This window comes from Coregonus lavaretus, assembly GCF_964263955.1.
Source record: "Coregonus lavaretus genome assembly, chromosome: 27".
In the NCBI taxonomy this organism is placed as follows: Eukaryota; Metazoa; Chordata; class Actinopteri; order Salmoniformes; family Salmonidae; genus Coregonus; species Coregonus lavaretus.
Window position 1 is genome coordinate 39,312,493 of NC_140014.1, and position 72,089 is coordinate 39,384,581.

General features: G+C 44.6%; 2 protein-coding genes and 1 pseudogene across 3 annotated transcripts; 1 reads left to right on the forward strand and 2 right to left on the reverse strand.

Moving 5' to 3' along the window:
- The first annotated feature begins 1,699 nt into the window (after positions 1 to 1,699).
- Positions 1,700 to 35,096, forward strand: LOC311103002 (stonin-2-like; annotated as a pseudogene). Its single transcript has 10 exons — positions 1,700 to 1,713; positions 5,165 to 5,210; positions 5,371 to 5,494; positions 7,663 to 7,683; positions 7,863 to 8,054; positions 23,348 to 24,755; positions 25,005 to 25,337; positions 25,440 to 25,663; positions 27,715 to 27,917; positions 35,007 to 35,096. The product of its transcript is annotated as a stonin-2-like (transcript).
- A 1,100-nt stretch (positions 35,097 to 36,196) lies between these two features.
- On the reverse strand, positions 36,197 to 39,707 carry LOC311103003 (thyrotropin receptor-like; the record flags this gene model as incomplete). The annotated part of the gene is made up of 2 exons (XM_084144498.1): positions 36,197 to 38,042; positions 38,418 to 39,707. 2 exons carry the CDS (start codon positions 39,705 to 39,707, stop codon positions 37,737 to 37,739), a joined length of 1,596 nt encoding a protein of 531 aa, XP_084000624.1. The 3' UTR covers positions 36,197 to 37,736.
- A 3,288-nt stretch (positions 39,708 to 42,995) lies between these two features.
- LOC311102365 (thyrotropin receptor-like) lies at positions 42,996 to 59,006 on the reverse strand. Its single transcript, XM_084143681.1, has 9 exons — positions 58,394 to 59,006; positions 56,064 to 56,135; positions 55,695 to 55,769; positions 54,304 to 54,378; positions 49,169 to 49,243; positions 45,739 to 45,816; positions 44,034 to 44,102; positions 43,413 to 43,490; positions 42,996 to 43,139 (listed from the first exon to the last, which is right to left on the reverse strand). The coding sequence occupies exons 1-9, from the start codon at positions 58,564 to 58,566 to the stop codon at positions 43,070 to 43,072; spliced, it is 765 nt and encodes a 254-aa protein (XP_083999807.1). The 5' UTR covers positions 58,567 to 59,006; the 3' UTR covers positions 42,996 to 43,069.
- Positions 59,007 to 72,089: the final 13,083 nt, after the last annotated feature.

Below are 72,089 nucleotides of genomic sequence, written 5' to 3' on the forward strand. Positions count from 1 at the left end.
ATCAATCTACACACAATTCCCCATTACGACAAAGCAAAAACAGGTTTTTAGAAATTTTGGCAAGTTTATTACAAATAAAAAAAAACATATCACATTTACGTAAGTATTCAGACCCTTTACTCAGTTCTTTGTTGAAGCACCTTTGGCAGTGACTACAGCCTCAAGTCTTCTTGGGTATGACGCTACAAGCGTGGCACACCTGTATTTGGGGATTTTTATTTTTATTTTCTTTCATTCTTCTCTGCTGATCCTCTCAAGCTCTGTCAGGTTGGATGGAGCGTCGCTGCACAGCTATTTTCAGGTCTCTCCATAGATGTTCGATTGGGTTCAAGTCCAGGCTTTGGCTGTGCCACTTGGACATTCAGAGACTTGTCCCAAAGCCACTCCTGCGTTGTGTTGGCTGTGTGCTTGGGGTCTTATCCTGTTGGAAGGTGAACCTTCACCCCAGTCGGAGGTCCTGAGCGCTCTGTAGCAGGTTTACATCAAGGATCTCTCTGTATTTTTCTCTGTTCATATTTCCCTCGATCTGCCCACAGCATGATGCTGCCACCACCAGGCTTCACCGTAGGGATGTTGCTAGGTTTCCTCCAGACGTGACGCTTAGCATTCAGGCCAAAGAATTCAATCTTGGTTTCATCACAGACCAGAGAATCTTGTTTCTCATGGTCTGAGAGTCCTTTAGGTGCCTTTTGGCAAACTCCAAGTTGGCTCTCATGTGCCTTTTACTGAAGAGTGGCTTCCATCTGGCCACTCTACCATTAAGGCCTGATTGGTGGAGTGCTGCAGAGATGGTTGTCCTTCTGGAAGGTTCTCCTATCTCCACAGAGGAACTCTGGAGCTCTGTCAGAGTGACCATCGGGTTCTTGGTCACCTTCCTGAACAAGGCCCTTCTCCCCCGATTGCTCAGTTTGGCCGGGTGGCCAGCTCTAGGAAGAGTCTTGGGGGTTCCAAACATCTTCCATTTAAGAATGATGGAGGCCACTGTGTTCTTGGGGACCTTCAATGCGGCATAAATGTTTTGGTACCCTTCCCCAGATGTGCCTCGGCACAATTCTATCTCCGAGCTCTGCGGACAATTCCTTTGACCTCATGGCTTGGTTTTTGCTCTGACATGCACTGTCAACTGTGGGATGTTATATAGACAGGTGTGTGCCTTTCCAAATCATGTCCAATCAATTGAATTTACCACAATTGGACTCCAATCAAGTTGTAGAAACAACTCAAGGATGATCAATGGAAAAAGGATGCACCTGGGCTCAATATCAAGTCTCATAGCAAAGGGTCTGAATACTTACGTAAATAAGGTATTTCTGTTTTAAATTTTTAATACATTTGCAAAAATTTATAAAAAAACAGTTTTCGCTTTGTCATTATGGGGTATTGTGTGTAGATTGATGAGGGGGGGGGAAATTAACGTAACAAAACGTTTGAAAAAGTAAAGGTGTCTGAATACTTTCCGAATGCACTGTATGCTTACTCACGACGCAGTGTTCAATGTGGAATTGTTCATCCATTTGGAAAATTCCAAAGAAACAGGCATAATAAACTAAATTGAATGGAAAAGAAGACTGATTTTGGTTCGTAACCCAGATTGTTTTATTTTTAAATCTCTCCATGTTGAGCCCTGTTTCAAATTGGCACTCTTTGAGAAGAACTGTTCCTGGCACTATTGGGATAAAATTCATAGTGCGGTTTCAAAATGTGTCTGGCAAGGTAAACTATCCCGGATAAAATTAATACGTTTTCAGAGGGAAAGACGTAGGGGGACTATCCGTACCAAACTTTAAAATTGTGTTTCCAGGCTCAAGCATTTTGCCCCATCCTAAATTGGTTTAGACATGACTCATTTTGCCCCTGGCTAAGTATATAGAGAAATATGGGTTCTCCTAATGCCCTGGAAGAGGTGGTCTTCACTGATATATCCCTTAAACAATGTAATATGGTGTATCTTATTGATCTGGAAGAGGTGGTCTCCACTGATTTATCCCTTAAACAATGTAATATGGTGTCTCCTATTGCCCTGGAAGAGGTGGTCTTCACTGATATATCCCTTAAACAATGTAATATGGTGTATCCTATTGATCTGGAAGAGGTGGTCTCCACTGATTTATCCCTTAAACAATGTAATATGGTGTCTCCTATTGCCCTGGAAGAGGTGGTCTTCACTGATATATCCCTTAAACAATGTAATATGGTGTATCCTATTGATCTGGAAGAGGTGGTCTCCACTGATTTATCCCTTAAAGAATGTAATATGGTGTCTCCTATTGCCCTGGAAGAGGTGGTCTTCACTGATATATCCCTTAAACAATGTAATATGGTGTATCCTATTGATCTGGAAGAGGTGGTCTCCACTGATTTATCCCTTAAACAATGTAATATGGTGTCTCCTATTGATCTGGAAGAGGTGGTCTTCACTGATATATCCCTTAAACAATGTAATATGGTGTATCCTATTGATCTGGAATAGGTGGTCTCCACTGATTTATCCCTTAAACAATTACAATTACACTTTGGTCCAATGATTGCTCACACAATTTCTATTTGGCGCAAAATTGTAAAACATCTTTATATGCATGCCTTGTTTTCTAAAAAATAGATTTTCTTTCCCATTCGAGAACTCCAGTACAAATAAAAATAATAATGCGAGTACTCGAACAGTCAAAAAATGTCATACCCCTCCCTGCTATGCCGAATGCTGTCCCAGCTGCGAGACAGTGTTACTGCTGGGAGTGGGACTAGTGTGTGTGTGTGTGTGTGTGTGTGTGTGTGTCTAGGCACTGAGTCAGGGGTTAGAGTGTGCCCAGGCCTAGAACAATCCACCTCTGTTCTCCTTCCTCCCTTCATTTACTCACTCCATCTATCCCTCTCTCCTCACACATCCTGTCATACTCTCACCCCTCTATTCCTACTTTCACTCACATCTCTATCCATCCATATATCCCTCATTCCTCTATCCTTCAAGTCATTTACCCATGCCTTTCATAGTATATTCAATTAAAGAAGACAATAGCTGTGTTTTGAAAACTCATACTAACCATACTATTTGTGACGTAAATTGAGTATATAGTATGCTTATTGGTCATAGTATGGATATAGTTAGTATGTCAAAAGTTCCCGGATGTCGTACTACATTTGCCAAAATACGAAGTATACAAGCAGTTGATATGAGTGCAGATCTGAATGCTTCACTACCTGCCCAATGAGCTGCGAGAGCTGTAAAAGAGCACTGTGGCAGGCTCACCCTCATCTTGATCTCTTCACTCATCTGTGTGTCTCGCGCTCTCTCTCTTTGTGTGTGTGAAATTGTTACTCCTCAGTTTCTCAGATATGACACCTTCCTTGTCACATCAAAAATCATGTCATCTTTTGAACCATAGTGTTGATTTAGAGACAGGAAGTTTGAGGGTGTGGGCTTGATTTGAAAGCAAGCTTCGATGTTCTTTCATGGCCAATACGCTGTCAATTATCATTAGAGACAGTGGGTGTGCACTTGGTCTGTATAGCAGACGGATGGAGAGATTGGGAGAGGGAGAGAAAGAGGGAGTGAATCCACCAGAGGGAGGGAGGAGGGAGCTGGAGAAGTTTCTCTCCCTGTGAGAAAGCGAGACATTGGCAGAAGAGATGGAAGGACACAGAAAGCCGTCCTCCAGAGAAAAAAATAAAGAAGAAGAAAAAACTGGCTAGAATAAGTCCGTAATGTTTATCTGACAGTTAGAGAGACTGTTTCCTGTTACTGTCCTCCCTCTTCCGCCCTGTCGTTCTCCTACTCGCTCCCTTTCTCTCTTTTTATATCTGCTACCTCCCCCTCTCTCTTCTCTTCATCCTCTTCCTCTTCCTCTTCTATTCTGTCCTTCACAATGTGATGTGGAATAAGGGAATGTGATGGTTCGGAGTTGAGGATGTTTTTTTCCTCACCCCTGACCTCTCCTGACATTGTAAAGACTTCTGTGACCTATACAGTGTATAGCCCCTGTGGATCTTCACGCTCTGTGACTGAGTCCTGGTAAAGATCTGTATCCTTGGTCTGTCACTATGACGGGAAATGGATTGGCAATGAAGTGGGCTTCTAGTACTTGAAGAGCAGGAAAACTCCCACTCTCTCGTTAATGAGAATTTTCATTTGGGATTCTCAGGAAAACATGATTTAATATCCTGTGTGACGGTCAGTGTTTCCCCGGTACCGGGACGGGGTTGTGAGTCAGGACACACAGGTGGGTTGGGTTCAGTTCCTACTGGGCCAAGGATATGGATATGTTTTTGAAAAGCTTTTAGGTGCTTCACATCAGTAACAGTTTGGAAGCGATTGCTCTTGTCTAGCCAACACTGTCTATTACAATGGGAAAATAAGAATCTTAACTCAATAGGAACTGAAGTGGTTATAAAAGCAGGAAACACCCACTCTGGTAACAAGGGTTTGTATCAAGGATACTGTGGAAACAAAGTTATTTTATGTCCAGCATCATGGTCACGTTATCTCTGTAGGCTGAGACTCGGGATCTGGGGGCTGGGGGCTGGAAGGCAGGGGTCTCTGAGTGGGACTAGGAGCGAGGGCTGGAGAACTGAGGCTTTTGCAATGATCTGGTTCCTGTTGTAACCGGTGTGAAATGGCTAGCTAGTTAGCGGTGCGCGCTAGTAGCGTTTCAATCGGTGACGTCACTCGCTCTGAGACCTTGAAGTAGTTGTTTCCCTTGCTCTGCAAGGGCCGCGGCTTTTGTGGAGCGACGGGTAACGGTGCTTCGAGGGTGACTGTTGTCGATGTGTGCAGAGGGTCCCTGGTTCAAGCCCAGGTACGGGTGAGGAGAGGGACGGAAGCAAAACCGTTACACTGACACAGAGCACATCAGGCACACCGACTCTCTCCACTCACCATAGACATACAAGACACAGTATTGTCAACAACTCTAAGTGTGTGTGCGTGTGTAATCTTGAGTTTTTAACCAAAGTTTTGATTGAGTAATATATCTGCTATGACTCCTAGGTGTCATACCTGAGGTAGCCCTGGGCTAAGGATTTCATGGTTCACACTCTTTTTCTCTTTCTTTCTTTTTTCCTTTCTTTCTTTTTTCCTTTTTTATATTTATTTATTATATTTGTTATTTTTCACTAGTTATTTTTTATTTCTCTTGTTTTTTTAAATTAATTTTTTCTCTCCCTCTACCAGCAGAGTGGGCTCTGGGAGAGCTGGTTGGGTACCGAGCATCAAGCAGGTACGAATCACATTGTGAAAGGCATTTAAATCATATACTGTAGTATGACGTTGAAGTCTATATATATATATATGATGAACCTCATCTACCTGGCAAGGAGATGTCAGTAACACAGAGTGAATTTGGCAGATACCCTTTTGAATGTGTGTGTGTTGTGAAGCCAAGCCCTGCCCCTTCTCAGAGCACCTCCCATAGGGTGGAGCCGGTAGCCCCTCCCCCCTCAGCAGAATGCCTGGTCCTATTCGAGGAGAAGCCCTGGCCCAATCCGCAGTCTCTGTTAAAAGGTAACGACACACCCACTGTCACTCACTAGTACCGTATATTGAAAAAGGGAACTATTGCACACTCACTGTGTATACATAACATTTATTAAAAGTGCACAGGTTTTGGTCACAGGTTCTCCCTATCATGATGACTTGGTCACCTCCTCCTCCTCCTTCTGTTTCTCTTCTTTCTCTTCCTTGACATCCCTCTCTTCTCTCCATCTACATGTTTCTCTCCTCTATCATTTCCCTCTCCTCCATCGTATTGTTTTGTTCTACCAATCATCCCAGTCCTCTTAACACGAACGTCCTCTTCCATCTCTTCCACCTCCCTCTCTCTGGTCACTCTTTCCTCTCCTTTGTCTCTATTGCTACCTTCCTCCATCTCCCTCACTTCTTTCTCTTCTTCCCCCTCCTCCTCCTCCTCCTCACCCCTCTCTCTTTTCACTCTTCTTTGTCCTCTGTCTTTATCGTTACCTTCCCCCTCTTCTCTCTGTTCCCCCTCTTCTCTCTGTTCCCCCTCTTCTCTCTGTTCCCCCTCTTCTCTCTGTTCCCCCTCTTCTCTCTCTTCATCCTGTTTCCCTCTGGCGTCTCCCTTGACAATGACAGACAGAGACAAGTGGCGGTTGATGTCTATCCAGTGCAGTAGAGGATGCTGGGTAACGGCGCCCTGCTCTATGGCATCCACCCAGGAGTGTGTGTGTCGTACTCTCTGCTGGTCTCTGAAGCGGTGCGCTAACACACATGACACAGTCAGCACCAACACACACACCATCAGGGCGGAGAAGTAGCCAATATACCACACGTACCCACCTGGAGACAGAGTAAAGGGTTAAGGATCAGGGAACTCGATCTTTGATAGATATCTCAAAAGATCTTCTCTTTTTAGAAAAATGAAAAACATTGTTTAATGCTGGAGTGGCTGCGTAGTCTATATGACCAATGTTAAACTCACAGAATCATCTTTTCAACAAAACCAAAGGGTTTTAGTGGTTGTTTATGGGAGACATTCTTGCTTACCAAAACTGCATTTAAACTAACGGAGACTTTCCTTCATTGTTAATGGGTGTATCTGTGCCCCATACTAGTTTGGACAGGTCTTGGGTAACGTTAGTGACTAGAACACAATCAATCTTTCTTTGTTGTCATTGTTTAGAAACATATAGATAGTTTAGTTTTACATTCTACTTACACTCACGAAGAGTCATTGGATGTAGCTTGTGCACAGGTTGTAGCTGGCTCCAGACTGCAGCTCTCTGTTTCTGCAGTGAGATTGCAGCTACCACGGCTCTGAGGATGGCTTGGTTGCTAAGGGACAAAAACATACTCAGCACAGAATGTGCATGTTTTGAAATCCCCTTCTAATTCTATTCTGTTAGAAAAGTTATATTTGTAGAACTCAGGCTGATGTTCTGATTCTCACATTAATAATGATGATGATAACTTAGCTGCTTGGCGATGGTCTTGTAGCCCATTCCAGCCTTGTGTAGGTCTACAATCTTGTCCCTGACATCCTTGGAGAGCTCTTTGGTCTTGGCCATGGTGGAGAGTTTGGAATCTGATTGATTGCTTCTGTGGACAGGTGTCTTTTATACAGGTAACTAGCTGAGATTAGGAGCACTCCCTTTAAGAGTGTGCTCCTAATCTCAGCTCATTACCTGTATAAAAGACACCTGGGAGCCAGAAATCTTTCTGATTGAGCCGGGGTCAAATACTTATTTCCCTCATTAAAATGCAAATCAATTTATAACATTTTTGACATGCGTTTTTCTGGATTTTTGTTGTTGTTATTCTGTCTCTCACTGTTCAAATAAACCTACCATTAACAATATAGACTGATCATTTCTTTGTCAGTGGGCAAACGTACAAAATCAGCAGGGGATCAAATACTTGTTTCCCTCACTGTACATTCATAGGGTCAAACTGTTTTTATGAACACTGAAGGGAAGTTTTTATTTATTTCCCCCATTTCTCACTGACTGAATCTGTATTTCTGAGGCATGCTGGTAGATTGTAGGTTCAGGTGGAGCAGATGAAGCGTTAATTAAAAACTCCACAGCCAACGATCGATAGCAAAGGAGGTTGAATGAGACTCTTATACATTGATTTGGTGTGTAGTTTTGTAAAAAAGTATAGCGTGTGAGTTTGTGTGACCGTGTGTAACCCTGTTTCCCTGTGTGTCCTGTCAGGTAATACCACTGTGGTCCTCTGTAGCTCAGCTGGTAGAGCACGGCGCTTGTAACGCCAGGGTAGTGGGTTCGATCCCCGGGACCACCAATACACAAACATTTATGCACGCATGACTGGAAGTCGCTTTGGATAAAAGCGTCTGCTAAATGGCATATTATTATTATTATTATTATTATTATTATTATTATTATTATACCAGACTGTTCCACAGCCAGTTTCCGGAGTGCTGTCCCGCCCTCGGAGAGCAGCTGGACCCAATCAGAACCAGGCTCAGTCTGGACCACCCAATCAGAGCAGAGCTCTTCGACCATGGAGGAGTCGTATTGTGATCTGCCCTCCCTAATTGCAGAGGAACCACCCAATGACACGTCATCACGTCCCCAGTCACCCAGTTAGTACACACACACACACTGAGACCACTCCATCCCTTCACTCTTACTTAGCCCACTTGAGGGGTTGAGAGGGGCTATGGTAGTCATAGATTGCTTCCTACACATAAATGATTAGGTGAGACACACCCACACGCGCGTACGTTGATCGTACAAGACCACTCCTTCCCCCTCATTCTCTGTCTGTGTGTGACTCCGATCAATTAGTTTCAGACACTCCTTTCTTCAGAAACAAAGGAGAGGAAGGGAGAGGTGAGAACAAAAAAATGGAAGGAGAGGGGGAATAATTGAGAGGAGAGCAGGGACCAGCTGCTTTCTCCCTGAGGATGACGTGGAGTTAGAAAGCAGTAAGGATTAGGAGGACATGACTTGTATTGGGTGGGACAGAGAAAAGCAGCCATGGATAGAAGTGTCTGTCTGTCCATGTTGAATTGATTTCCTACAGCAAGTCCCACAGAAGGGAAGCAAGTCATGCATGGGAACCAATAGGAATGTTTGCTGTGTTAAGGCCAGGATGTGGTTTGTTCTTGCTGTGTCCATGCATTCTGTAGATCAGCTGAAAGGAGAGAGACTGAGGGAGAAATATCAGACTGATAGAACACACACACACACACACACACAGGCATTTCCATGGAGATGGGGGTTAGAAGGGACAGAAGCTTGGCGAGTTGTACATTTATCTTGTGGAGATTAATGGGCTTGTCTTCAGAGCCTGTCTCTAGAGACACAGTTGTTTCTCTTGATGAGTTAGATAGGCTTGTCTTCAGAGCTGAGCCGGAGCAGCACAGGGAACTTCTGTTCTGAGGTACTGATTACAATGTATTTTCTCCTGTCCTCTATTTGGGGTGTTCACCATAAGATAAGTATTGAATCTCTCTCTCCTCTTTCATTCATCCTTCCATGAGTAAGAAGTGTTGTTAACAGGAAGTGGGTGTGTCTGTTGATATGAATGAGTTCATCTGATATTGGTGTATATCCACCTGGAACTCTAAGTGGCTTCCTAAATGTCTGCTTCCAGATCAGTACATATATAGGAGAGGAGACAAGGAGAGGAAGCCACTTAAGACTATTGAGATGCAGCCTCTATGTTGAATTAGAGGTTCTATATGGGACAAACTGCCTTATCTTCTGTCTCTGACTGGGAGTAACCTACTGTAGTCCTAGTGTAGGAGACAAGAGAAGCACACACATTTTAAATACTTTATTTAAATCCACAAATCACATTACATCATAAAGGATTCAAAGGTCTTTGATGCAAAGACACTAGGCTGCCCATAACGGCTGAAACAGAGCAGCACCTTCTCCTCAACACAGCTAGGTTGCCCATAACAGCTGAAACAGAGCAGTACCTTCTCCTCAACACAGCTAGATTGCCCATAATAGCTGAAACAGAGCAGTACCTTCTCCTCAACACAGCTAGATTGCCCATAACAGCTGAAACAGAGCAGTACCTAGCCAGTTGTTTTGCTCTACTCTTAGGCAGGCCTACAATCGGAAGACCTCGTACCATATGCCTATGTACGTGGCCCAGACTGCCACCAACAAGCCTGTCCAAGTGTGATGTGAAGCCTGGTCAGAGGGAGCCCACTCTGTCTCTCCTGCAGTGACAAGCTGGCCAGGTGGACAGTGTTAGGTTTCCAGGGTGCGCTGCTCTCCCATTACCTACAGGGGGCAGTCTACTTCAGCGCAAGAGAGCTCTGATTACCAGGTGAGCTAGCTACTACATATGGAAAGGTATTAAGGGTTTAGGACTCTGAAAGAGAATGAATAATAGCCCCGTGTAGCTCAGTTGGTAGAGCATGGCACTTGCAACGCCAGGGTTGTGGGTTCGATTCCCACGGGGGGCCAGTATGAAATGTATGCACTCACTAACTGTAAGTCACTCTGGATAAGAGCGTCTGCTAAAATGACTAAGATGTAAATATGAGGGGCACACGCACACATCATGCATTTTGCTAAATGCAACCTATGGGGATGATTTCTGTATTTTGAAAGTTACATATCCATCATGCTACCCCCTTAACCATCATGCTACCCCCACCCTAACCATCATGCTGTCCCCGTAACCATCATGCTACCTCCACCCTAACCGTCATGCTACCTCCACCCTAACCGTCATGCTACCTCCACCCTAACCCATCATGCTACCTCCACCCTAACCCATCATGCTACCTCCACCCTAACCATCATGCTACCTCCACCCAACCCATCATGATACCCCCCACCCTAACCCATCATGCTACCTCCACCCTAACCATCATGATACCCCCCACCCTAACATCATGCTACCTCCACCCTAACCATCATGCTACCTCCACCCTAACCATCATGCTACCTCCACCCTAACCCATTATGCTACCTCCACCCAACCCATCATGCTACCTCCACCCAACCCATCATGATACCCCCCACCCTAACCATCATGCTACCTCCACCCTAACCCATCATGATACCCCCCACCCTAACCATCATGCTACCTCCACCCTAACCATCATGCTACCTCCACCCAACCCATCATGCTACCTCCACCCTAACCCATCATGATACCCCCCACCCTAACCATCATGATACCTCCACCCAACCCATCATGCTACCTCCACCCTAACCCATCATGCTACCTCCACCCTAACCCATCATGCTACCTCCACCCTAACCATCATGCTACCTCCACCCTAACCATCATGCTACCTCCACCCTAACCCATCATGATACCCCCCACCCTAACCATCATGCTACCTCCACCCTAACTATCATGCTACCTCCACCCAACCCATCATGCTACCTCCACCCTAACCCATCATGATACCCCCCACCCTAACCATCATGATACCTCCACCCAACCCATCATGCTACCTCCACCCTAACCCATCATGCTACCTCCACCCTAACCCATCATGCTACCTCCACCCTAACCATCATGCTACCTCCACCCTAACCATCATGCTACCTCCACCCTAACCATCATGCTACCTCCACCCAACCCATCATGCTACCTCCACCCTAACCCATCATGCTACCTCCACCCTAACCCATCATGCTACCTCCACCCTAACCCATCATGCTACCTCCACCCTAACCATCATGCTACCTCCACCCTAACCATCATGCTACCTCCACCCAACCATCATGCTACCTCCACCCTAACCCATCATGATACCCCCCACCCTAACCATCATGCTACCTCCACCCTAACCCATCATGATACCCCCCACCCTAACCATCATGCTACCTCCACCCTAACCCATCATGCTACCTCCACCCTAACCATCATGCTACCTCCACCCAACCATCATTCTACCTCCACCCTAACCCATCATGATACCCCCCACCCTAACCATCATGCTACCTCCACCCTAACCCATCATGATACCCCCCACCCTAACCATCATGCTACCTCCACCCTAACCATCATGCTACCTCCACCCAACCCATCATGCTACCTCCACCCAACCCATCATGCTACCTCCACCCAACCCATCATGCTACCTCCACCCTAACCCATCATGCTACCTCCACCCTAACCCATCATGCTACCTCCACCCAACCCATCATGCTACCTCCACCCTAATCATCATGCTACCTCCACCCTAACCATCATGCTACCTCCACCCAACCATCATGCTACCTCCACCCTAACCCATCATGATACCCCCAACCTAACCATCATGCTACCTCCACCCTAACCCATCATGATACCCCCCACCCTAACCATCATGCTACCTCCACCCTAACCCATCATGCTACCTCCACCCTAACCATCATGCTACCTCCACCCAACCATCATGCTACCTCCACCCTAACCCATCATGATACCCCCCACCCTAACCATCATGCTACCTCCACCCTAACCCATCATGATACCCCCCACCCTAACCATCATGCTACCTCCACCCTAACCATCATGCTACCTCCACCCAACCCATCATGCTACCTCCACCCAACCCATCATGCTACCTCCACCCAACCCATCATGATACCCTCCACCCTAACCCATCATGCTACCTCCACCCTAACCCATCATGATACCCCCACCCTAACATCATGCTACCTCCACCCTAACCCATCATGCTACCTCCACCCTAACCATCATGCTACCTCCACCCTAACCATCATGCTACTTCCACCCAACCCATAATGCTACCTCCACCCTAACCCATCATGCTACCTCCACCCTAACCCATCATGCTACCTCCACCCAACCCATCATGCTACCTCCAACCTAACATAATGCTACCTCCACCCAACCCATCATGCTACCTCCACCCTAACCCATCATGCTACCTCCACCCTAACCCATCATGCTACCTCCACCCTAACCATCATGATACCCCCCACCCTAACCATCATGATACCCCCCACCCTAACCATCATGCTACCTCCACCCCAACCCATCATGCTACCTCCACCCAACCCATCATGATACCCCCCACCCTAACCATCATGCTACCTCCACCCTAACCCATCATGCTACCTCCACCCTAACCATCATGCTACCTCCACCCTAACCATCATGCTACCTCCACCCTAACCCATCATGCTACCTCCACCCTAACCCATCATGCTACCTCCACCCTAACCCATCATGATAGCCTCCACCCTAACCCATCATGCTACCTCCACCCTAACCATCATGCTACCTCCACCCTAACCCATCATGCTACCTCCACCCTAACCATCATGCTACCTCCACCCAACCCATCATGCTACCTCCACCCTAACCATCATGCTACCTCCACCCCAACCCATCATGCTACCTCCACCCCAACCCATCATGCTACCTCCACCCTAACCATCATGCTACCTCCACCCTAACCCATCATGCTACCTCCACCCTAACCCATCATGCTACCTCCACCCTAACCCATCATGCTACCCTCCACCCTAACCCATCATGATACCTTCCACCCTAACCCATCATGCTACCTCCACCCTAACCATCATGCTACCTCCACCCAACCCATCATGCTACCTCCACCCCAACCCATCATGCTACCTCCACCCTAACCATCATGCTACCTCCACCCTAACCATCATGCTACCTCCACCCTAACCATCATGCTACCTCCACCCTAACCATCATGCTACCTCCACCCTAACCATCATGCTACCTCCACCCTAACCATCATGCTACCTCCACCCTAACCATCATGCTACCTCCACCCTAACCATCATGCTACCTCCACCCTAACCCATCATGATACCCTCCACCCTAACCCATCATGATACCCTCCACCCTAACCCATCATGATACCCTCCACCCTAACCCATCATGATACCCTCCACCCTAACCATAATGCTACCTCCACCCTAACCATCATGCTACCTCCACCCTAACCCATCATGCTACCTCCAACCCAACCCATCATGCTACCTCCACCCTAACCATCATGCTACCTCCACCCTAACCATCATGCTACCTCCACCCTAACCCATCATGCTACCTCCACCCTAACCCATCATGATACCCTCCACCCTAACCCATCATGCTACCTCCACCCTAACCCATCATGCTACCTCCACCCTAACCCATCATGCTACCTCCACCCCAACCCATCATGCTACCTCCACCCTAACCATCATGCTACCTCCACCCTAACCATCATGCTACCTCCACCCTAACCCATCATGATACCCTCCACCCTAACCCATCATGATACCCTCCACCCTAACCCATCATGCTACCTCCACCCTAACCCATCATGCTACCTCCACCCTAACCAATCATGATACCCTCCACCCTAACCCATCATGCTACCCCACCCTAACCAATCATGCTACCTCCACCCTAACCCAACATGCTACCCCACCCTAACCCATCGTGTGTGTGTGTGTTGACAAATGGTCACTCTGCTGTAATAAACACCTAACATGGCACTTCCTTTGGGGTGACCTGCGCTCAACCCCAAGGTCACCTGTTTTGGTATGGCACATGTCTGTCTGTCACTGACACATTCAATGGGGCACAATGTGGTGAACAGACACAGCTTTCTGAGATGTAGAGTTAATAATCATTTCAGTTGTATTCATGACATTTCTTTCGCCACAATCAGTATGTGCCACTTTCCTGAACATGACTTTCAAATTAAATAGAATAAAATCAATGTTTTATTGGTCACGTGCACACGGTACTGTGAAATGCTTGTTTGCTATTTCTCCTCAACAATGCATTGCAATAAGTGTGTGTGGCGGGTGACATAATTATAGTGGAGAGAAGTACTATAGAGGAACTAACAGATTAGCCATGGGACGTCCTAATGTTCTCAGAGGCCCACCTCCTAAGGGGTCACTACTCTAAAGACTGACCTTTGACCTCTGAGTTTCAGTACCAGCCCAGGGGTCAAAGGCTGTGTTTATGGTCAGTGGAGACGCAAAGAGAAAAGACCCCGTCCCTCTCCCCCCTCCACCTCCCTCTCCCCCTATCCCCCTTCCTCTTCCACCTCCACCTCCCTCTCCCCCTTCCTCTTCCACCTCCCTCTCCCCCTTCCACCTCCCTCTCCCCCTTCCTCTTCCACCTCCACCTCCCTTTCCCCTGTCCCTGGTTTAGAAGAGGCTGTAGGCATGCAAGTACTTTATGGCTTCTCTAGTTGATGATTTAGATACAGTCAGTTAACTGCTGATAAGTGCAGTCTAAGTGCGCTACAGGTTCTCATTCATTTTGCTCCTGATAACTGCATGCTCCAGTTTAGTGCACGGCACGCCGTTACCACACTCCCAAGTCATTGTATTTAACAGCAGTCAACTGTAGGGCAGTGGGGGTCTCAGTTAAATTGAAGAGAAATACATGTCTTCTAGTTATCTTGGACTTGATGGATACACTAAGCCCTACTGTACTAGTCAAAAACGGAGCGTGTGATTATTATTGTGTGTGTGCACTGTAGAGGGGTCATGCTGTGGTCATTAGCAGTCATTCGTGTGATTTAAGTAGCAGCGGTTAAAAGGTAACTAGCGACCATCTAAGCTGCTTACTCTGCCTAAATCCCTAGGATGACCCCATAGCCTTATGGTTCTAACTGACCGCATGGGTTAACGCACGCTACCGTACACACACTTGTGCACACACTTGCACGTGCACACACGCATATATATTCATGCCTAGACACATGCACGTACACACACACACACACACACACACACACACACACACACGTGGGAGGCGCCAGGCAGAAAAGCTAACAGGTAGATTAACTACTACACAGGTCATCAACCAGCGGCTGGAGGCCTAGATGAAAAGACTGACTGATTTAACAGATAACAAGTAAGTAGAGCGGGAGAGAAAGGAATGGAAATGGTGAAGAAAGGTAGTTTGACAGAGAGAAAGTGAATTGAGACGTAACGAGAGAGAGTTCTACAGGCGCCAGGGTGGCTGGTGGTCACATGACCAGCCAGCACTATGAAGCACCAGGGAACGATGCTCCCATAGTTAGACTTCCATCCTGCTCACACTCCTTCACTGTCAACATACACACCACCCACTCCTTCACTGACAACATACACACCACCCACTCCTTCACTGTCAACATACACACCACCCACTCCTTCACTGTCAACATACACACCACCCACTCCTTCACTGTCAACATACACACCACACACTCCTTCACTGTCAACATACACACCACACACTCCTTCACTGTCAACATACACACCACACACTCCTTCACTGTCAACATACACACCACACACTCCTTCACTGTCAACATACACACCACCCACTCCTTCACTGACAACATACACACCACCCACTCCTTCACTATACACACCACCCACTCCTTCACTGTCAACATACACACCACCCACTCCTTCACTGTCAACATACACACCACACACTCCTTCACTGACAACATACACACCACCCACTCCGTCACTGTCAACATACACACCACCCACTCCTTCACTGTCAACATACACACCACCCACTCCTTCACTGTGATACTACTGGTGAGTGACATTTTATCTCTCTTTTTTTAGATGCGTCTTTGCAAGGTGTGTGTGTGTGTGTTTTGGGTGGTTTGCTGTCTTTGTTTGCACTGTGGGAGTGACTGATCCAGCAGGGAAGGCTTTCCTGTGTAAATGTCCTTGACTTGAGTTACATTCTTAAAAGCCTTGTCATTGTTGTGTCTTTTTAATCTGACACTTTAGTTGTGTGGGACAGAGTGATGCTGATATAACAGAAACTTGTCTATTGTATCATATTAGCTGCAACATCTGCTGACTTCTGAGGAAGCTAACAGCGGGAGAGACTGGGAGAGAAAGTGAGAGAGATGGGGTGAGACTGGGCGAGTGAGAGTGAGTGAGAGATGGGGAGCGAGAGAGAATCTGAAGTCAAACGTCTACTGTTTGCTGATGATCTGGTGCTTCTGTCCCCAGCCAAGGAGGACCTACAGCAGTACCTAGATCTTCTGCACAGATTCTGTCAGACCTGGGCCCTGACAGTAAATCTCAGGAACACAAAAATGATGGTGTTCTAAAAAAGGTCCAGTTGCCAGGACTACAAATACAAATTCCATCTAGACACCGTTGCCCTAGAGCACACAAACTCTAACTTGGACTAAACATCAGCACCACAGGTAACTTCCACAAAGCTGTGAACAATCTGAGAGACAAGGCAAGAAGGGCCTTCTACACCATCAAAAGGAACATAAAATGTGACATACCAATTAGGATCTGGCTAAAAATACTTGAATCAGTTATATAACCCATTGCCCTCTATGGTTGTGAGTTCTGGGGTCCCCTCACCAACCAACAATTCACAAAATGGGACAAACACCAAATTGAGACTGCATGCATGCAGAGTTCTGCAAAAACATCCTCTGTGTACAACGTAAAACACAAAATAATGCATGCAGAGCAGAATTATTGCGATACCCGCTAATTATCAAAATCCAGAAAAGAGCCGTTAAATTCTACAACCACCTAAAAGGAAGCGATTCCCAAACCTTCCATAACAAAGCCATCACCTACAGAGAGATGGACTTGGAGAAGAGTCCCCTAAGCAAGCTGGTCCTGGGGCTCTGTTCACAAACACACCCCACAGAGCCCCAGGACAGCAACACAATTAGACCCAACCAAATCATGAGAAAAAAAAAAAATCATTACTTGACACATTGGAAAGAATTTACCAAAGAACAGAGCAAACAGGAATGCTATTTGGCGTTAAACAGAGAGTACACAGTGGCAGAATACCTGACCACTGACTGACCCAAAATTTAAGGAACGCTTTGATTATGTACAGACTCAGTGAGTATGGCCTTGCTATTTAGAGAAGCTGCCGTAGGTAGACCTGGTTCTCAAGAGAAGACGGGCTATGTGCACACTGCCCACAAAATGAGGTGGAAACTGAGCTGCACTTCCTGCCAAATGTATGACCATATTAGAGACACATATTTCCCTCAGATTACACAGAACCACAAAGAATTCAAACAAATCCAATCATGATAAACTCCCATATCTATTGGGTGAAATACCACAGTGTGCAATCACAGCAGCAATATTTGTGACCTGTTGCCACAAGAAAAGGGCAACCAGTGAAGAACAAACACCATTGTAAATACAACCCATATTTATGTATATTTATTTTCCCTTTTGTACTTTTAACTATTTGCACATCATTACAACACTGTATATAGACATAATATGACATTTGAAATGTCTTTATTCTTTTGGAACTTTTGTGAGTGTCATGTTTACTGTTAATTTTTTTATCTATTTCACTTGCTTTGGCAATGTTAACATGTTTCCCATGCCAATAAAGCCCTTTGAATTGAATTGAGAGTTGTTTTTTTTAAGGTCCCGCTCTTCTCAGTCCTGATGAAGTTTTCTCCCCCCCTTCCTCAGCCTCTTCATAGTGGTCTTTATATGGCTAGACATAGCTGGCGCTTAGCAACAGGAGCCTGTCTTTTCACAGGGTCTTAATTGTGTTTGTGTGTGTGTGTGTGTGTGTGTGTGTGTGTGTGTGTGTGTGTGTGTGTGTGTGCGATCATTGAGGTGTGTTAGTAAACTGTACCATTTTGGCAGCCGGTCAGATGCTGTAAGTTTCCACTCTCCCAGTAATACTCTCCTCTCTCCATCTATTATCTGGCTGGTTCCCTCTGTCATTCTGTCTTTCTTTATTTCTCTTACTGTTTTTTTCTCTGTCGCTCTGTTTTTCTTTCTGTTTTTCTCTCTCGCTCTCGCTCTCGCTTTCGCTCTCTTTCCCTCCTCTAGCTCTTTCTCTCTCCGCTCTCTCTCTTCGCTCTCTCTTCGCTCTTTCTCTCTCTCTCTCTCGCTCTCGCTCTCTTTCTCTCTCGCTCTCTCTCTCGCTCTCTTTCTCTCTCGCTCTCTTTCTCTCTCGCTCTCGCTCTCTCTCGCTCTCTCTCTCGCTCTCTCTCGCTCTCTCTCTCTTTCTCTCTCGCTCTCTTTCGCTCTCTTTCTCTCTCGCTCTCTTTCGCTCTGTCTCTCTCGCTTTCTCTGTGTTTCTCTCTCTCTGTTTCTCTGTCTCGACATGAGGAGACTTGTCCTTCAGAGCTCCCGACTGCCACAGAAGTAGCCACATCTACAGTAGTTCACTCTCTTTCTCTCTCGCTTTCGCTCTCTTTCTCTCTCGCTTTCGCTCTCTTTCTCTCTCGCTTTCTCTCTCTTTCTCTCTTGCTTTCGCACTTTCGCTCTCGCTCTCTTTCTCGCTCTCGCTCTCTCTCTGTGTTTCTCTCTGTTTCTCTGTCTCAACAGGAGGAGACTTGTCCTTTAGAGCTCCCAACTGCCACAGTAGTTCACATACTTCTCCGGTGCTGTCGATGTCCGGTGCTGTCGGCACCCAGTGCTGTCGGCACCCATTTCTTCCTCCTCCTTCCCACTCACAGATACCTGATAACAGCCATCACGGTTCAGCAACTCTCTGTTTCACCAGTTTCCTTTGTTTATCCATAGAATTCTAAGAAACCGGAAGTAGAATGCGGACAGTGAGTAGTACTTGCAGGGATTCCTGTAGAGAGACCAACAGCAGTGAATTATGGGTAATGTAGGGTAACACTTCATTTGGAGAGTCCCAAGTAGATAGTTTGTAGATGTTCAGTAGGTGTTCAATAACTGTCAACAACATTTCAACTAGTACATTCAATTCACTCACAAGGAGGCTTGAGACTAATCTATAGAAACTGAAAGTAAAGACAGAAACAGACAGACAACCTAGGCCACACAGATATTTCACACTGTGTGCCGATTGGTATTTATTTTCACCCTTGGCTGCATTATTGTCAAGGAATTCCTGTCGACCTCAAATCAAATTGTATTTGTCACATGCGCCGAATACAACAATACAGTGAAATGCTTACTTACAAGCCCTTAACCAACAATGCAGTTTTAAGAAAATAGAGTTATGAAAATATTTACTAAATAAACTAAAGTAAAAAATAGTAACACAATAAAAGAACAATAAGGAGGCTATATACAGGTGGTAGCGGTAACGAGTCAACGTGTCTATGACTTGGGTGACTGGAGTCACTCTAGGCTGCGTTTACACAGGCAGCCCAATTCTGATGGTTTTTCACTTTTAACGGATCAGCTCTTTTTTGCCAATTGGGGAAAATATCTGAATTGGGCTGCCTGTGTAAACACGGCCCTAGAGTAAAGGTCTACAGGAATTCCTTAACAATTTTTACAGCAGTTGGTTTCCATCAGGTCAAGTGTGATTTTCCTCCACTGTTTGGCATGTTTGTAATCTACATTTACATTTTTACATTTTAGCCATTTAGCAGACGCTCTTATCCAGAGCGACTTACAGTTAGTGAGTGCATACATTATTTATTTTATTTTACATTTTATTTCATACTGGCCCCCCGTGGGAATCGAACCCACAACTGAGCTACATCCCTGCCGGCCATTCCCTCCCATACCCTGGACGACGCTGGGCCAATTGTGCGCCGCCCCATGGGTCTCCCGGTCGCGGCCGGCTACGACAGAGCCTGGATCTACAGTATGGAGACCTCCGACACAGACAGACTTAACCAAACACAACTCCATGAGTCGGCGATCCTATTGTGATTGTACAACACGCACACACACTCCATCTCCCACACACTATATAAACACACAGTCAAAGCCTTGCTCCGTCCATTACATCACTATGTACAGTGCCTTCACAAAGGATTCATTCCATATTTAGTTGTTACAGGCTGAACTCAAAATGGATTAAATTGATTTAATCTACACACAATACTGACAAAGTGAAAACATGTTTTGAGAAATTTTAGCAAAGTTTTTGAAAATGAAATGCAGAAATATCTAATTTACATACAGTGAGGGGAAAAAAGTATTTGATCCCCTGCTGATTTTGTACGTTTGCCCACTCACAAAGAAATGATCAGTCTATAATTTTAATGGTAGGTTTATTTGAACAGTGAGAGACAGAATAACAACAAAAAAATCCAGAAAAACGCATGTCAAAAATGTTATAAATTGATTTGTATTTTAATGAGGGAAATAAGTATTTGACCCCCTCTCAATCAGAAAGATTTCTGGCTCCCAGGTGTCTTTTTTATACAGGTAATGAGCTGAGATTAGGAGCACACTCTTAAAGAGAGTGCTCCTAATCTCAGTTTGTTACCTGTATAAATAATAAATAATTGGTCATTTAGCAGACGCTCTTATCCAGAGCGACTTACAGGAGCAATTAGGGTTAAGTGCCTTGCTCAAGGGCACATCGACAGATTTTTCACCTAGTCGGCTCGGGGATTAGAACTAGCGACCTTTCGGTTACTGGCACAACGCTCTTAACCACTAAGCTACCTGCCGCTGTATAAAAGACACCTGTCCACAGAAGCAATCAATCAATCAGATTCCAAACTCTCCACCATGGCCAAGACCAAAGAGCTCTCCAAGGATGTCAGGGACAAGATTGTAGACCTACACAAGGCTGGAATGGGCTACAAGACCATCGCCAAGCAGCTTGGTGAGAAGGTGACAACAGTTGGTGCGATTATTCGCAAATGGAAGAAACACAAAAGAACTGTCAATCTCCCTCGACCTGGGGCTACATGCAAGATCTCACCTCGTGGAGTTGCAATGATCATGACAACGGTGAGGAATCAGCCCAAAACTACACAGGAGATTCTTGTCAATGATCTCAAGACAGCTGGGACCATAGTCAACAAGAAAACAATTGGTAAAACACTACGCCGTGAAGGACTAAAATCCTGCAGCGCCCGCAAGGTCTCCCTACTCAAGAAAGCACATATACAGGCCCGGCTGAAGTTTGCCAATGAACATCTGAATGATTCAGAGGAGAACTGGGTGAAAGTGTTGTGGTCAGATGAGACCAAAATGGAGCTCTTTGGCATCAACTCAACTCACCGTGTTTGGAGGAGGAGGAATGCTGCCTATGACCCCAAGAACACCATCCCCACCATCAAACATGGAGGTGGAAACATTATGCTTTGGGGGTGTTTTTCTGCTAAGGGGACAGGACAACTTCACCCCATCAAAGGGACGATGGACGGGGCCATGTACCGTCAAATCTTGGGTGAGAACCTCCTTCCCTCAGCCAGGGCATTGAAAATGGGTCGTGGATGGGTATTCCATCATGACAATAACCCAAAACACACGGCCAAGGCAACAAAGGAGTGGCTCAAGAAGAAGCACATTAAGGTCCTGCAGTGGCCTAGCCAGTCTCCAGACCTTAATCCTATAGAAAATCTGTGGAGGGATCTGAAGGTTCGAGGTGCCAAACGTCAGCCTCGAAACCTTAATGACTTGGAGAAGATCTGCAAAGAGGAGTGGGACAAAATCCCTCCTGAGATGTGTGCAAACCTGGTGGCCAACTACAAGAAATGTCTGACCTCTGTGATTGCCAACAAGGGTTTTGCCACCAAATACTAAGTCATGTTTTGCAGAGGGGTCAAATACTTATTTCCCTCATTAAAATGCAAATCAATTTATAACATTTTTGACATTTGTTTTTCTGGATTGTTTTGTTGTTATTCTGTCTCTCACTGTTCAAATAATCCTACCATTAAAATTATAGACTGATCATGTCTTTGTCAGTGGGCAAACGTACAAAATCAGCAGGGGATCAAATATTTTTTTCCCTCACTGTAAGTATTCATACCCCTGAGTCAATACATATTAGAATCACCTTTGGCAGCAATTACAGCTGTGAGTCTTTCTGGGTAAGTCTCTAAGCGCTTTACACACCTGGATTGTACAATATTTGCCAATTGATACTTTTTAAAATTATTTAAGCTCTGTCAGATTGGTTGTTGATCATTGCTCAACAACCATTTTCAGGTCTTGCCGTAGATTTCCAAGCAGATTTAAGTCAAACTGTAACTAGGCCACTCAGGAACATTCACCATCGTCTTGGTAAGACACTCCAGTGTAGATTTGGCCTTGTGTTTTAGGTTATTGTCCTGCTGAAAGGTGAATTCATTTCCCAGTGTCTGGTGGAAAGCAGACTGAACTAGATTTTCCTCCAGGATTTTGCCTGTGCTTGGCTCCATTCCGTTTATTTTCGATCCTGAAAACCTCCCCAGTCCTTAACGATTACAAGCCTACCCATAACATGATGCAGCCACCACTATGCTAAAAAATATGGAGAGTGGTACTCAGTAATGTGTTGCATTGGATTTGACCCAAACATAACACTTTGAATTCAGGAAAAAAGTGAATTGCTTTGAAACATTTTTTGCGGTATTACTTTAGTGCCTTGTTGCAAACAGGATTCATATTTTGGATAATTTTTTATTCTGTACAGGCTTCCTTCGTCTCACTCTTAGGTTAGTATTGTGGAGTAACTACAATGTTGTTGATCCATCCTCAGTTTTCTCCTGTCACAGCCATTCAACTTTGTAACTGTTTTGAAGTCACCATTGGCCTTATGGTGAAATCACGGAGTGGTTTACTTCCTCTCCGGTAACTGAGTTAGGAAGGACGCCTTTATCTTTGTAGTGACTGGGTGTATTGATACACCATCTAAAGTGTACTTAATGACTTCACCATGCTCAAAGGGATATTTAATGTCTGCTTTTTTTCATTATTATCCATCTACCAATAGGTGGCCTTTGAGAGGCATTGGAAAACCTCCCTGGTCTTTGTGGTTGAATCTGTGTTTGAAATTCACTGCTCGATTGAGGGATATTACAGATAATTGTATGTGTGGGGTACGGAGATGAGGTAGTCAATAAAGAGGTCTAACTTTTTAACTAGATATTCTCTGATATTTTTGGTCTCACTCAGTTTCAAGAAATGGTTCCATACTAGGTATATTGTTCATATTATATGGTTTTATAATGTAATTAGTTTTTATATCATTAAAATGTCTGTGTAGATTCGTCAGTGTTCCCAGAGGATGAAGGTATAGAGATGGATTCAGTCAGCTGGACCTCCAACACCAAACTCCCCAGCAGCAAATCAGAAACCCCCTCTACCGGATGCTTCACTTCCTGGGTAATCTTCGACGATGACCAGGAGAACAAGCAGCCCCGTCTCCACTGCCTGGAGCGGCCCTCGCACGTCCGATTGGACAACCTCAGCCACTACCAGGACACCAACAGTAACCTGATTGGTTCTCCTCCCCTACTTTGGAACCAAACCCAGAACAGCCGGCACCTGACGCCAGACAGAAACCCACCTAGAACCCTGCTGACCGACCCAAGAACCGCTCCTCTACTCTCCGGCAGCACTACACACTACACCAAGAATAATCCTTTCCTGTGTGAAGAGTTCAACAACATCCAGCCGTCTCCCATCAACCCCTTTACTTCCTACTTCGATAGTAAACAGAAAGTGGCATCACAGACGACCCAGAGTAACGGCTCCACCCACCACCGGGAGAGCCCTCCCTGTGCCTTCTCCTTTAGCTCTCCTTTCGTCCAGTCCCACAGCTCCCACAGCCAAGAGGCCAAACAAGACACCGTTCTCCTCTTCTACCCTGAGTTTGAGCGAGGAGGAGGAGAGACGATCAGCCATGTCACACCTACCTTAGACAGACGAGACCTGGATAAGCTGAGAAACCTCCAGATCTCAGACCCAGATGATCCAGGCAGCCCCACTCTGCCTGATGACTCAGTGGAGGAGGCAGAGGAAGATGGGATGAAAGAAGAGGTTGAGAGTGTCCCCTACCTCCCAGATCACATGACCCCCCCCAGGAGGGCTGGGCCATGTTGCTCCGTATACCAGAGAAGAAGAACATCATGTCGTCACGCCACTGGGGACGTGCGTCTGTCTGACGACGGCGTGCTCCAGATGTTCTACGAGAAAAGTCTGGACAAAAAACCTTCAGGACGCTAAAACTTGACCCTTGTCACGAGGCGTCCGAACACCGCCTGCAGAACTACAATGAAGCCGGCCGCGTCCACACCCTCAGTGTGGAACTGGTCCAATACCCCGAGAAGAGGCGAATCCAGCCAAAGTCGCCCGTCACACACCAGCCAATCTGCGAGCAGCTGGTGAAGCTGGGCACCACCTGTTACCATGACTACCGGAGTTTTCGCCACGCGCTGTTGGAGGTGCTGAGGCGGTTGCCGGTGGTGACTGGCGGTGCGTTGCCAGGGCCGATGGGGTTGCCAGTAGGGGTGGGGTTGACTGAGGAGCAGGTGGAGGTGAGGGACGAGTTCTACGGGACGGTCGCCACGGGAGATGGGAGGATTCTGAAGCAGCTGCTGGTGACGCGTGTGCACGTGCTGGCGTTCCTTTCCGGGTCTGCGGGCTGCCGCCTTGGACTCAACGATGTCCAGGTACGACAGGGAGAGGGGGAGGGGAGGGGAGGGTGGTTCATGCTAGTTAGCTCAAAGGTGTGAGCGAGAGGGAAAGAGTTTTCTGTAGGGGCCGGGCTCAAATAGTGAATTTGGGTGGCGAGATGTGTACACATCAGAATATGGTCTGCTTATTCAGGCACTCATTCAGACTAGGTGTCAATTGTAAAAATTATATTTTGTAAACAAAACATGAATGTATTAAAGCCTCTCCCTATGTTTTTCGTCCAGGTCAAAGGTAAGGAGGTGGTCTCTAGACACGACATCATCCCCAACACCACCACTCGCTGGATCCGCCTGCGGGACTGTCAGCTTCACGACCAACACGCAGACAAACTAGAGTTCCTGTCGTCACGCCAAATCGTCTTCACACCACCGCCCTGCCGCCGCTTTCAGCTGTTCGCCTTCCGCACGGCTTTCGCCGAGAAGACCCTCCCCTTCTCGCTGCGCACCATCACCTCTGTCCGCGGCGCCGAGGTCACCCTGCAGTCCTGGCTGCTGATGTCACAGGGCTTCTCGTCCAATCGGGACATGTTGAACCTCATTCCGTGTGAGAATGTGACGGTAAGATGATGATGATGGAATATCGTGCCTCAAACAGTTGTATTATTGAACCTCACTTCCCTCAATAACTTGCTAACATTGACTTATCGTGCATATCCCTAGATCCGCTACTCCATCCCTGAGATCTGGGCCAAGAACTTCCGTCGGGATGGGGTGTTGGGGGAGAGGTCACCTGAAGGCCAGCTTCAACAAGGGCGGCAGCTTCGGCACGGCGAGTACTTCCGGGTCAGAGCCGGTGATGAGGGTAACCCTGGGCTCGGCCAAGTTTGAACAGGCCTTTAAAGCAGTGGTGTGGAAGCTCAGCCGCCTGCCTGACAAGAACTCTGGTAAGGAGAGGGGACGTTATTGCTGGGTCGTACTCAGATAACTATTTCGTTATTACTGTATAAATACAATATTACTCAGCTATTGTTAGCCCACAGGCTTTTATAGTAAACCCACAGTATTTCTCTTCCCTCCTTCTCTCCCCCTTTCTTCTTTCTCTCCTGTCTACCCTCAGCCTCTCTCACTTTTCTTCCACTTTCCCCTCTCTCCGTCCTCCCCATCTCTACTCAACTGGGCCAAGCCTGTCTTTCTCTCTCTCCATCCCCTCTACTCAACTGGGCCTGTCTTTGTCTCTCTCCTACTTCTCTTTGTGTTCTCTTTCTCCATGCTCAGCCATTCTATCATTCTCTTAGTCCACACGATGTCAATCCTGAGGGCTGTAATTCCCTGCACCAATAATGAGAGAAACATGGTGGTGTGATGGTTAACATTTCACTGTTACAGTCCTCTTCTCCATGGTGCTGTGATGGTTAACATTTCACTGTTACAGTCCTCTTCTCCATGGTGCTGTGATGGTTAACATTTCACTGTTACAGTCCTCTTCTCCGTGGTGGTGTGATGGTTAACATTTCACTGTTACAGTCCTCTTCTCCATGGTGCTGTGATGGTTAACATTTCACTGTTACAGTCCTCTTCTCCATGGTGCTGTGATGGTTAACATTTCACTGTTACAGTCCTCTTCTCCATGGTGCTGTGATGGTTAACATTTCACTGTTACAGTCCTCTTCTCCATGGTGCTGTGATGGTTAACATTTCACTGTTACAGTCCTCTTCTCCATGGTGCTGTGATGGTTAACATTTCACTGTTACAGTCCTCTTCTCCATGGTGCTGTGATGGTTAACATTTCACTGTTACAGTCCTCTTCTCCATGGTGCTGTGATGGTTAACATTTCACTGTTACAGTCCTCTTCTCCATGGTGCTGTGATGGTTAACATTTCACTGTTACAGTCCTCTTCTCCATGGTGCTGTGATGGTTAACATTTCACTGTTACAGTCCTCTTCTCCATGGTGCTGTGATGGTTAACATTTCACTGTTACAGTCCTCTTCTCCATGGTGCTGTGATGGTTAACATTTCACTGTTACAGTCCTCTTCTCCATGGTGGTGTGATGGTTAACATTTCACTGTTACAGTCCTCTTCTCCATGGTGCTGTGATGGTTAACATTTCACTGTTACAGTCCTCTTCTCCATGGTGCTGTGATGGTTAACATTTCACTGTTACAGTCCTCTTCTCCATGGTGCTGTGATGGTTAACATTTCACTGTTACAGTCCTCTTCTCCATGGTGCTGTGATGGTTAACATTTCACTGTTACAGTCCTCTTCTCCATGGTGCTGTGATGGTTAACATTTCACTGTTACAGTCCTCTTCTCCATGGTGCTGTGATGGTTAACATTTCACTGTTACAGTCCTCTTCTCCATGGTGCTGTGATGGTTAACATTTCACTGTTACAGTCCTCTTCTCCATGGTGCTGTGATGGTTAACATTTCACTGTTACAGTCCTCTTCTCCATGGTGCTGTGATGGTTAACATTTCACTGTTACAGTCCTCTTCTCCATGGTGCTGTGATGGTTAACATTTCACTGTTACAGTCCTCTTCTCCGTGGTGGTGTGATGGTTAACATTTCACTGCTACAGTCCTCTTCTCCAAAGACAGTGTGTAGAACAGAGGATATCCTTTCTGACCTCTATTTCTGACCCCTGACATACTGATGTCACCCATGGCACTTCCTGTTTTGACCCCTCTGGGTTGCCCGTTCCCTGTGTTCTGTTGTTCTTGTTCTGTCCAATGCTTTCAGGTATACACAGGCGTTTAGGGGTAAGGGCAAGGGTTTGCTCCCCCTGCTTTCTTCTCTCTGTGTGTGTGTGTGTTTGTGTGTGTGTGTGTGTGTGTGTGTGTGTGTGTGTGTGTGTGTGTGTGTGTGTGTGTGTGTGTATGAACCAGCAGGACAATCATACTCAACCCTAAGTTATCGCCGTTGTTGAATGTTTGTGTTTGCGTACGTGTGTGTTGATGTGTGAGTTAATATATGCGTGTCTTCTCCTGGCAGCGTTGGGTCACCCCCACACCTTCTTCTGTCGTCTGGAGCTGGGTTCGGACCGAGAGGTACCAGCCTCGCTGCAGAGCCACCTAGAGGTAGAGTTTGACATGCCTGCCGCCGCCGCCTCCAAAGCCACCGTCCGCTCCCTCTCTGTAGAGGACAGGACCGACGTCAAGAAGTGGGTCAACTACAAGTCACACTACTCCTACCAGGTAAAGGACCAGGGTGTGTGTCTGTGTGTGACCGCTCTCCCTTCTCTTTGTAGGATGTTTTTTTATCCTGCCATCTAGGTCTATGTGAGAGCAGGGGGAGGGAGGAGGAGCAGGGAGGTGGAAGGGTTAGGTGGGGGGGGTGGTCTGTTCTGGCCTTTTGTGAATGGGCTGACGTGGTAAAATGACACAAACAAACAAACAAACAAACAAACAAACAAACACACACGCTGGGTGTCCTCAGTAACCTTCTAGCTCGGCTGCTGGAGCTGTTTCTGTCTCTCTCTGTGTGTGTGTGTATAAGTCGGTCATAAGACATGATAAGCAACCCCCTCTGCCTCCCACTGACTAACAGATGCTAACACAGTAGTCAGCACAGTCGCTGCAGATCACCACAAACACCGCAACAGTTAACCAGGTCCACAAAGCATCTCAGTAGAACTGCTAATCCAGGATCTGTCCATTTCATCATAATCATCATGATCTAAAATCTGATCCTACATCAGCACTCCTACTCTGAGACTGATGTGGATGGCGTCCCAGGCAACACAAACAGTACAGTAAGAAAGCCCTACAGTACAATAGGTTACAGTAGGATAACCTTGTTATTATAAATTCATGATCTTCTTCGATGAAAAGATTGTGATCATTAGAAAGCAAATTACGGACTCCACTTTGAATCTGCGTATTTCTCCAAAGCTCAGTTGTCCTGAGTCTGCACAGAACTGACAGGACCTAGGATCAATGGAGACACTCAGGTTTTTTAATCCTATATGTCTAGACACGTTCATAAAAATAGTAATGGCCTCTAAACCTTCCAGCTGCATACTGGACCCTATTCCAACTAAACTACTGAAAGAGCTACTTCCTGTGCTTGGCCCTCCTATGTTGAACATAATAAATTGCTCCCTATCCACCGGATGTGTACCAAACTCACTAAAAGTGGCAGTAATAAAGCCTCTCCTGAAAAAGCCAAACCGTGACCCAGAAAATGTAAAAAAAGTATCGGCCTATATCGGATCTCCCATTCCTCTCAAACATTTTAGAGAAAGCTGTTACGCAGCAACTCACTGCCTTCCTGAAGACAAATAATGTATATGAAGTGCTTCAGTCTGGTTTTAGACCCCATCATAGCACTGAGACTGCACTCGTGAAGGTGGTAAATAACCTTTTAATGGCGTCAGACCAAGGCTCTGCATCTATCCTTGTGCTCTTAGACCTTAGTGCAGCTTTTGACACCATCGATCACCACATCCTTTTGGAGCGATTAGAAACACTAATTGGTCTACACGGACAAGTTCTTGCCTGGTTTAGATCTTATCTGTCGGAAAGATATCAGTTCGTCTCTGTGGATGGTTTGTCCTCTGACAAATCAATTGCCGTTCCTCAAGGTTCTGTTTTAGGACCACTATTGTTTTCACTATATATTCTACTTCTTGGTGATGTCATTCGGAAACACAATGTCAACTTTCACTGCTATGCGGACGACAGCTGTACATTTCGATGAAACATGGTGAAGCCTCAAAATTGCCTACCCTGGAAGCATGTGTTTCAGACATAAGGAAGTGGATGGAGGCAAATGTTTTACTTTTAAACTCGGACAAAACAGAGATGCTTGTTCTAGGTCCCAAGCAACAAAGAGATCTGCTGTTGGATCTGACAATTAATCTTGATGGCTGTACAGTCATCTCAAATAAAACTGAAGGACCTCGGCGTTACTCTGGACCCTGATCTCTCTTTTGACGAACATATCAAGAATATTTCAAGGACAGCTTTTTTCCATCTTTGTGTCATTGCAAAAATCAGAAATATTTTGTAAAAAAATGATGCAGAAACGCTCATCCATGCTTTTGTCACTTCTAGATTAGACTACTGCAATGCTCTACTCTCCGGCTACCCGGATAAAGCACTAAATACACTTCAGTTAGTGCTAAACACGGCTGCTAGAATCCTGACTAGAACCAAAAAATGTGATCATATTACTCCAGTGCTAGCCTTTCTACACTGGCTTCCTGTTAAGGCTAGGGCTGATTTCAAGGTTTTACTGCTAACCTACATGGGCTTGCTCCTACTTAACTCAGATTTGGTCCTGCCGTACATACAGTGGGGAGAACAAGTATTTGATACACTGCCGATTTTGCAGGTTTTCCTACTTACAAAGCATGTAGAGGTCTGTAATTTTTATCATAGGTACACTTCAACTGTGAGAGACGGAATCTAAAACAAAAATCCAGAAAATCACATTGTATGATTTTAAAATGAATTAATGTGCATTTTATTGCATGACATAAGTATTTGATACATCAGAAAAGCAGAACTTAATATTTGGTACAGAAACCTTTGTTTGCAATTACAGAGATCATACGTTTCCTGTAGGTCTTGACCAGGTTTGCACACACTGCAGCAGGGATTTTGGCCCACTCCTCCATACAGACCTTCTCCAGATCCTTCAGGTTTCGGGGCTGTCGCTGGGCAATACGGACTTTCAGCTCCCTCCAAAGATTTTCTATTGGGTTCAGGTCTGGAGACTGGCTAGGCCACTCCAGGACCTTGAGATGCTTCTTACGGAGCCACTCCTTAGTTGCCCTGGCTGTGTGTTTTGGGTCGTTGTCATGCTGGAAGACCCAGCCACGACCCATCTTCAATGCTCTTACTGAGGGAAGGAGGTTGTTGGCCAAGATCTCGCGATACATGGCCCCATCCATCCTCCCTTCAATACGGTGCAGTCGTCCTGTCCCCTTTGCAGAAAAGCATCCCCAAAGAATGATGTTTCCACCTCCATGCTTCACGGTTGGGATGGTGTTCTTGGGGTTGTACTCATCCTTCTTCTTCCTCCAAACACGGCGAGTGGAGTTTAGACCAAAAAGCTATTTTTGTCTCATCAGACCACATGACCTTCTCCCATTCCTCCTCTGGATCATCCAGATGGTCATTGGCAAACTTCAGATGGGCCTGGACATGCGCTTGCTTGAGCAGGGGGACCTTGCGTGCGCTGCAGGATTTTAAACCATGACGGCGTAGTGTGTTACTAATGGTTTTCTTTGAGACTGTGGTCCCAGCTCTCTTCTGGTCATTGACCAGGTCCTGCCGTGTAGTTCTGGGCTGATCTCTCACCTTCCTCATGATCATTGATGCCCCACGAGGTGAGATCTTGCATGGAGCCCCAGACCGAGGGTGATTGACCGTCATCTTGAACTTCTTCCATTTTCTAATAATTGCGCCAACAGTTGTTGCCTTCTCACCAAGCTGCTTGCCTGTTGTCCTGTAGCCCATCCCAGCCTTGTGCAGGTCTACAATTTTATCCCTGATGTCCTTACACAGCTCTCTGGTCTTGGCCATTGTGGAGAGGTTGGAGTCTGTTTGATTGAGTGTGTAGACAGGTGTCTTTTATACAGGTAACGAGTTCAAACAGGTGCAGTTAATACAGGTAATGAGTGGAGAACAGGAGGGCTTCTTAAAGAAAAACTAACAGGTCTGTGAGAGCCGGAATTCTTACTGGTTGGTAGGTGATCAAATACTTATGTCATGCAATAAAATGCAAATTAATTACTTAAAAATCATACAATGTGATTTTCTGGATTTTTGTTTTAGATTCCGTCTCTCACAGTTGAAGTGTACCTATGATAAAAATTACAGACCTCTACATGCTTTATAAGTAGGAAAACCGGCAAAATCGGCAGTGTATCAAATACTTGTTCTCCCCACTGTACCTACACGTACACTACGGTCACAAGACGCAGGCCTCCTTATTGTCCCAAGAATTTCTAAGCAAACAGCTGGAGGCAGGGCTTTCTCCTATAGAGCTTGATTTTTATGGAAGGGTCTGCCTATCCATGTGAGAGACGCAGACTCGGTCTCGACCTTCAAGTCTTTACTGAAGACTCATCTCTTCAGTAGGTCCTATGATTGAGTGTAGTCTGGCCCAGGGGTGCGAAGGTGAACGGCAAGGCACTGGGGCGACGAACCACCCTTGCTGTCTCTTCCTGGCCGGCTCCCCTCTCTCCACTGGGATTCTCTGCCTCTGACGCTATTACGGGGACTGAGTCACTGGATTACTAGTACTCTTTCATGCTGTCCCTAGGAGGGGTGCGTCACATGAGTGAGTTGAGTCACAGACATGTTCTTCCTGTCCGGTTTTGCGCCCCCTCGGGCTTGTGCGGTGGAGATCTTTGTGGGCTATACTCAGCCTTGTCTCAGGGTAGTAAGTTGGTGGTATGTTGATATCCCTCTAGTGGTGTGGGGGCTGTGCTTTGGCAAAGTGGGTGGGGTTATATCCTGCCTGGTTGGCCCTGTCCGGGGGTATCGTCGGACAGGGCCACTGTCCCCCGACCCACCCCTGTCTCAGTCTCCAGTATCTATGTTGCAATAGTCTATGTGCCGGGGGGCTAGGGTCAGTCTGTTATATCTGGTGTAATTCTCCTGTCTTATCTGGTTTTCTGTGTGAATTTAAATATGCTCCCTCTAATTCTCGCTCTCTCCCTCCCCTCCTGGAGGACCTGAGCCCTAAGATCAGGACTACCTGACCTGATGACTCCTGGCTGTCCCCAGTCCACCTGGTCATGCTGCTGCACCAGTTTAAACTGTTCTGCCTGCGGCTAGGGAACCCTGACCTGTTCACCGGACATGCTACTCTGTCCCGGACCTGCTGTTTTCGGCACTCTCTCTCTCTACCTCACCTGCTGTCTCGACCTCTGAATGCTCGGCTATGAAAAGCCAACTGACATTTAGTCCTGAGGTACTGACCTGTTGCACCCTCTACAACCACTGTGATTATTATTTGACCCTGCTGGTCGTCTATGAACGCTTGATCATCTTGAAGAACAATCTGGCCTTAAACGGCCATGTACTCTTATAATCTCCACCTGGCACAGCCAGAAGAGGACTGGCCACCCCTCAGAGCCTGGTTCCTCTCTAGGTTCCTGCCTTTTTAGGGAGTTTTTCCTAGCCACCGTGCTTCTACATCTGCATTGCTTGCTGTTTTGGGGTTTTAGGCTGAGTTTCTGTATGTCACAAAGTGCTATACAGAAACATCTGCTGATGTAAAAAGGGCTTTATAAATAAATGTGATTGATTACGAACAACAACACTAACCTCTGCTTAGACTTTCCTCCCTCTACTACCCGACGTCTCTTTTCCCTAAACAGAGATGGATAGTAGGTAAAGGCACATAGGTGGATCCATTGTTGTGTGTGGGAGTGTAGACTATAACTTATCTATCCTATGACTGATCCATCTCACAGTATGGGCTACGATCTCCACCTTGTGGCCAAAGACGATCAGTAGTCAGTATCTCTCTCATTGACGTTCTTGGTTTCAGACTCCACAACAGATCTGTAGACTTTAGAGATCACCTTTAGTAATTCTGAGCAGTAGGTGTCCTTGTCTTTGCCTTTCTGACCATGTTGTCCCCCCTGTCCAGCGGTGGCCACCCATTAGGTTGTTTTTATTTTTTTTAAACAAATATATATATATAATTCATGGATTATGTTTTTTAAATGCTCATAAAAGCGTGGTAAATGTGTAAATTTTCCTGTTTCTAAAATATATTGTTCAAAACAAGCTTTTCATCTACTTGCTACTCTGCCCCTCAGTGACATCCAGCAGCAGCTCCTCCTCCGTGGGCGCATGGGCCATGTGAACATTGCTTGGATAGGACAGAAAGCAAAGCCAATTTTGTTTCCTCCATGTTATTCATCAGGTTCTACCGGTGACAGGGCGACATGTTGTGTGGAGTAAAACTACATAAAACCAGGTGGATCACAAAGCATGATCAAATTAATTAGCCAGCTACAGTAATTTTGAGAAACGTTGAGTAGTAGTATGGTCAATTTGTTTGAGTCAAATTAACCAGTTATCTACCTTTTGATGAGATCTAGCAAGTAGCATACTAGTTAGGTCCCATGACAAATTCAAGTATTTTTAAACTAATATCTGAGTAACTCGGAAATATGAAGTTATTTCAGAATGAAAGTTACCTGGCTAGAGCTTCATGCTTTGTGACTTTGTTAGCTAGCTATCCCCAGTTAGATCAAGTGTTTTCACTTATTGCATCTGCATGCGTGTTCCGTTCTCCCTGGTGCACTCGTCCGTTTGTGAGCTGGCTGCTCGTTCTAAATGGTATAATCTAATCTGTTCCTAACAGTGGCAGCATATGCAGTGGTGGTCATTCGGTTTTTGACATGCAAAAGTGAAATAGGTGTATTTACATAGCCGCGGGAAGATGTTGGGGTGCCTGCGCTAAATGGTTATGTCGGTCAGCTAATTCAGGTTTAATAAAGGCCCAGTGCACTACTTTTGTGAATAATAGTTATTATTTTTGTTTTAAACATAATTTTTTTTATTCCGATTTTTCAGGGGGTGATGCAGCACCCTCAGCACCCCTACTTCCTGCAGCTATGTCCCCTCTCCTGTCCCCCCAGGTCTGTCTTACGATGTCCCCTCTCCTGTCCCCCCATGCCTCTCTGACCATGTCCCCTCTCCTGTCCCCCCAGGTCTGTCTGACCATGTCCCCTCTCCTGTCCCCCCAGGTCTGTCTGACCATGTCCCCCCCAGGCCTCTCTGACCATGTCCCCTCTCCTGTCCCCCCATGCCTCTCTGACCATGTCCCCTCTCCTGTCCCCCCAGGTCTGTCTGACGATGTCCCCTCTCCTGTCCCCCCATGCCTCTCTGACCATGTCCCCTCTCCTGTCCCCCCAGGTCTGTCTGACGATGTCCCCTCTCCTGTCCCCCCATGCCTCTCTGACCATGTCCCCTCTCCTGTCCCCCCAGGTCTGTCTGACCATGTCCCCTCTCCTGTCCCCCCAGGTCTGTCTGACCATGTCCCCCCAGGTCTGTCTGACCATGTCCCCTCTCCTGTCCCCCCATGCCTCTCTGACCATGTCCCCTCTCCTGTCCCCCCAGGTCTGTCTGACGATGTCCCCTCTCCTGTCCCCCCATGCCTCTCTGACCATGTCCCCTCTCCTGTCCCCCCAGGTCTGTCTGACCATGTCCCCTCTCCTGTCCCCCCAGGTCTGTCTGACCATGTCCCCCCAGGTCTGTCTGACCATGTCCCCCCATGCCTCTCTGACCATGTCCCCTCTCCTGTCCCCCCAGGTGCCCATAGAACAGAAGACCGACTGCCTCTCAGAGAGAAGCAGCCCTACACTGGACCAGGACCAGCCTGGCGAATGTGCACAGCAGTGAACACACACAGACTGAGGCAGGGAAGGATTGATGACTGCCCTTTTTCACAGGACGAGGGACAAAATACACTTTTTGCACTTTGAAGAACTGAAGGACGAGTTGGCCGACGTCTGGGTCTAGACTGGACGTACAATGGTTGTAGACTTGACATAGACTCGATCTAGACTGAATATAGACAGGACTTTGGTCGTAGATTGGATATAGACTGGATGAAGACTGGATATAATCTGGTTATAGACTGGATATGTCTAGATGTAAACTGGATAAAGACTGGTCCTAGACTGGATATTACTAAATTGATGGAACTCGGCAGATTAATGGCTATTTGGGGTTCTGACTTCTTGTTTTGTCCTTTTTTTTTCTTATTAGTTTTATATAAGTTATTGTGAGTGGATGGGCTTGACCCATATTAGAAAACGTATTTCATTTCAAACTTCACATTTCTCTAGTGTAGGTTACTTCCCATAATGAACGATATCAGCAAAATGCCTGCAATAAGTGATTTGGTATGTTCTCGATCATTTTTGGTTTATTGTCCCAGCGCTACGATGCAGACAGAGTTGTAATACGCTAATGAGAACATACACTACCGTTCAAAAGTTTGGGGTCACCATGAAATGTCCTTGTTTTCGATAGAAAAGCAAATTTTTTGTCCATTTAAAATAACATCAAATTGATCAGAAATACAGTGTAAACTTTTTTTATGTTGTAAATGGCTATTAAAAAAAAAATGGAATATCTACATAGGCGTACAGAGGCCCATTATCAGCAACCATCAGTCCTGTGTTCCAATGGCACGTTGTGTCTGCTCATCCAAGTTGATCATTTTTAAAGGCTAATTGATCATTAGAAAACCCTTTTTGCAATTATGTTAGCACAGCTGAAAACTGTTGTGCTGATTTTTAAAGAAGCAATAAAACTAGCCTTCTTGAGACTAGTTGAGTATCTGGAGCATCATCAATTGTGGGTTCGATTACAGTCTCAAAATGGCCAGAAACAAATAACTTTCTTCTGAAACTCGTCAGTCTATTCTTGTTCTGAGAAATGATCCATGCGGTTTTGTACGTGGCAACTGTTTATTTCACTAGCTGCAACCTGTACATTTTATTATTATTTTTTACATTATTATTATTGAGACTAAAGTCTCTTTTACAGACCAGCCCTTCATAAATACATCAAACATACACAATATACACAATTTCAAAATGTATTAAGAAAAACAGACACCTTTATCAACATAGAGGTCTCTGACCATTACTCTGTACTGACCAAGGGGGGCCAGAACATCTAATTCCAGAGAGCTCTGTAAATTGTTCCAATAATAATCCCCCCCCCATGCAACACTAAGTTACGATCTGTTCCTCTCCACAGATACAACTGCGGAACTCAAGACTGCTAAAAGGGGTACAGTATATTTGATGAACCTGTTGATACTTCAAACTGGAAAAATCTATTTTAAGTATTGCTTTTTCAGGGGGGGGGTTTTAAACTCTCCACCAGTTGTTTGGAGGAGTGGGTGTTGTATTAATATTTAGTGGGGTCTGAAATTATTTGCACCCTTAATAAAGATGAGCACTAATTAATAAAATAAATAATTCCAATACTGAGCTATATTGTATGTTCAAAAGCAGGGGGAAATTATATAAATTTTTATACTAATATAATTGCTCAGATAAAGAGATTTTGTTTAACAAGTAATACATTTCTCAAAAAGGTAGAGGTCAACATTGACACCCCTAAATACTCGTATAAATACAGTAGTCAAAAGTTTTTAGTATTTGATTCCATATTCCTAGCACGCAATGACTACATCAAGCTTGTGACTACACACTTTTTGAATGCATATGCAGTTTTGTTTTACATTATTTTGTGCCCAATAGTGATGCTTGGTAAATAATGTATTGTGTCATTTGCAGTCACTTTTATTGTAAATAACAATAGAATATGTTTCTCAAGAAAAGTGACAGTTATAAATGTATGTGGGTATTCTGAAGGTGGCTCCCGATAGTGGCCAATATTGAACATGATCATTGTAAAATAAAACTGTAAAGCCCCTGTAAAACAATCTAACACACTCCGACAGTCCGAGGATCCACGCTGGTTCTCTACTACACACCTTTAGCTGTTCTTGCATATTCAGTTTCTCCTCTTGGTTTGTTCTCTGTAATGTTCCTCAAACAAGCTGTGTGTTTCATTCTAGTCAACTCAGAAATGCAATATACAACATGAATAAAAAAAAACATACGCAATATATAAATTAAAAGGCGCATTTACATTCCATGTCCAAACTGATTCCACAATTCCTAACTGGTTGGTCATCATGACCAGTCAAGCTTAGATCATGGATCAAGGGCTCAATTCAGTCTGTATCACCGAAGTATTGGGAAAGATACGCGTTGAAATGTAAAGGCAATGTTCCCGTGTTTGCGGAGAGACTGCATTCACAATAAACACTGCATATGTCTGCTCATACGGAAATGACCTTTACATTTGAAATCAGATCTTCCGTGATACTTCCGCGATACGGATTTAATCCAGCCCTTAATTGGGAGCAGAAACATGGTTTTGTCTGAATGAAAGGTTTGAGAACCACCATTCAACTGGAGAACCAACTAAATCCAGTCTCTCCCAGCTGTGGTTCTAATTCTCCCTGGTGCTTGGCAACACGTTGGGTCCAGCTTGTTTGATGACCTGCTCCTTGGTGTCTTTACGGTCTCTGCCTCTGCGGAGCTCCAGGATCTGGGGTATGTAGGCTCCAGGACAGGGGACCCCTTGGCTCCTCTTGCCCATGTCGGGCTGTGCTCCTCGGTAGAACTGGGCCTGGGGTTGACACAGCCCCACACGGCTCAGCAGAATCAGGACGTCCCCGTGGAAGGCCCGCGTCAGGATACCGTACAGGAAGGGGTTGGCACACGAGTTCAAAGGGTAAAACAGTACCAGCAGCACCTGGAAGGGGTAGACAGATTAAAAAGATGAGTAAATAAATGAGGATGATGAGCAGATTTATTAAGTTGATGATGAAGATGGATGGTGATGATGAGAGGATGGATGAAGATGGATGATGATTAAAATGATGAGGATGGATGATTAAAATGATGAGGATGGATGTAGATGAGGATGGATGATTAAAATGATGAGGATGTTATTGATGAGAGGATGGATGAAGATGATGGATGATTAAAATGATGAGGATGGATGATTAAAATGATGAGAGGATGGATGATTAAAGTGATGAGAGGATGGATGATGATGATGATGAGAGGATGGATGATGAAATTGGATAAGGATGAATAAATGGATGAAAAGAGTGATGTGGAGGACCTTGGAGTCGGTGACGGTGATGAGTGGGCGGTGCAGCACAGCGGACAGGCCATAGAAGGAGATGGGTGCCAGACACAGGAAATTAGTGAAGATAAGCACAGCCATGCGTTTGGCCATGCTGGCGTCCCCTCGGCTCGACGGGTGCTGCGGGTTGTGCACCATGCAGTAGATGTGTACATAGCACACGCACACCACCACGAATGCGAGCACGTTCAGCATCAGCAGGGTGACCACGTAGACCATGGCCGCGGTCGAGTCTGTGTCCATGGGCAAGCAGATGCTAACCCTCTGGTAGCTGCTAACGCCAGCTAGGGGTAGCACAGCTAACACCAGGCACAGCAGCCATCCGGCTAGCATTAGCACCGCTACGTGGCGTAGTCGCACTTTCCTCTCGGGCCTCATGGCGAAGGTGATGGCGTGCCAGCGCTGGAGAGTAATGGCGGTCAGCGTGTAGACCGACAGCTCGCTGGCGAACACTGTGAGCACCCCGGCCAGTTGGCAGCCAGCACCAGTCTGCCAGTCGATGGCGTAGCGGTGGTACTGGGAGCGCGTGTGGAGGTCCACAGATGCGATGAGCAGGAGGTACACGCCCATTAAGAGATCTGCCAAGGCCAGGTTGCACAGGAGGAAGCGGGTGATGGTCAGTTTGCAGTGGCTGGTCAGCAGGATGAACAGGACCAAGAGGTTAGCCAGGACGGCTAGCAAGCTAACCAGCCAAACAGACACCCGCAGGAAGCCCAGGCTCATCACGTCCTCACAGGGGTTGAAGGCATCGGGCAGAGGGGTGCAGGGGACCCCCTGGTCCTCCTGGTTGTCGTCACACAGGGTGTAGTCGAAGCCTTCGTCTGGGTCCTCCGTAGGGAACACTATGTAGGGACCGTCGCTGAAGCACTCGCCGGATGGGGGACATCTGTAGTTATCGTAGTAGTACTGGTAGTCGTAGGGGTAGGGGCTGCTTCTGGTGGGATGGAGGTGCTGGGGGTCTCGGGGGGAGGGGCTGCTGCTGGTGGGATGCGGGTGCTGGCGGTCTCGGGGGGAGGGGCTGCTGCTGGTGGGATGCGGGTGCTGGCGGTCTCGGGGGGAGGGGCTGCTGCTGGTGGGATGCAGGTGCTGGCGGTCTCGGGGGGAGGGGCTGCTGCTGGTGGGATGCAGGTGCTGGCGGTCTCGGGGGGAGGGCTCGCGCCCTTCGTAGGCCTCAGAGGGGGTTCCAGAGGGCCTAGTTGATCGCTGTCGTCTGGTAGAGCTGGTCAGGTTGCAAATGACGGACTCGACGTGTCTAGAAGATGACATTTCTACATGAGCATGGTCCCATACCACAAAGCTAATAAGTTAAATGAGTATAGAATCATTCCACCTCAAAAAGCACAACAAGGAGGATTCCGACACCCATCATCTCAGATTGTTCTGAAATCGTTTCTGTAGGTAGAAACAGATAAGATTAACATTCCTGAAACATTATTTTGTTAAAATATTATTTGAACTCTGAGAAATTAAGCTTATTCAATATGGTACCCAACATCCGATTTGGACCAAACCTTTTCTTAACAGCGATTCATGGTCAAAAGCCACCCATGGACCCCCCAAACCCCACCCCAAAGGTCAGTATACAGTATCAGTTCTCTATGTTTGACAAGTAGTATGAAGCTGTGGCTTGGAGTATTATTTATTCATACTATTATTCTCAGTACATTTTGTGATGTATTTTTTTTTCTGTTCAGAGAAATTAGCCATTGAAGTTTCTTGCATTTCCCCCCATGAATTAGTGTGAAAGTACTCGGTTTTGGCCACTAGATGCCGCTGTTCTTGCTGTTACAGTCACACTCTTTCATCCATTTTGCTGGTCTCTTGTGTTTATTAAATGGATCACACATTGTTTTCCAACTTTGGGTAGAAAACCAATAGCTTATGCTCATGATGAAAATAAATTGACTGGTCATCCTTACAAGTCAGTCCTCCATGAAAGCAATTCAATTTGTCCTTCTCTTAGCAACACAATGCTTTAACCCAACTCTTCTCGAATAGTCCAACAAATGGCAGCTCTCAGAGGGCTATCCCTATGGTGCAATTCTCATAGGAAGACTTTTGCTACAAGCCCAAAAATGTGATGGAGAAATGGGCTAGTGACTAAAATCTTGAGAACCCTAATAAAATAATACAATTATAAACCATTTCACAGCAGTCTTACGTTTTTCAATAAAATGGTTACAAAACATCTCTATATGTTGTTTGATTAGTGACATTTACCATTAAACCCAACCCAATACCATTACCAGCAGCAAAACTCTATACAGCATTTGGGACTTTAACCATTTGAAGACCCTCAGAGACCATAACTTTGAAACCATTAGAACTGCTGTAGCCTAATGGTTTGCTTGTTCACCAGGAATGGTCAAACTAATCCAGACCTTTTTTGAAGTGAATAAACTACAAACACAGGGGCCATTTCCTAGACACAGATTAAGCCTAAGAGAAGGACAGTTTGTATTTGTTTGAATTGCTTTCATGGAGGACTGGCTTGAATTGTAAGGATGACTACACTATTTATTTTCATCATGAGCAAAAGCTATTGGTTTTCTACCCAAATTGCAAAGGGTCCTTTTAATAAACACAAGAGACCAACAAAATTGATGAAAGGGTGTGTCAATAGCAGCAGGAACAGCGGCATCTAGTGGGCAAAATCTGGTAAGTACATATTAATTTATGCGGGAAAATGCAAGTGACTTCAATGGCTAATTTCTCTGAACAGGGGGAAAAAAACATTACCAAATTCACTGTGAATGCATTACATTGTATGAATAAACAATACTCCAAGCCGCAGATTCATACTACTTGTTAAACATAGAGAACTGATACTGTATACTTGCCATTGGGGTGGGCTTGGTGTGAGGTTTGGGGGGTCTGTGGGTGGCTTTGGTCCAAATCGGATCTTGGGTAAATCTAAATTTCCGCCTAAATAGACATGCCCAAAAGTAATTATTTTTCATGAGATGGCCATAAACAATAACTGGTAATGCTGCATAGTTTTAGAAAGGTCTGGAACTCAATGTTCTGGTTAAAATAGCTGAGGTGTACTCACTTTTGAGCATGCAAGCTCAAATAAATAGTACAAATATTCAGAAAATATGAAAAAAATCATATATAATTTCTAACCAGCAGACTTGTTACAACTTCAGCTTTAAGCACAAAGTGATTTTGTCCATCTGTGACCAAGAGAAAATACGAAAATACGAAAATTATTTAGTATTTTTTCCTCTTGAAAGCTCTAAATCTATCTGAGAATATCACAGCGAGATGAGGCTGCTGTTGTTGCATCCACTAGACTCGTTTCATATGATCTATTCATAGCCTAGCGGTTAGAGAGGCGAGCCACCAAATCTGGCAGGAAATGAGCTGGCAACCGGAGGAATTGCTGGTATCAAATCCTAGCTGTCATTGTCTACTATTGTGCCCTTGAGCAAGGCACGTAACCCCCCCCCCCCCACAAAAAAAAGCTGCCTGGGTGCCCAGTGTGGCAGCCCCCCCGCACCTCTGAAAAAAACCTGTCTATGTGTCTTTCGGAGGGGTTGGGTTAAAAGCGGAAGTAAAATGTTGGTTGGACCTTGTATGCAATTGACCAATAAAGTGATCCTGATGTTAATAGGCAGAAAATGTGAGAATGATTGGAAGAGCATGTTCTGGTAGACATAATAGGGGGAATCAAACTATTACAGCTGAAGACCAAAGCCCTACTAAAATACCTCCAAATAGGTTCTCTCTATTGGCTTTATCAGAGCACACCATTAAGCTTATGGAAGCAGAAAGTATCTGAATATGGAAAGGCTGCCTCTATAGTAGTGAATGAGCTGGATACTTACGAGTAATGACTCCTCATTCTTAATGTATAGGAAAAGAGGAGAGGTATACGGATATGGAGAGGCTGGCTCTATAGTAGTGAATGAGCTGGATACGTGTTGCTTGATGACACCTTCCTGCATAATGTAAGGCTGGGATAAATAATGAATACATGGACACTGGGACTTAATGTTTAATTAGAGCAGGGCCTGTTTCTGGAGAGCTACTGTCCTGTAGGTTTTCACTCCAACCCTAATCTAGCACACCTGATTCTAATAATTAACTGGTCGATAAGCTGAACCATGTTAGTTATTACTGACGTTGGAGTGAAAATCTACAGGAGCGCAGCTCTCCAGGAACAGGGTTGGGCAGTCCTGAATTAAAGCAACTAGCAAAAGATGATATCCACACATCCACTGACTTCAAAGGTCAAATAATATGTACGGCAAAAATATAAAAAATAGGACTTTTGCACACGGAGACTCATGCTCAAAAAGTTTTTTTTAACGTTGTTTTCATAAACCACACTTGACATCATCTATAGATCGTAGTGTGTGAAGTTATTTTGCTCTCCCTATTCTGAGAGCCCACTTCAGCATCCCCCCAACACACACACAGACACACACACACACACACCGTTGAAATAAGCGGTAAACAGGAGCGTGGGAAACCGGTCTGTTGTGTAAAAGTTCTGTCTTTCTTACCCTCTCCTCCTCTTCAGTTTGCTGAGTCCACAGCAGTGACTGGGGTAGGTGAGCTCGGCGCTCTGCAGATGCTGGAAGGCCCTCAGGGGGGGTAGTTTCTTGAGGGCCCAAGTGTTTTTAGCCTTCAGTTTCTGAACGGCCTCCAGACCTATTGTGGGTAAGGAGCTCACTCTCGACTCGGAAACGTCTCTGGGGGGGGGGGACAGAAGAGGGGAGCGGAACTCACTTTCTATTCTAAGCTCACAACAAAACCCAACAACAACGATGTGTTTTGGTTGTTTAGAGTTTGAATGCGAAATCTCCTGTGTTTTCCTGCACTTTTCAATGGAAAACTTTTTAGACAAAGTTGATTTAAAAAAGGCTCCTGAAAGGGTTTAGTGGACTTTTGCACAGTTGCATGTCTTGATGTCTTTCCAACGTCTTTCCGATGTCTTAACAAGAGTAAAAGCCTTTAACTCACAGAAGAGTTGGCCCGCTGATCACGCCAGAAAATGTCCTCTCGTCCAACCGCACCAGATCCACATTCCTATAGAGATACCTAAATAGAAAAGATGGACAGAACGAGAAAGAGAGAGCGGAGAGGAGGGCAGAATGGAAGAAAGGGTTATTAATGAAACAGAGATGAGAACAGCTTCTGCTACGCTAATAATGCTAAGCTAATAATGCTAAGCTAATACTGCTAAGTTAGCACACTGATGTCGGCTTCACAAAGACAGTGAGAGGAAGGTTGAGTATAACAGTTGGGTAACACTTTACTTAAAGCCTGCCGTTATAATGCTTTATAACCCCTGCCGTTATAATGCATTATAACCCCTGCCGTTATAATACTTTATAACCCCCTCCTGAGTTTCTGCCAGTAAAAGAAGGCAGATGGTCTAAAGAGACGTCCAGATAGTCTGGTCAAATCACATGGTCGCTACTCAACTCGCCACCATGCTGGGTGATGTGTGGTGAGCGTTCTGGCACAAGAATAGTTGACATGCATTGGTGGTGGATGAGGTGAGTTTCACCCTTTACTATTTAAAGAGCTCAGTTGGTAAAAAGGCGCTACTGGTAGAAATCCAATACTATTACTACATACACTTCCTCCAGTCTGGTTCCGTTGAAGGCAAAGGGTTGGATGTCCGTCAGACCATTGCTGTTCAGCATCCTGCCAAACAACACAGGTGATTTACTAGAGTTTCAAACAGAGTTACAGCATGGTCTTCTCATCTTCCTAGTTTCTTCTGTTACACAGCCATCTGGCCAGAGAGATCTGCTGTAGCTAGATGGGTTGCCCTGACCTGTTAAACCCTGACGTGATGTACAGTGGCTTGCAAAAGTAGTCAACCCCCTTGGCATTTTTCCTATTTTGTTGCCTTACAACCTGGAATTAAAAATGGATTTATTGGGGGTTTGTATCATTTGATTTACACAACATGCCTACCACTTTGAAGATGCTAAATATTTTTTTCTTGTGAAACAAACAAGAAATAAGACAAAAAAACAGAACTTGAGCATGCATAACTATTCATCCCCCCAAAGTCAATACTTTGTAGAGCCACCTTTAGCAGCAATTACAGCTGCAAGTCTCTTGGGGTATGTCTATATAAGCTTGGCACATCTAGCCACTGGGATTTTTGCCTATTCTTCAAGGCAAAACTGCTCCAGCTCCTTCAAGTTGGATGGGTGCTTTAGCAGTATGCTTAGGAAAAACCGGGTGATGAGAGGTGTTGGGTTTGCGCCAGACATAGCGTTTCCCTTGATGGCCAAAAAGCTCAATTTTAGTCTCATCTGACCAGAGTACCTTCTTCCATATGTTTGGGAAGTCTCCCATATGGCTTTTGGCGAACACCAAACGTGTTTGCTTATTTCTTTCTTTAAGCAATGGCTTTTTTCTGGCCACTCTTTCGTAAAGCCCAGCTCCGTGGAGTGTACGGCTTAAAGTGGTCCTATGGACAGATACTCCAATCTCCGCTGTGGATCTTTGCAGCTCCTTCAGGGTTATCTTTGGTATCTTTGTTGCCTCTCTGATTAATGCCCTCCTTGCCTGGTCTGTGAGTATTGGTGGACGGCCCTCTCTTGGCAGGTTTGTTGTGGTGCCATATTCTTTCAATTTTCTAATATTGGATTTAATGGTGCTCCGTGGGATGTTCAAAGTTTCTGATATTTTTTTATAACCCAACGCTGATCTGTACTTCTCCACAACTTTGTCCCTGACCTTGTTGGAGAGCTCCTTGGTCTTCATGGTGCCACTTGCTTGGTGGTGCCCCTTGCTTAGTGGTGTTGCAGACTCTGGGGCCTTTCAGAACATGTGTATATATACTGAGATCATGTGACAGATCATGTGACACTTAAATTGCACACTGGTGGACTTTATTTCACTAATTATGTGACTTTTGAAGGTAATTGGTTGCACCAGATCTTGTTTAGGGGCTTCATAGCAAAGGGGGTGAATACATATGCACGCACCACTTTTCCATTATTTATTTAGTAGAATTTTTTTAAACAAGTTATTTTTTAAATTTCACTTCACCAATTTGGACTATTTTGTGTATGTCCATTACATGAAATCCAAATAAACATCCATTTAAATTACAGGTTGTAATGCAACAAAATAGGAAAAACGCCACTGTAATAGTAATTCACTGAGAGAATGTTTGTGATACCACCTATTAGGACAGAGCTGTTGAGTTAGTATGTTAACTACCAGAGGAAATGGATCATCAAATAGGCCAAGCTCCAATCATACACATATGACGTACAGCAGACTCAGAACCAAATGAAACAATCCACTATTCACTTACAGGGTGATTTCAGTCTCTGAGATCCCATTGAATGAGTTGGCAGGTATTTCTCTGATGAAGAGGTTATCCACAATTTCCCTGTGAGAGTGGGAGAGCGAGAGAGAGAGAGAGAGAGTGAGAGAAAAATAGAGGACTGAATGACATACAATTAATGTCTGTTGGTGAATGTCTGTTCTGTTCATTATCTACCAGTCCCAATGGCCAATCTTTATTGAGCTAGTAATGCAACAATGTTGATGCAATGACTGGAAACATTGTTTTATATCACTGGCTCAACTACAGATCCTATTATTTCACAAAGAGGAGAAATTCCATGGTGACGGTGAACAGACAAGGGGTGGAGCTTAGAATTAGAATACTAGAATGGACATCAACCTTCTTATGATGGGATAAATGTGGCGGCAGGTAGCCTAGCGGTTAAGAGCGTTGGGCCAGTAAACGACAGGTCGCTGTCTCGAATCCCCATGCCGACTAGGTAAAAAATATGTCCTGTAAGTCGCTCTGGATAAGAACATCTGCTAAATGACAAAAGTGTAAATAAAGGTCAGCCATTTTGGTCAGGGAGTTGGTCAACCATGGTTTGCAAGTGCTGTGATAAGATATTGTGTAAAATAGTTCATTTAAATAATTCATCTGTTAGCTAGCTTGCCAGCCAGTTTTAGAGGAATGATTCCAATTTCTTAATTTTTTTTATTAACTGACAATATGTCAACATTCCATTCAAACAATGCAGTCAATCCACCGTAGGGTGACCACATGTCCCGGGTTGTGCGGGACAATCCTGTATTTTGGCCCTTTGTCCCCATCCCACAACCAAACAATCATGTCCAGCATTTTATCAACAAATCAAAACACCACTAATTTATAAAAAAAAAAAGGTTGATTTGTCTCGTATTTCAGTCAGACTTCATTTTCATTTGATGAGAAATGACATTCCAACCTGTCTCTTTTGCGGTCACGTTGCGCTAATGACAAGATGCTATATCAGGATGTGGTGCTGGGGATGTTCAACATTTCTCCAGTCGTTGCTGAGATCTGATATTCTGCGCAGATATAGGCCAATGTCATTTCGTCAACCAATCACATTTGTCATATCCTTTCGGGCTAAATTCCATCTAAACTTGGAGGACAGTTAACTAGCTTACTTACAAAAAGTCTGCGTCTAACGAAGAGCTACAAAAGTAAGTAAATAGCCGTATTAGACTGAAATATATAAGGTCATTTCATCAAACTTGTGAGGCTCTTCATGCTCATTCAACATATTTTCTCAATGCCGTTTTAAAGGTCTCCCTTCCTAACTGTTCACATTCACTGACACCAACCAGAAATGTTTCCTTAGCCAAATATTCCCAGATTTTCATAAAACAACCTCACAAGCGGTCTCTCGTTTCTTGATCGCCAAATATTGCGCGAGGCGAAAGAGTAGGCTACCTGCGCTTCAATTAGCTCGCTCGGTGCAGCGGGAGGGAGATTTCTGTGTGTGTGGGTGGGTCACCCTAATCCACAGCCATACACTGGCTGAAATCAGTTGATCATAGGACTTAGAGAAGTTGTAAATGCAACAAGTACTGATATTGTATCATATAAAAGCAATCCCAGCTTTCCAAGAAATATTTTTTTTGGGGACATTTATGTTCTGTTTACATATATTTTAGAGGCTATTTATACAGAAGATTGGTATAAAACCTGTATAAACTGGATTTATATTATAGGACAATATTAAGTTGACAATAATTCTATTACACCATTTCTGATACATCACATGCCTTCCTTTTATTGTCCTGCATAGTAAATCAGGAGTATGCCTCTCTGCACCACAGCCTTTCTTCTACAGTACATGTCTATGATTGGCTTTAAGTGGCTGCAGTAGCTAGTCAAAACCGGCAGACCTGCCCTGAGAGCACTGTGAGTAACCATAGCAACTGCTCCGTTTGGCTGCTGCTCACTACTCACCAGACAGTAGCCTGCCCTGCACACACAGCTGATAACAACTACTTATTCAGAGTCAGATTAATTCATGATGTGCAATTGTGTACGTCTCCTCGTGCATCCGAGGTAAAGTAGTGACTGGCTACAACTGGAGCGTGGCGCACAAGAGTGAGTCAACGGAAGAGGAGGGTGGAAATGACCATTACATTTGTAAAGATTTTTATTAAGTCCACTATATTAGGCCTACAAAGTTCATTTGTTTCATGAAATGCTCTACACATGACATACAGTATTTCTACACCAGTATTTCTACACCCCCCCCATACAGTATTTCTACAACCCCCATACAGTATTTCTACACCAGTATTTCTACACCCCCCCCCAACCCCCCCCCCCCCCCCCCCCCCCCCCCCCATACAGTATTTCTACACCCTCCATACAGTATTTCTACACCCATACTGTTAGGTGATGGGGACCATACTGTTAGGTGATGGGACCATACTGTTAGGTGATGGGACCATACTGTTAGGTGATGGGACCATACTGATGAAGGGTACTCAGACTTGAGTATAATAACAAGATACATTTTATTCATAATTCAATTCCCAGTGGTGTAAAGTACTTAAGGAAAAATACTTTAAAGTACTACTTAAGCAGTTTTTGGGGGTAACTGTACTTTACTTTACTATTTATATTCTTGACTACTTTTACTTTTACTTCACTACATTCCTTAAGAAAATATTGTACTTTTTACTACATACATTTTCCTTGACACCCAAAAGTACTCGTTACATTTTGAATGCATAGCAGGACAGGAAAATGGTCCAATTCACACACTTATCAACAGAACATCCCTGGTCATCCCTACTGCCTCTGATCTGGCGGACTCACTAAACACACATGCTTCGTTTTTAAATGATGTCTGAATGTTGGAGTGTGCCTCTGGCTATCCGTAAATTGGTTTGATTAATATAAGGAATTTGAAATGATTTATACTTTTACTTTTACTTTTGATACTTAAGTATATTTTAAACCAAATCCTTTTAGACTTTTACTCAAGTAGAATTTTACTGGGTGACTTTTACTTTTACTTGAGTCATTTTCTATTAAGGTATCTTTACTTTTACTCAAGTATGACAATTGGGTACTTTTTCCACCACTGTCAATTCCTATACAGTAAATAACCCTTTCATCTGTATGATCCCCATCATTTGTCCAATCGCAGCGCTCTTCCTGGTTTACACACACACACACACACACACACACACACACACACACACACACACACACACACACATACACACACATACACATACACACACATACACATATACACACACACTGAGCAGTTTTGCTCAGCGGAGTAGATAATGTCGATTAATGTTATCAAGGGCAGAACATTTGAGACATGTTCTCCTGAAAGGGTGGTGGTGGTGGTGGTGTGCAGGGGGGGGATATAATATTAAAGCCCAGCCAGAAGGACCGACAAGCGGACACTTACAAGATGAAGTCGTCCCGGCTGGAGCGGATCTGGCCCAGAGCAGGGAAGGAGGGCAGGCCGGTGTTGAAGATCCCCCTGCAGTGGAACAAATACTGCATCAGTCTCCATCAGGGTTAGGTTACCCATAGAGATACAATATAAACCAAGATGGCCGTGGTGTAGTCGCCAGGATGCCAATGTCCATTCTAGTGTTCAATCTAGTGTTCTGAGAGTCAACCCTGCAAGTTTAACCATGGTCTTGGAGTGACACGGCAGGGTCTAGTTATAAACGAGCATCATGCACACTTAGCTCTGCTAATGACCTACCAACTGAGCTAATTGATCAACATCTGTGATTGGCTAAATTCCACCTAACTGGGCATGCAGGCTCAAGCTAATAACTTCACATTCATTATCTCCAGCACCATGTACCAGTTTCTCCACTGATAAAAAAAAAAGTGATTTTCTACATTCTGTAGTCAAAACAATAAGAAGAAGTGGTACCGGTGCACCAAGTCTGGAACCAACAGGACCCTGAACAGCTTCTACCCCCAAGCCATAAGACTACTAAACTAGGCTGCTAAATAGCTAATCAAATGTCTTCCTGGACTACCTGCATTGACCCTTTTTTGAACTAACTCTCTTGCACTGACTCTATGCACACACACTGGTCTCTACCCATACACTCACACATACTTACACTGACACCCCAATACACACACACACACACACACACACACACACACACACACACACACATTACTTGTACATACGCCTACACACACATAACATACGCACACATGCACATTGACGACACACACTCACAACATACATTGCTGCTACTGCTCCACATATACTGCTGCTACAGCTCAGTCTATTATCTATCCTGTTGTCTAGTCCCTTTACCCCTACCTACAGTATACTGCTGCTACTGTCTATTATCTATCCTGTTGTCTAGTCCCTTTACCCCTACCTACAGTATACTGCTGCTACTGTCTATTATCTATCCTGTTGTCTAGTCACTTTACCCCTACCTACAGTATACTGCTGCTACTGTCTATTATCTATCCTGTTGTCTAGTCACTTTACCCCTACCTACAGTATACTGCTGCTACTGTCTATTATCTATCCTGTTGCCTAGTCACTTTACCCCTACCTACAGTATACTGCTGCTACTGTCTATTATCTATCCTGTTGTCTAGTCACTTTACCCCTACCTACAGTATACTGCTGCTACTGTCTATTATCTATCCTGTTGTCTAGTCACTTTACCCCTACCTACAGTATACTGCTGCTACTGTCTATTATCTATTCTGTTGTCTAGTCCCTTTACCCCTACCTACAGTATACTGCTGCTACTGTCTATTATCTATCCTGTTGTCTAGTCACTTTACCCCTACCTACAGTATACTGCTGCTACTGTCTATTATCTATCCTGTTGTCTAGTCACTTTACCCCTACCTACAGTATACTGCTGCTACAGCTCAGTCTATTATCTATCCTGTTGCCTAGTCACTTTACCCCTACCTACAGTATACTGCTGCTACTGTCTATTATCTATCCTGTTGTCTAGTCACTTTACCCCTACCTACAGTATACTGCTGCTACAGCTCAGTCTATTATCTATCCTGTTGTCTAGTCACTTTACCCCTACCTACAGTATACTGCTGCTACTGTCTATTATCTATCCTGTTGTCTAGTCACTTTACCCCTACCTACAGTATACTGCTGCTACTGTCTATTATCTATCCTGTTGTCTAGTCACTTTACCCCTACCTACAGTATACTGCTGCTACAGCTCAGTCTATTATCTATTATGTTGCCTAGTCACCTATATTTACATATCTACCTCAATTACCTCGTACCCCTGCACATCGACTCGGTACTGGTACTCCCTGTGTATAGCCATGTTATTACCTCGTACCCCTGCACATCGACTTGGTACTGGTACTCCCTGTGTATAGCCATGTTATTACCTCGTACCCCTGCACATCGACTCGGTAATGGTACTCCCTGTATATAGCCATGTTATTACCTCGTACCCCTGCACATCGACTCGGTAATGGTACTCCCTGTATATAGCCATGTTATCACCTGGTACTTCCTGTATATAGCCATGTTATTACCTGGTACTTCCTGTATATAGCCATGTTATTACCTGGTACTTCCTGTATATAGCCATGTTATTACCTGGTACTTCCTGTATATAGCCATGTTATTAACTGGTACTTCCTTTATATAGCCATGTTATTACCTGGTAGTTCCTGTATATAGCCATGCTATTACCTGGTACTTCCTGTATATAACCATGTTATTACCTGGTATTTCCTGTATATAGCCATGTTATTACCTGGTACTTCCTGTATATAGCCATGTTATTACCTGGTACTTCCTGTATATAGCCATGTTATTTTGACTGGTTATTGTTATTCACTGTGTTTCTATTTTTATTTTATATTTATTATCTTTAACTCTGCATTGTTGGAAGGGGACCCGTATTGCCTGACGATTCAAACTGAATTCTTCTGCAGTTCTATCATTCGCTACATACTTCAGTCTGAGACTGCCATCATTTAGCGTTTGGCTAGGAGTTTGGGTAGCTAGGCAACCGTAAGTAAGCATTTCACTGTTAGTCTACACCTTTTGTTTACAAAGCCTGTGACATACAATCTGATGTGATTTGCAGAAAAGGTCCTAAGAAAAGTTATATCTATGATGTCATCAGGAGTACCGATGTGCCCCTTTAACTCAAAAATCTGAAGTACCTGCAGCATTCCATGAACTCCTGCACACCATTATAATCAACAAGTTGTCATTCAGCCACTTATACTGACCGGTAAATTATATATGATAAAGTATAATTAACTTTATGTACAGTGGGGAAAAAAAGTATTTCGTCAGCCACCAATTGTGCAAGTTCTCCCACTTAAAAAGATGAGAGAGGCCTGTAATTTTCATCATAGGTACACGTCAACTATGACAGACAAAATGAGATTTTTTTTCTCCAGAAAATCACATTGTAGGATTTTTAATGAATTTATTTGCAGATTATGGTGGAAAATAAGTATTTGGTCAATAACAAAAGTTTCTCAATACTTTGTTATATACCCTTTGTTGGCAATGACACAGGTCAAACGTTTTCTGTAAGTCTTCACAAGGTTTTCACACACTGTTGCTGGTATTTTGGCCCATTCCTCCATGCAGATCTCCTCTAGAGCAGTGATGTTTTGGGGCTGTCGCTGGGCAACACGGACTTTCAACTCCCTCCAAAGATTTTCTATGGGGTTGAGATTTGGAGACTGGCTAGGCCACTCCAGGACCTTTAAATGCTTCTTACGAAGCCACTCCTTCGTTGCCCGGGCGGTGTGTTTGGGATCATTGTCATGCTGAAAGACCCAGCCACGTTTCATCTTCAATGCCCTTGCTGATGGAAGGAGGTTTTCACTCAAAATCTCACGATACATGGCCCCATTCATTCTTTCCTTTACACGGATCAGTCGTCCTGGTCCCTTTGCAGAAAAACAGCCCCAAAGCATGATGTTTCCACCCCCATGCTTCACAGTAGGTATGGTGTTCTTTGGATGCAACTCAGCATTCTTTGTCCTCCAAACACGACGAGTTGAGTTTTTACCAAAAAGTTCTATTTTGGTTTCATCTGACCATATGACATTCTCCCAATCCTCTTCTGGATCATCCAAATGCACTCTAGCAAACTTCAGACGGGCCTGGACATGTACTGGCTTAAGCAGGGGGACACGTCTGGCACTGCAGGATTTGAGTCCCTGGCGGTGTAGTGTGTTACTGATGGTAGGCTTTGTTACTTTGGTCCCAGCTCTCAGCAGGTCATTCACTAGGTCCCCCCGTGTGGTTCTGGGATTTTTGCTCACCGTTCTTGTGATCATTTTGACCCCACGGGGTGAGATCTTGCGTTGAGCCCCAGATCGAGGGAGATTATCAGTGGTCTTGTATGTCTTCCATTTCCTAATAATTGCTCCCACAGTTGATTTCTTCAAACCAAGCTGCTTACCTATTGCAGATTCAGACTTCCCAGCCTGGTGCAGGTCTACAATTTTGTTTCTGGTGTCCTTTGATAGCTCTTTGGTCTTGGCCATAGTGGAGTTTGGAGTGTGACTGTTTGAGGTTGTGGACAGGTGTCTTTTATACTGATAACAAGTTCAAACAGGTGCCATTAATACAGGTCTGTGCCATTAATACAGGTCTGTGAGAGCGAGAAATCTTGCTTGTTTGTAGGTGACCAAATACTTATTTTCCACCATAATTTGCAAATAAATTCATTAAAAATCCTACAATGTGATTTTCTGGATTTTTTTCTCTAAATTTGTCTGTCATAGTTGACGTTTACCTATGATGAAAATTACAGGCCTCTCTCATCTTTTTAAGTGGGAGAACTTGCACAATGGGTGGTTGACTAAATACTTTTTTTCCCCATAGCGGTGCTGCCATAACAACCACGGGACCAGGTAGCTCAGTTGATGGAGCATGGTGCGCACATGACTGTAAGTTGTTTTGGATAAAAGTGTCTGCTAAATGGCATAATTAAATTAAATTATACTAAATTACGTAGCCTACGTGAAGCCCGAAACTAATGCATCTTCCTCTAAAAGGGCAGGAGAATACCAACATGTACATGACAACACTTCATCTATGAAAGGGCTCCTGGGAATCAAATTAATTAAGTGAAGTTGATGCTTTAAACCATTTCACAGTCCTTTGCTTCTTCCTTTTCTTGAGTTTTAACTTTACTTCTATGGTAGCACCTGCCAAAGCAGAGTTGGTTTGCAGCTCTCTTAACGGGACAATCAACCTTTTTCACCGCAGAACGTTCTACCCTAAACAGTTAGTGTGGGTAGCTGATAAATGGTTGGGTCTTTTTTAAAACCAGGACAGACTACAATGTTTTTCTGAGTATCCAAATACAAATAATATTGTTGCGGTTTTCGATCTGCAGGGTTTATGCATTGGTTTCAAGGGAGCACTTTGATTCTGACCCCATTAAAAAATAGGAACGTTTAAAAAAATTGGTGTGAGTAAGGTCTGAAGCTGCCATGACAGTTAACGGTTGCATCAAAATATGTTCTTAGTCAACTTACCTGGTAAAATAAGGGTAATTAAATGAAATAATTTCCCCTACTTACAGGTACTTTAAGTTTGTGAGGTCCTTGAAGGCCTCTGGGTGAATGTATGACAGGCTCCTGATACTCCTTATCTCTCTGTGACACACACACACACACACACACACACAGACACACACACACAGAGAGTAAAATTAATGTGATGCCCACACACTTGAACAACAACCAACATCACAGCACACAGTCCAAAATGTCCATAATGTTACTACCATGTTACCAGTGCCAAACACATTTCTACCATCCTGGAACGTAGGCTCCAAGACTATGCATAATCACCCAGGAAGAGAAAAGATTGGGTTGGATCAGTTTATCCCCGCCCCTGTTTCAGTAAAAAGCTGAGAGATGGGGCTGGAGAAATGCAAACACTCTCAAATTCATAGACAGAACTATGGATGCAAGGAATGACCATCCGTGATACCCAAATTATAGTTTTAATCATGTTTTGAGGCTATATAGTGTTTGTTTACATTTACTTTGGTTACAAACATTGGAGTAAAACAAGCTTATATTTTGGGTGCTGATTGTGTACGACAGGTGAACTAAGCTCGTGGCATTTATAAGTTATATTCATTAAGAATCATTAATTTATAAGTAAAAAAAATTGATGTAGCAACTGTAGATTGCCCCTTCAGAAGACGCATTTCAGATGAATGTATTCAGTTGTGCAACTGATTAGATATCCCCCTTTCCTTTCCCTTCCCTTAAGCCACAACCCAGAGTCTGTCCCTGTCTGCTGTGGCTGTTTGGGAGACTAACCATTCAAATCACAACAAAAACAGCATCTGTGCAGGGCCGGACTAACCAAATCTGGGGCCCTGGGCAAGAACATTTTAGAACCCCGTCTTCTTGGTGGCAGAAATAAATGTTTGCTGTTTAAAAACTACATTCCTGCAATTCTACACATTTAGCCTTCGGGCGGAGAGAAAAATGTGTAGTTTTGAAGCTTATATTTCCTGCAGTTTTACACATTTTGGCTTGTGCCTTTTTATTATGCTGTCTGTGGATGCCCCCTGGAGGTCGGGGCCCCGGGCATGTGCCCTGCGTGCCCGGTCGGTAATCCGGCCCTGCCTCTGTGCCAGCCGTTGAGAATTCATGTAAATGCATGTTTTGTTTTTTTGCTATATTTATTCAGTCTCTTGTTTGGTCGTGTAATTGATATTTCTCTGTCTAAACCTTTCAGGCTTAACAGCGGTTGTTGACTCAGCCACCTCCTGTTCCAATTCCAAACCACATGGCGGGGCTGCAGTTGGGCTAAAACACAAACTCTGGCTCGTAGATTTGAGGCTCAACATGAGCTGCAACCCTGAGCTGAGGTATATAGATGTATGAGATAAGAGAGAGAAGGGTTCTGAAGAAAAAAAGGGGCGCTGTTCAGGGCCACCTACCCTACTTACATGTGGATAGCCTTAGGTAGCTTGTGAAACGAGTGCCTCTCCAGACTCCTCAGGCTTTCATCATCTGAGATGTAACTGATTGGAAAAATATGGACATGGATGGATATGGAATGGAAACTTAGAATCTTTTCACTGCAAGACCAGATGGGATTGTGTACAGTCCTGTGCACACATAGAACTCAAATACACTGTAGTAGAACCTAGATCCAGCTGTAAATCCATCCCTGGCTATTCCCCTGTAGGCCCTATGGAAGTGTATGGAAGTGATAAAATCAATGACAGGCTGTTCAGTTCTATGATATTATACCTTTACCACTACAGATATAACATAGTTATTTGCATGTGGATATGTTACAAACAATAACCTACATGTGAGAGATGTTGACCAAGTTGGCGAAGGCATCCTGAGATATGGAGGTCAGTCTTGTCTCCACAAGCCACCTGTTGTGATAATACATCAATAATACATTGCATTGTATAGTGCTTTTCATTTTATTTGTGTTGTGTGTGTGTGTAAATGTAACCATACTAGTTTTCACATCTCCATAATCTCTCTGCAACACATTATTATATACACTACCAGTCAAAAGTTTGGACACACCTACTCATTCAAGGGTTTTTCTTTATTTTTACTATTTTTTACATTGTAGAATAATAGTGAAGACATCAAAACTATGAAATAACACATATGGAGTCATGTAGTAACCAAAGAGTGTTAAACAAATCGAAATGTATTTTATATTTGAGATTCTTCAAACAGGTACCCTTTGCCTTGATGACAGCTTTGCACACTCTTGGCATTCTCTCAACCAGCTTCATGAGGTAGTCACCCGGAATGCATTTCAACTAACAGGTGTGCCTTCTTAAAAGTTAATTTATTTCCTTCTTAATGCGTTTGAGCCAATCAGCTGTGCTGTGACAAGGTGGGGGTGGGGGGGGGGGGGGGGGGTATACAGAAGATAGCCCTATTTGGTATAAGACCAAGTGCATATTATGGGAAGAACAGCTCAAATAAGCAAAGAGAATCAATAGTCCATCATTGCTTTAAGACATGAAGGTCAGTCAATACGGAACATTTCAAGAACTTTGAAAGTTTCTTCAAGTGCAGTCGCAAAACCAATCAAGCGTTATGATGAAACTAGCTCTCATGAGGACTGGCACAGGAATGGAACACCCAGAGTTACCTCTGCTGCGGAGGATAAGTTCATTAGAGTTACCAGCCTCAGAAATTGCAGGCCAAATAAATGCTTCACAGAGTTTAAGTAACAGACACATCTCAACATCAACTGTTCAGAGGAGACTGTGTGAATCAGGCCTTCATGGTCGAATTTCTGCAAAGAAACCACTACTAAATGACACCAATAATAAGAAGAGACTTGCCTGGGCCAAGAAACACGAGTAATGGACATTAGACTAGTGGAAATGTGTCCTTTGGTCTGGAGTCCAAATTTGAGATTTTTGGTTCCAACCGCCGTGGCTTTGTGAGACGCGGTGTGGGTGAACGGATGATCTCTGCATGTGTAGTTCCCACCGTAAAGAATGGAGGAGGAGGTGTTATGGTGTGGGGTGCTTTGTTAGTGACACTGTCAGTGATTTATTTCGAATTCAAGGCACACTTAACCAGCATGGCTACCACAGCATTTTGCAGCGATATGCCATCCCATCTTGTTTGGGCTTAGTGGGACTATAATTTGTTTTTCAACAGGACAATGACCCAACACACCTCCAGGCTGTGTAAGGGCTATTAGAGCAAGAAGGACAGTGATGGAGTGCTGCATCAGATGACCTGGTCTCCACAATCCCCCGACCTCAACCCAATTGAGATGGTTTGGGATGAGTCGGACCGCAGAGTGAAGGAAAAGCAGCCAACAAGTGCCCAGCATACGTGAAAACTCCTTCAAGACTTGTTGAAAAAGCATTCCAGGTGAAGCTGGTTGAGAGAATGCCAAGCGTGTGCAAGGTGGCTATTTGAAGAATCTCAAATATAAAATATATTTTGATTTGTTTAACACTTGTTTGGTTACTACATTATTCCATATGTGTTTGTTCATAGTTTTGATGTCTTCACTATTATTCTACAATGTAGAAAATAGTAAAAATAAAGAAAATCCCTGGAATGAGTAGGTGTATCCAAACTTTCGACTGGTACTGTATTTTTTTTTTTAATCAACTTCATATCTAATTTGGTTATCTGCAAATACAAATTAATACTACAAAGTATTAATTGCTAACCCAAAGTAACTATTGACTGACCTGTCAAATCCGTAGACATTATATAGATAATAAAAACATATTTTGGGGCTATGGGATGATGGTTACTGGTCAGTGTAGATCTGTAGAGAGAGATTGTTCTCTCGACGTAGTATCCAATAGAAGCTGGATCCATTAGATTATACCCATTTAGAAGATGAAAATACCTTCTATGTACGTTGGGTAATGATAATGACAGTTAGTTGCGCTAAGCCCATGAGGCAAGAGTCAATGGGTAAATAGAAACAAATGAAATCACTATTTAACATATTTTTTAAATCCCAGACTCTAGCTTTAAACTAAACCCCACTAGCATGTATTATTCGTTGTATGTCAATTAAGTAAACTTCTATTTTACTGAGATATTCCTTTAAATCAGCATCACTTCGACTGACTGACATGTCATATAAAAAGAAAGAGAAGAAAGATATGGAAACGTGTGTACTTACAACTCTTTGGTGCTGGGATGGAATGCAGGTAGGACGTCAGTTTCGAAGCATGACACTGTTTTCGTACTTTCCCATTTGGTGCAGTCGCAAAAAGTTGGGCAAAAGTCGATATTGTCAGTTGTATTGACCGCTGAAGCGATGAACAGTATAAACATACGAATAATCAGATTCATTTTCAGATATATTATTCAATGGATATCCTCTTCACTTGTAAAAAGCCAGAGCTAGACAAGTTTCATTGTTTGGTCATGCGTCAAGCTTATGAACGCATATTCGGCATATTAAAGTTGAATTTCCACTGTCGAGGTAAATGAAAGGTGTATTCGCCCGTATCGCGCGTCTCATGTAGACATGTCCTCGAAGCCCTCCAAGTTAAGTCGATGTCAAAATTGATATTGATGCGGTGCGGGGGCGTTTCTTACATCTGAAACTTGCGTGCGTTGAACATGGCTGAATCACAACGCATGGGGAAGGAGAGTTATTTTTATAGGCTACATAGCCTGCTATGTTGTATTCTGACTTTTCGGGATTTTCAATGAAAGCATGGTAGGTAATTTATTGGGGATATATAGTTCCAAGAATATTTTCATATAGGACAGATTGTAGGATCTGGGGCCAGGAGATTAGTAAATTCATACGAACGAACCATCCAGGGCCCAGTTTCCGGAGAGTTTCCGGAGAGCGATGGATTTTAGGTTTACGAGTGTTTTAACCATGCATTGTTAAAATAACGGCCGAAGACGTCACACCCGTTTCCCAAACACCACGCAGTGCACTCCGTACAAACTGAAACTTAACTGTGTCCTTACAGGAGCTGTCCAATGCTGAAAATGATTCCAGAATATAGGCTAAAGAGCAAGCTGTAGCTCTTTAGATGGCTATTCAAAGTTATATTTTTGTTTTATCTTTATTTATTTTTTAACACAATACAGTTTTACCACCAGGAGAATAAATGTTATGTAGCCTATTACGTATTTGTTAGTAGTATATGTTTGCCTTGTGTTATGTATTCTAAGTATTTTGTCGTGCTATTTTCTATGCAATGTTTGATTATGTAAACTCTGAATTTCTTCAGTTTGTGTAAACTGTGAGCAAGAATGAATAAAGTCAAAGTCGTTCGTTCTCTATAGAAAATATCAACGTGACCTAAAAATAGAATATGATGACAACGGTTTTCGTAATTGCTCGACAAATCAGTGTAGCATAATCGCAGGCAGGAATTGAGCTTCCGGTAGTCCTACAGATATTCTACAATTAAATAATAAAAAATGACTAAACATGAAGTAGCAAGTCAAGTGTTGCCAGAGACCTAATATGTTGACCTCTAGGTTATTGGTTAGGCTACAGTGAAATACATGAGCTTTTAGATAATAGTAGCCTATAGGCCTAATAGATATGAATACTGAAGTGGCTCAGATGTAGCCAAATGGCTTAATACTAGGTAGGTCTATCGATTGCATATACACAATACATACAAAAGTATGTGGACACCCCTTCAAATTAGTGGATTCGGCTGTTTCGCCACACCCGTTGCTGACAGGTGTATAAAATCGAGTACACAGCCATGCAATCTCCATAGACAAACATTGGCAGTATAATGGCCTTACTGAAGAGCTCAGTGACTTTCAACGTGGCACCGTCATAGGATGCCACCTTTCCAGCAAGTCAGTTCGTCAAATGTCTGCCCTGCTAGAGCTTCCCCGGTCAACTGTAAGTGCTGTTATTGTTAAGTGGAAACGTCTAGCAGCAACAACGCCTCAGCCACGAAGTGGTAGGCCACAAAAGCTTACAGAACGGGACCGCCGAGTGCTGAAGCGCGTAGAAATTGCCTGTCCTCGGTTGCAACACTCACTACTGAGTTCCAAACTGCCTCTGGAAGCAACAACAGCACAATAACTGTTCGTCGGGAGCTTCATGAAATGGGTTTCCATGGCCGAGCAGCCGCACACAAGCCTAAGATCACCATGCGCAATGCCAAGCGTCGGCTGGAGTGGTGTAAAGCTCGCTACCATTGGACTCTGGAGCATTGGAAACGCGTTCTCTGGAGTGATGAATCAATCTGGGTTTGGCAGATGCCAGGAGAACGCTACGTGCCCGAATGCATAGTGCCAACTGTAAAGTTTGGTCGAGGAGGAATAATGGTCTGGGGCTGTCTTTCATGGTTTGGGCTAGGCCCCTTAGTTCCAGTGAAGCGAAATGTTAACGCTACAGCGTACAATGATATTCTAGACGATTCTGTGCTTCCAACTTTGCTTAACTTATTAAGATGCTTTTGGGAAACCGGTACCAGATCTCGCGAGCTGACATTCTGTTTTGCTAGAGGTTTGTCCCATAGAGGTAGAAAGAGGCCTCTAGATGGATATAAGCCATTTTAGAATGGACCTTGCCATTGAAGGCTTCCACCATTTTAAAGTAGTCAACTGAGTGGGTATGTTTTTGGGTTGGTAGAGATCAGCCAATAATCAGAATATTGTCTCCTTTAAAGGGGCAATCTGCAGTAGCTACATCGATTTTTGGACTCATAATTCATTATATGCACCCATTGATTCTTCAAGAATATAGCTAAGGCCATGGCTGCCAATACTGAGATTTCGCACCGCTCCCGCCCCCCTGGAAACCCCTTTCTCAAAGCTATGGATCACATGTTATGTTAGGCAGACATTTTCTTCTAAGCTGCTGCTCACATTTCACCTCCCTTCACTTTTCTCTCTTTACTCACCCTCTTCTGAGGTGGTGGAAAAATTACTAAATTGTCATAGTTGAGTAAAAGTAAAGATACCTTAATAGAAAATTACTAAAAAGTGAAAGTCACCCAGTAAAATTCTACTTGAGTAAAAGTCTAAAAGTATTTGGTTTTAAACATACTTAAGTATCAAAAGTAAATGTAATTGCTAAAATATACTTAAGTATCAAAAAGTAAAAGTATAAAATATTTAAAATTCCTTATATTAAGCAAACCAGATGGCACCATTTTCGTTTTACATTTTTTTTACGGATAGCCAGGGGCACACTCCAACTCTTGCGTTTTGCATTGGGGCAAAAGACAATCTGCGATTTTCTATGAACATGTTGATCATGTCTTTTGTGTACAACATGTAAATAGCTGCATGTATGTAGCGTGTGTAGTGTGTACTGCATGTAGCCTTACTCCCCTCCTGAAAAAAAGAACATGAAATCGCGCTTATGCTTAATAACCTACTGAGGCATGGAATGCAGTAATTGGAACATGTCGACCATAGCCTTTGTGTACAACATGAAGTTTGACGGAGAAGCGTCAGCGGAGCACTGAACAGCAGCTACCTAGACAGAAGAGTGGGCAGCAGCTACATAAAAATAAAATCCTGTAAATGCGCAGAAATCTCCATATCTTTAGCCACGGCAAATCGGGTTTCCAAAAAATCCGGAACCGCAGACACTCCATATAACTTATAAAATAGTAAAAATAAAGAAAAACCCTTGAATGAGTAGGTGTTTCCAAACTTTTACGTGTAGACAGTCTGTCAAGATACAGATCAAGGTAACAATTAAAATCGTCTCTGATTATTAGATTAGTGGTAGTAAGTTCTGGGAGTAAATAAAAAACATTGTGAAAGAAATGTGGGTCATCAATGTTTGGGCCATAGACGTTCAATAGGGTAACAGGGAAAGAGTTAATGTTCCCTGATACTATGACGTACCTACCGTGTGGGTTTGTAGACATGGACAAGAGTTGAAAAGGGATGTATGTTTTTACGAAAGAGAATAGCAACACCTCTAGCCTTGGAAGAGAAGGGTGATTGATACACATGGGAAATCCAGTTGGATCTCAGATTCCACTGCTCCGTGGCTTTTATGTGCTTTTCTTGCAGGAAAATTATGTCAGCACCAAGTGATTTCAAGTGCTTAAATACCATACCCCTATTGCGCGTATGCCCGAGACAGTGCACATTCCACGAGACTAATGTGACACCTTTAACATCTGACTGATTCCCATGATTGTTTCCTGGCAAATATTTCCTGGCATTTCAAATAAAACATCTTAAACATGTACGAATTAAAATAAAACTTGTCTGGCAGCAGAAACCAAAACCAAAACACAGTAACTGTGGTCCTCTGTAGCTCAATTGGTAGAGCATGGCGCTTGTAACGCCAGGGTAGTGGGTTCGATCCCCGGGACCACCCATACGTAAAAATGTATGCGCACATGACTGTAAGTCGCTTTGGATAAAAGCGTCTGCTAAATGGCATATTATTATATTATTATTAACCGATCCCAGAGAAACCCGCCCTCCCCACTGCTTCCCCACAGAAACCCGCCCTCCCCACTGCTTCCCCAAATGAAGCACTGTTCTCCCCATCTCACGTAAATGAGGACCGCTGGGCATGATGGCTAGAACAGACCCAATACTACACTATCAAGCTAACAACAGTCAGACTTAACTGGCAGCCTTCTCCGCGGTTGTTGGAGAAAAAAAAAATGAATACGTTACTGTTTATGAATAAACACAAAATCCACTATTTGCTCAGTGCCTTCGGAAAGTATTCAGACCCCTTGACCTTCTCCACATTTTGCTACATTACAGCCTTATTCTAAAATGGATTAAATAAATAAAAGTCCTCAGCAATCTACACACAAAGCCCCATAATGACAATGCGAAAACAGGTTTTTAGAAATGTTAGCAAATTTATGACAATAAATAAATAAATGAAATACCTTATTTACATAAGTATTCAGACCCTTTGCTATGAGACTCGAAATTGAGCTCAGGTGCATCCTGTTTCCATTGAACATCCTTGAAATGTTTCTACAACTTGATTAGAGTCCACCTGTGGTAAATTCAATTGATTGGACATGATTTGGAAAGGCACACACCTGTCTATATAAAGGTCCCACAGTTGACAGTGCATGTCAGAGCAAAAACCAAGCCATGAGGTCGAAGGAATTGTCCGTAGAGCTTTGAGACAGGATTGTGTCGAGGCACAGATCTGGGGAAGGGTACCAAAAAATTTCGCAGCATTGAAGGTCTCCAAGAACACAGTGGCCTCCATCATTCTTAAATGGAAGACGTGTGGAACCACCAAGACTCTTCCTGGAGCTGGCCGCCCGGCCAAACTAAGCAATCGGGGGAGAAGGGCCTTGGTCAGGGAGGAGACCAAGAACCCGATGGTCACTCTGACAGAGTTCTAGACTTCCTCTGTGGAGATGGGAGAACCTCCAGAAGGACAACGATCTCTGCAGCTCTATACCAATCAGGCTTTTATGGTAGAGTAGCCAGACGGAAGCCACTCCTCAGTAAAAGGCACATGACAGCCTGCTTGGAGTTTGCCAAAAGGCACCTAAAGACTCTCAGACCATGAGAAACTAGATTCTCTGCTCTGATGAAACCAAGATTGAACTCTTTGCCCTGAATGCCAAGCGTCACATCTGGAGGAAACCTGGCACTATCACTACGGTGAAGCATGGTGATGGCAGCATCATTCTGTGGGGATGTTTTTCAGCGGCAGGGACTGGGAGACTAGTCAGGATTGAGGCAAAGATGAACGGAGCAAAGTGCAGAGTGATCCTTGATGAAAACCTGCTCCAGAGCACTCAGGACCTCAGACTGGGACGAAGGTTCACCTTCCAACAGGACAAGTGGCTTTGCGACAAGTTTCTGAATTTCCTTGAGTGGCCCAGCCAGAGCCCAGACTTGAACCCGATCGAACATCTCTGGAGAGAACCGAAAATAGCTGTGCAGTAATACTACCCATCTAACCTGACAGAGCTGGAGAGGATCTGCAGAGAAGAATGGGAGAAACTCCCCAAATACAGGTGTGCCAAGCTTGTAGTGTCATACCTAAGAAGACTTGAGGCTGTAATTGCTGCCATAGGTGCTTCAACAAAGTACTGAGTAAATGGTCTGAATACTTATGTAAATGTGATATTTCAGTTGATGTTTTTTTTTGAAATGTGCAAACATTTCTAAAAACCTGTTTTGGCTTTGTTATTATGGGGTATTGTGTGTAGATTGATGAGGGGGGAAAAAACACTTTAATCAATTTTAGAATAAGGCTGTCACGTAACAAAATGTGTGAAAGTTCAAGGGGTCTGAATACTTTCCGAATGCACTGTATATATCTCCACCCACAAACACCCTCACACAACCACAATCTCAGATGTTCCATCTCCGAGCCCAACTCAAGAGAAGACTTGATGCGTGAATGCGTATAGTTGTAGCTGTTTGAGAAGGCATGCCAGATTGAGCAGGAATGGGAATATTTGATTAACCGATGTCTAGTCGTAGCTGATGGAGCTCCCCCCACCACCAACACTACCCTGTTCTCTCCCCGATGTAGACAGTAGCCCCCCCAACACCAACACTACCCTGATCTCTCCAGATGTAGGCAGTAGCCCCCCCCCCCAACACCAACACTACCCTGATCTCTCAAGATGTAGGCAGTAGCCCCCCCCCCACCACCAACACTACCCTGATCTTGTTAGGCCTACTGCTGCTAGGTAGCTCTCTCTCTGCTCTCCCCCTCCCCTCTGTCTGTTCTTGATTGCAGGAGTGAAGTCTGGTGTGCGGGAGTCAGGGTTCCAGCTGCAGCTCATTCACCATAATCACCTCAGCCTTAAAGACCCGGTCAAACTTGCCACTCATCGTCAGATCATAGTCAAGACAACCATATTATTGGAACCTGACTCCTGCCTCCACTTCACTCCTGCCACCACCATCCCGTTTACCACTACTGGACTTCCCTTTTGGACTCACCCCGGACACTAGGACGTTACGGTACCACTCCTGCTCAGAACCTGGATCTGTTACCCTCCCTGTAGACCTGGACTTGCTCTTCCCCCCTATTTTTGGAAACCTGGACAATTTTACTTTGTAATAAACCTGTTAAACCTTCTCTGGGTCGGTGTAGTTGTCTGCATTTGGGTTCATATCCAGTTAAATCATGACAGATCTCTCCAGATGTAGACAGTAGCCCCCCCCCCCACCACCAACACTACCCTGATCTCTCCAGATGTAGACAGTAGCCCCCCCCCACCACCAACACCACCAACACTACCCTGATCTCTCCAGATGTAGACAGTAGCCCCCCCCCCCACACCACCAACACTACCCTGATCTCTCCAGATGTAGACAGTAGCCCCCCCCCCCACACCACCAACACTACCCTGATCTCTCCAGATGTAGACAGTAGCCCCCCCCCCCCCCCCCCCACCACCACTAACACTACCCTGATCTCTCCAGATGTAGACAGTAACCCCCCCACCACCAACACTACCCTGATCTCTCCAGATGTAGACAGTAGCCCCCCCCCCCCCCCACCACCACTAACACTACCCTGATCTCTCCAGATGTAGACAGTAACCCCCCCACCACTAACACTACCCTGATCTCTCCAGATGTAGACAGTAGCCCCCCCCCCCCCACCAACACTACCCTGATCTCTCCAGATGTAGACAGTAGTCCCCCCCCCCCCCACCACCAACACTATCCTGATCTCTCCAGATGTAGACAGTAGCCCCCCCCCACCACCAACACTACCCTGATCTCTCCAGATGTAGACACCCCTGAGGGGCCCCCGTGTTGAGGATCAGTGTGGCAGATGTGTTGTTACCTACCCTTAACACCTGGGGGCGGCCCGTCAGGAAGTCCAGGATCCAGTTGCAGAGGGAGGTGTTTAGTCCCAGGATCCTTAGCTTAGTGATGAGCTTAGAGGGCAATATGGTGTTGAATGCTGAGCTGTAGTCAATGAATAGCATTCTCACGTAGGTGTTCCTCTTGTCCAGGTGGGAAAGGGCAGTGTGGAGTGCAATAGAGATTGCATCATCTGTGGATCTGTTGGGGCGGTATGCACTTTTTTATTAACCGAGTCACTGGTGCTTCCTGCTTTAGTTTTTGCTTATAAGCAGGAATCAGGAGGATAGAGTTATGGTCAGATTTGCCAAATGGAGGGCGAGGGAGAGCTTTGTATGCGTCTCTGTGTGTGGAGTAAAGGTGGTCTAGAGTTTTTTTTCCTCTGGTTGCACATTTAACATGCTGGTAGAAATTAGGTAGAACGGATTTAAGTTTCACTGCATTAAAGTCCCCGGCCACTAGGAGCGCTGCATCTGGATGAGCGTTTTCCTGTTGATTTATGGCCTTGTACAACTCATTCAGGGCAATCTTAATGCCAGCATTGGTTTGTGGTGGTAAATAGACAGCTATGAAAAATATAGATGAAAACTCTCTTGGTAAATAGTGTGGTCTACAGCTTATCATAAGATACTCTACCTCAGGCGAGCAAAACCTCGAGACTTCCCTAGTATTTGATTTTGTGCACCAGCTGTTGTTTACAAATATACACAGACCGCCACCCCTTGTCTTACCAGAGTCAGCCGTTCTATCCTGCTGATGTAGCGTATAGCCCGCTAGCTGTATGTTATCATTGTCGTCGTTCAGCCACGACTCGGTGAAACATTGGATATTACAGTTTTTAATGTCCCGTTGGTAGGATAACCGTAATCTTAGGTCATCCAATTTGTTATCCAATGATTGAAGATTGGCTAATAGGATTGATGGAAGAGGCAGTTTACTCGCTCGCCGTCGGATCCTTACAAGGCACCCCGATCTACGTCCACGATATCTCTGCCTCTTCCTCACGCGAATGACGGGGATTTGGGCCTTGTCGGGTGTCTGTATGATATCCTTCGCGGCCGCCTCGTTGAAGAAAATCTCTTCGTCCAATACGAGGTGAGTAATCGCTGTCCTGATTTCCAGAAGCTCTTTTTGGTTATAAGAGACGATGGCAGAAACATTATGTACAAAATAAATTACAAAAAACGCGGAAAAACACACATAATAGTACAAATGGTTAGAGGGCTGTAAAACGGCAGCCATCTTCTCCGGCGCTGTTATTGTGCAAGTTCTCCCACTTAAAAAGATGAGAGAGGCCTGTAATTTTCATCATATGTACAAGTCAACTATGACGGACAAAATGAGGAATAAAAATCCAGAAAATCACATTGTAGGATTTTTAATGAATTTATTTGCAAATTATGGTGGAAAATAAGTATTTGGTCAACAACAAAAGTTTCTCAATACTTTGTTATATACCCTTTGTTGGCAATGACACAGGTCAAACGTTTTCTGTAAGTCTTCACAAGGTTTTCACACACTGTTGCTGGTATTTTGGCCCATTCCTCCATGCAGATCTCCTCTAGAGCAGTGATGTTTTGGGGCTGTCGCTGGGCAACACGGACTTTCAACTCCCTCCAAAGATTTTCTATGGGGTTGAGATCTGGAGACTGGCTAGGCCACTCCAGGACCTTGAAATGCTTCTTACGAAGCCACTCCTTCGTTGCCCGGGTGGTGTGTTTGGGATCATTGTCATGCTGAAAGACCCAGCCACGTTTCATCTTCAATGCCCTTGCTGATGGAAGGAGGTTTTCACTCAAAATCTCATGAAACATGGCCCCATTCATTCTTTCCTTTACACGGATCAGTCATCCTGGTCCCTTCGCAGAAAAACAGCCCCAAAGCATGATGTTTCCACCCCCATGCTTCACAGTAGGTATGGTGTTCTTTGGATGCAACTCAGCATTCTTTGTCCTCCAAACACGACGAGTTGAGTTTTTACCAAAAGGTTCTATTTTGGTTTCATCTGACCATATGACATTCTCCCAATCCTCTTCTGGATCATCCAAATGCACTCTAGCAAACTTCAGACGGGCCTGGACATGTACTGGCTTAAGCAGGGGGACACGTCTGGCACTGCAGGATTTGAGTCCCTGGCGGCGTAGTGTGTTACTGATGGTAGGCTTTGTTACTTTGGTCCCAGCTCTCTGCAGGTCATTCACTAGGTCCCCCCGTGTGGTTCTGGGATTTTTGCTCACCGTTCTTGTGATCATTTTGACCCCACGGGGTGAGATCTTGCGTGGAGCCCCAGATCGAGGGAGATTATCAGTGGTCTTGTATGTCTTCAATTCCTAATAATTGCTCCCACAGTTGATTTCTTCAAACCAAGCTGCTTACCTATTGCAGATTCAGTCTTCCCAGCCTGGTGCAGGTCTACAATTTTGTTTCTGGTGTCCTTTGACAGCTCTTTGGTCTGGGCCATAGTGGAGTTTGGAGTGTGACTGTTTGAGGTTGTAGACAGGTGTCTTTTATACTTTTATACTGATAACAAGTTCAAACAGGTGCCATTAATACAGGTAACGAGTGGAGGACAGAGGAGCCTCTTAAAGAAGAAGTTACAGGTCTGTGAGAGCCAGAAATCTTGCTTGTTTGTAGGTGACCAAATACTTATTTTCCACCATAATTTGCAAATAAATTCATAAAAAATCCTACAATGTGATTTTCTGGATTTTTTCCCCTCAATTTGTCTGTCATAGTTGACGTGTACCTATGATGAAAATTACAGGCCTCTCTCATCTTTTTAAGTGGGAGAACTTGCACAATTGGTGGCTGACTAAATCCTTTTTTTCCCCCACAGTATAGAGCTTTACAGTTCTAGTGGAGAGCCAGTTCAAGCCAGAATGCGAGGGCACATTCACTAAATCTTATTTCTGTGTTGTCATATTGTAATGCACATCCCCCCTAACATGAACACTACTATATAACTGGGGACATGTTTTTCAACAGGGACATGATGGGGTGAGTTTCTTGACAGGAGGAGAAGCAGAGGAGGTAGATACACAACATGACCAAAAGTATGTGGACACCTGCTCGTCGAACATTTCATTCCAAAATCATGGGCATTTAATATGGAGTTGGTCCCCCCCTTTTCTGCTATAACAGCCTCCACTCTTCTGGGAAGGCTTTCCACTAGATGTTGGAACATTGCTGCGGCGACTTTCTTCCATTCAGCCACAAGTGCATTAGTGAGGTCGGGCACTGATGTCAGGTGATTAGGCCTGGCTTGCATTCAGCGTTCCAATTCATCCCAAAGGTGTTCGATGTTGAGGTCAGGACTCTGTGCAGGCCAATCAAGTTCTTCCAGACCAATCTCGACAAACCATTTCTGTATGGACTTCGCTTTGTGCACATGGGCATTGTCATGCTGAAATAGGGAAGGGCCTTCCCCAAACTGTTGCCACAAAGTTGGAAGCACAGAATTGTCTAGAATGTAATTCATTGTTTGCTGTAGCGTTAAGATTTCTCTCCACTGGAAGGAGCCGTTTTTGCTCCTACACTTTTCCACTTCACAACAGCACAGTTGACCGTGGCAGCTCTAGCAGGGCAGAAATTTGACAAACTGACGGTGCCACATTGAAAGTCACAGAGCTCGTCAGTAAGGCCATTCTACTGCCAAACTGCCTGTTTGTCTATGGAGATTGCATGGCTGTGTGCTTGATTTTATACCCCTGTCAAGCAACGGGTGTGGCTGAAATAGCCAAATCCACTAATTTGAAGGGGTGTCCATATACTTTTGTATATTATAGAGATTACATTTTTAAAATGTTTAGTCATTTAGCAGACGCTCTTATCCAGAGCCACTTACAGTTAGTGAGTGACATCTCTTTCTGTCCATTTCCTCCACTTACATAACACACTCATCTACTACCATTAGGGAAATGATGGCGCATTGTTCAGATTTTTTAACAGGCAGGTCAATTAATCCTTATTTACAATGACGGCCTGGCAAGAGACTGTAACGATCTCGGTTTGACAGACGCCGGGAGACGGGAAACAAGTACAGGGTGATGATTTAATAAATAAAAGACATGTAACAAACCACGGACAGCGTCTGGACAGGGGAAACTAAACAACATCAATACAGACATGGGACCAAACTGTAAAAACACATAACTGAGTATAACCAATTAGAGCTAATGCAACAGCACGTTGTCTATATACAACCAGCCCTATCGACCAGCACGTTGTCTATATACAACCAGCCCTATCGACCAGCCCTATCGACCAGCACGTTGTCTATATACAACCAGCCCTATCGACCAGCACGTTGTCTATATACAACCAGCCCTATTGACCAGCACGTTGTCTATATACGACCAGCCCTATCGACCAGCCCTATCGACCAGCACGTTGTCTATATACAACCAGCCCTATCAACCAGCACGTTGTCTATATACAACCAGCCCTATCGACCAGCACGTTGTCTATATACAACCAGCCCTATCGACCAGCACGTTGTCTATATACAACCAGCCCTATCGACCAGCACGTTGTCTATATACAACCAGCCCTATCGACCAGCACGTTGTCTATATACAACCAGCCCTATTGACCAGCACGTTGTCTATATACGACCAGCCCTATCGACCAGCACGTTGTCTATATACAACCAGCCCTATCGACCAGCACGTTGTCTATATACCTCCAGCCCTATCGACCAGCACGTTGTCTATATACAACCAGCCCTATCAACCAGCACGTTGTCTATATACAACCAGCCCTATCGACCAGCACGTTGTCTATATACAACCAGCCCTATCGACCAGCCCTATCGACCAGCACGTTGTCTATATACGACCAGACCTATCGACCAGCACGTTGTCTATATACGACCAGACCTATCGACCAGCCCTATCGACCAGCCCTATTGACCAGCACGTTGTCTATATACGACCAGCCCTATTGACCAGCACCTTGTCTATATACGACCAGCGCTATCGACCAGCACGTTGTCTATATACAACCAGCCCTATCGACCAGCACGTTGTCTATATACAACCAGCCCTATCGACCAGCACGTTGTCTATATACAACCAGCCCTATCGACCAGCCCTATCGACCAGCACGTTGTCTATATACGACCAGCCCTATTGACCAGCACGTTGTCTATATACAACCAGCCCTATCGACCAGCACGTTGTCTATATACAACCAGCCCTATCGACCAGCACGTTGTCTATATACAACCAGCCCTATCGACCAGCCCTATCGACCAGCACGTTGTCTATATACGACCAGCCCTATTGACCAGCACGTTGTCTATATACGACCAGCGCTATCGACCAGCCCTATCGACCACCACTTTTTCTGTATATGGTACCGTTCAAAAGTTTGGGGTCACTTAGAAATGTCCTTGTTTTCCATGAAAACATACATGAAATTAGTTTGAATAGGAAATATAGCAAAATGCATAGGATATGTAGTCATTGACAAGGTTAGAAATAATGATTTTTAATAGAAATAATAATTGTGTCCTTCAAACTTTGCTTTCATCAAATAATCCTCCATTTGCAGCAATTACAGCCTTGCAGACCTTTGGCATTCTAGTTGTCAATTTGTTGAGGTAATCTGAAGAGAATTCACCCCATGCTTCCTGAAGCACCTCCCACAAGTTGGATTGGCTTGATGGGCACTTCTTACGTACCATACGGTCAAGCTGCTCCCACAACAGCTCAATAGGGTTGAGATCCGGTGACTGTGCTGGCCACTCCATTATAGACAGAATACCAGCTGACTGCTTCTTCCCTAAATAGTTCTTGCATAGTTTGGAGCTGTGCTTTTGGTCATTGTCCTGTTGTAGGAGGAAATCCGTCCACAGGGTATGACATGGCGTTGCAAAATGGAGTGATAGCCTTCCTTCTTCAAGATCCCTTTTACCCTGTACAAATCTCCCACTTTACCACCACCAAAGCACCCCCAGACCATCACATTGCCTCCACCATGCTTGACAGATGGCATCAAGCACTCCTCCAGCATCTTTTCATTTTGTCTGCGTCTCACAAATGTTCTTCTTTGTGATCCGAACACCTCAAACTTAGATTCGTCTGTCC

Excerpts from the sequence above, each read along its gene's own strand:
- LOC311102365 (XM_084143681.1), bottom strand. The coding sequence starts at position 58,566 with ATGAATCTGATTATTCGTATGTTTATACTGTTCATCGCTTCAGCGGTC. Across the intron at positions 45,817-49,168 it reads AGCCGGGACGACTTCATCTT|GGAAATTGTGGATAACCTCT; the intron begins GTAAGTGTCCGC and ends CCACTCTCACAG. Across the intron at positions 44,103-45,738 it reads TCAGAGACTGAAATCACCCT|GATGCTGAACAGCAATGGTC; the intron begins GTAAGTGAATAG and ends GTTGTTTGGCAG.